General features: G+C 33.1%; 2 protein-coding genes across 5 annotated transcripts; one reads left to right on the top strand and one right to left on the bottom strand.

The window, feature by feature from the left end:
* Positions 1-8,703: 8,703 nt before the first annotated feature.
* On the top strand, positions 8,704-30,941 carry LOC137922159 (GATOR complex protein NPRL2-like). Of its 4 annotated transcripts, XM_068765070.1 has the most exons (10): positions 8,704-8,990; positions 11,141-11,232; positions 15,848-16,004; positions 17,867-17,978; positions 18,083-18,315; positions 19,420-19,530; positions 23,602-23,736; positions 24,462-24,622; positions 25,276-25,475; positions 27,637-30,941. In XM_068765070.1, exons 1-9 carry the CDS (start codon positions 8,874-8,876, stop codon positions 25,466-25,468), a joined length of 1,311 nt encoding a protein of 436 aa, XP_068621171.1. In that variant the 5' UTR covers positions 8,704-8,873; the 3' UTR covers positions 25,469-25,475; positions 27,637-30,941. The 4 variants fall into 4 exon arrangements, with proteins under 4 accessions (XP_068621171.1, XP_068621179.1, XP_068621162.1 ...); XM_068765078.1 differs by lacking the exon at positions 27,637-30,941 and having other exon boundaries at positions 15,950-16,004; positions 25,276-26,433; XM_068765061.1 differs by lacking the exon at positions 27,637-30,941 and having other exon boundaries at positions 25,276-26,433.
* LOC137922148 (proton-coupled amino acid transporter-like protein CG1139) lies at positions 30,521-58,999 on the bottom strand. The gene is made up of 9 exons (XM_068765049.1): positions 58,910-58,999; positions 43,454-43,528; positions 38,068-38,199; positions 36,973-37,123; positions 36,004-36,213; positions 34,609-34,881; positions 33,662-33,840; positions 33,231-33,400; positions 30,521-31,919 (listed from the first exon to the last, which is right to left on the bottom strand). Exons 2-9 carry the CDS (start codon positions 43,522-43,524, stop codon positions 31,675-31,677), a joined length of 1,431 nt encoding a protein of 476 aa, XP_068621150.1. The 5' UTR covers positions 43,525-43,528; positions 58,910-58,999; the 3' UTR covers positions 30,521-31,674.
* Between the last annotated feature and the right edge of the window lie 1,949 nt (positions 59,000-60,948).

The following is a 60,948-nucleotide window of genomic DNA, read 5'->3' as shown; positions in this document are numbered from 1 at the left end:
CATATCGTACATATTTTTAAGGCCAGGACTGGAGGAGCTGCAGCCGAAAGAAGCGAATCCCAATTGGAAAAAGTTTGTGAATCCAACTGGAAGGTTTCTCATCAAAGTTGGAGACAGTGGTCGTAGCGTTGCGGAAGCCAGATAAGGAAGACTACGCGTACCCGAAATCCTACAGACCCATCGGACTTTTGCCGATCCTAGGCAAGGTCCTGGAAAAAATGATGGTCCGTAGGATCCGGTACACTGCACCGTATATCAGTCGCCACCAATACGGCTTTATGGCGCAGAGGTGTACCGAGGACTCCCTGTATGTCCTGGTCCAGCATCTGCGAACTCGGTTGAAGGAGAAGGAGATCGAGAGAAGGAGATCATTGGACATAGAGGGAGCCTTCGATAACGCCTGGTGGCCTGCTATACGGTGCAGACTGGCAGAGACTCGCTGCCCCGCGAATCTGCGGCGCCTTGCTGACAGCTACTTGAGCGATCGCAAAGTGTCCGTACGGTACGCGGTGGCAAAGTGGGCCAGAGCGACCACTAAGGGGTGCGTGCAGGGATCCGTAGGCGGCCCAACCTTCTGGACCCTCCTCATTAACCCTCTCCTGGAGGAGGTAGCAAAGACCGGGACACACTGCCAGGTATTCACAGACGACGTCGTGCTGGTCTTCTCGGGGCAGAAGGCCCAGGACATCTCGAGTCGAGCCAATGCGGTTCTCGCCCATGTTCGTGAATGGGGAGTGGAAAACAAGCTGAGGTTTGCACCACACAAAACAAAGGTGATGGTGCTAATCAATAAGCTGAAGTATGACTGACTACCCATTACTGAACATGGGAGGTTAGCCGCTTGGCTGGACTGAAGTCCGGATACTAGGCCTCACAGTTGATGATATGCTCACGTTCAACACCCATGTGAAGAATGTGAGCAAAAAGACACAGGGCCTCTATCGTCAGCTGTGTAGGGCTGCAAAGGTATCTTGGGGTCTGAACTCGGAGTTGATCAGAACGATGTATCTGGCGGTACTGGAGCCGACCGTTTTGTATGCAGCGAGTGTATGGGCGCCGGCGGCTAGGAAGCTGCTGGTCCGCAGGCAGTTGGACGCGGTACAGCGGGGCTTCGCACAGGAGATCGCGAGGACTCACAGGACCGCGTCCCTGCACTCGGCCCTCATACTTGCCGGGTTGCTTCCTCTGGACCTTCGGGTCCATGAAGCAGCCCGTTTATTTGAAATAAAAAAGGATCATTCCCGGCAGGTGGTAGGGGACCGAGACCTGCAGGTACCGGTCAGCTACCTGTGACTACCACACCCGTCTGGTCAAGTTGGTGTGGAGTTCTCCTGTCTGGGGGAAAGTGTCGAGGAGGTCCGACTTGCTACCGCGGCTGCCAATCTGGTAATTTATACCGATGGCAGCCGCATAGAGGATAAGGTAGAATAAGAAAAGTGTAGTAATGTATTAAGAAAAATGTACGTAGCCATCTAAGAGTAATAAGATGATGGAAGGAAGGCAATGAAAGCAAAAAGGAATGAAAGATATTGTGATGGAAATAAGGTAAGAATAAAAGAAATTGAGAAGTATGACAGTGATTGAAGAATAAAGATGAAAAATCTGAAAAATTTATTTGTAAACAAAGACCCTGATCCCAACTAATTAGGGAAAAAAAACATCATCATCATCATTTGTCAAAATACGTCCACTGCAAATCGATACAATGGAATACTAGACATCTGTGCTCGCAAAATAGCGGTACTAGCCAACTAGCATACGCGAAATAGTACTGACCTAGAAAATAAAACTCTAAAGACCCAACGCTTCCAACCAACCGGAGGTTCTTAGACTGAGTTAATAATTTGCTGTCATAAATGACTGGGGACTCTTATCAACCAGTTTTAAGTAACTTATCATATAAATCCACTAGTCATGTCTAAGACGGTGAAATCGTGTCAGATATAAAGGCAAAAATATTTAATCCGAGATGTACAGGAAAAAAAAATCAGACTGTTTAACGTTCAAGTATCTACGATCTACGCACTGTTTTAGACCATGGTTGCACAGACTTATTAAGACTAAGAGCCACTCGGGCAAATCATGAACTGATGGCGGGCCGGCCGCCAGAAATATAGGTAATTGAAGACAATAAAGAATTGATAATAATTTATTAAAATTGAAAAAGAATTTATTAATTTGAAGCGTGGTACTGCATAGTGCTTACAATCTTTTTTATATTTGTTTCAAATTTACTTGTAGCAACACGTAAAACTGCTTCCAAACTTTCATTTGCAAGGCGGTTTCAATTTTTTATTTTATTATTATTTAGTAATGAAAAAGTTTGTTCACATATATAGGTAGAACGAAATAAGCTGGCACATTTCAGAGCGTTTATGCGCAACTCTTCGTACATATTTTTATCAATGCAGCGGTAAAAGTTCGGCAAGTCTCTTTTAGCTGTGACCCTGGTTCTTCTGCAGATCTACTCATTTCTGGTTCCATCTCACAGTTAAACTCCGAACGTAACCCTCTCCATTGCTTTTTTTTCTTATGAGGCTAATCACCACGTCTCGGTTCTATATGTCAACTGGCAACACATATCGGTCTATCTTAGTAACTATCTAACTTTAAGCTAGTGCAGTTTGTATTAATACAAGTTTTGTGCTAGAAAAGAGAGTTATTCATCCAATCTATAATGTAAAAGCTAAACAACTCTCTTAGAAAAGTATTGAGAGAAAAATATTACAATGGTACATAGTCAATATATTAAGGAGACCGGAAAGTAGTGTCGCTTATGTAGACATATTTTACAGAAAAACCGATTGATTTTTACTGCTCCGGCATTGAAAATTTGTATACTGGTGGCAAAAGGTTGTTCATCATGAAGGTCAATATATTGTTGATTATAAAATAAAAACTTGTTAAAATATGAATATAATGTGATGATATAACTAATATGAATATAATGAAATAAAAACTTGTTAAAAATATAGTCGTGTGAATTTAACTTAAGAACTTTTTTGTGTCGTAAACTCCTTGCCATGTTTTTCCGTGTTAGGTAGACCCCCTACTTACCTGATATTGATTTCCTGTAAATTTCTAACTGTAGTGAAGTTTAGTGTTAAAAACTTAAAGTGAAAACACATGTTAATTTATACTTTTATTAATTGAATTTAAATTAAAACTACTCAAAATAAAATTTTGTATCCGTTATGTAAAATATTCGTTACATTAAATAAACATAACATAAACTATAAATAAAATAACATAAGAAGGATGAACCTGATGCTTTAATAATAAATTATCAACATTTGGCGTCAATTTTGTAAGGGTTAATCTTAAATCTTCTCGGCTAATGATGTTCAGTCTGTTTCTTTTTTTCGTTAGGAGATTGGTAACAGCGCTGAACCCCCTTTCCCCTGAAGGTATGACGATGGAAAGGAAATTAAAATTCCTCGCTACATTCTATAATACGGGATAAGTAACGGGTATGTTGTTTTGCAGCCAGAATTGCTGATATCCGTTTTTAAACTGAACCTTAAGTTTTTCTTTTGTACTTAGTTCAGTCAGTTCCTCTTGTATTATGACATTCGTTTCTTCTATGTCATCATATGGATTAATTATCTACGGTGATATTACCACAGTCAAAATATCCTAAAACCTAGATTCAAAATCTGAATAGAGGGCATTTAAATGTTGACCGTAAGTTGAAACGTCGTCTTCCTGGTAGCTTGTCTGTGACAAATTGGGGAACTGAGAAAATTCACCCCGTCCAATATTTTGCTTCATTAGTTTAACTCTAGCAAGAAACGCTGATAAGATGGACTTTGTTTTAATCAAATTTAAACTGTCGCCTTGTAAATATTAAATTTTGTAAACAAATCTGTTAAATAGGCGATGTCTGTTTTCCTCTTCATTAAATTTTCTTTTAAAATTTTATATTTTTATCTTTAGTATCCAGAAATTCTAAAATAGTCTCAAAAAGTGCAAAAAATCTTGTCAAACATAAGCCTTTCCATAGCCAGCGTACTTTGTGAAGGAGTAATTGATGAAATGTTCGTCATTTTCTTTTTCACACGACTGCGCAAATAACCGCGTATTCAACGCGTTGCTTCGGATTCGGTTTACTGCATCAATGACTAAATGAAGTGATTCATGCAATCTAACACTTAAATTTTTAGCAACTAAATGTTTTCGATGGATGACGCTATGTATTGTTAACACCCCTGACACATTTTGTTTTAAATAGCTTATATATCCACGATAACGTCCAACCATGGCAGGTGCTCCATCTGTAGCTACTGATATTATATTTCTTAAAGGAATTGCTTTTTCAATGAAGTAATCCTTCAAAACATGAAATATTGATTCACCTTTAGTGTCGGTTATCAAAGTTCTTGCGTAGAGCAGTTTTTCGTAGATTTCTTGATTCATAATAAAACAAACATATGCCAATAATAATGCTGCATTATCAGGTAAAGTCGACTCGTCCAGTTGTATAGAGAAATGGGTCGTTTGCAAATAATTACATAAGAAGCTTTCAATATCAGAACTCATTTCATCAATACGTCTTTCAACAGTATTGTTTCTTAAGGCAATTCTTTTAATGATACCAGATGCAGGTTTGTGTAAAACAGTTTTTAAAACCTCTTCAACGGCTGACAAAATTAACTTCTCTCCGATAGTATGCGGTTTTCCGGATTTTGCTATAAGTAATGAGATATTGTAAGACGCCGGCAAACCATCATCATTTCTTTGTGACGTCGAAGCGAACATTCTGTCCAGGGTAGGTTTCTTCTGTAGTTTATCTTTGAGTGTTTGAAAGTATTTCAAATCTTTCTCTGTTTTATCAGGGTGGCATCTTCTCAGATGATCTTGCAGTTTAGATGGTTTCATAGCGTCATTGCCCAAAACTTTGTTGCATAAAAGGCATATAGGCAATTGTTTATCCGGCAATGATGGAATGAAGCCAAATTTCAAATAATCAACACTGTACTGTCTACATTTCTTTTTAAATTCGGACATGGCATCAGTCATCCCTGGGCAAAATTTAATTATTTAAATAAGACAGAAAATCCAGCAGTTGTATATTAAAAATATTTTTTGATTTTTCCGAAAAACATTCCCTAATTCGAACATCTTCTTGTAACAATTGCTGTTAACTGTTTTTGTTAAAAATGTTAACTGTTCGGAACTGTTGTCCGAGGTAAACTTTCGAATTCTTGCAGCAAGAACGCGTTCTAGATCTCTCTTTTTTTATCAACGGCTAGGACAAATATCGGTAAACGTGCACCCTTATACAGAACGTGTGACCTCCACAATTCATATGTTAGTGATATTCATATTTTCTCGTGCTCTCTCGTATCTTTTAAAAAACAATTTCCTTCGAAATTATTGAGTATATACAATGCAATTTAAAATATAAATTTATTAAAAACATAAAATAAATATTTTTATTCTTATTTGTTTTTTCATTATTTGACTATAAATCTTTATATGTTCTCAGTGAGATAGTTATAAGGTAACAACTGTAACTAATGTTATATTTCTAAGCTTCTAAGTTTGTACTTTCTTACTGCCTTTTGTTACTGTCTATCTCCAATAAAGTAAATAAATAAATATTGAGGAGTACTCGTGTAATTTTGCATGATTGAATATTAAACTACTAATAACTAAAGTTATGATTGGCGTAATTTATCTATCTTTGCTAACTACAAATACAAAACTAAAATTTAATTAAAAATAATGTACTTTTCTCCAGCACTCTCAAACAAACTAACACTGACTCACTATAACTTGTGTGATATACTATCTGTTTTAATTTTTTTAAATATTTTCTTAGCACTTTCCTTTTCAAGATTCAGGAAACGAATAAACGTATTTGTCCCACATTCGTATGTATAGAGTGACGAATTGAACAAGTCAGTGCAAGGTAGCGAAGCTCTGAGATTGCGACTCTCAGGTTTTTACAAGTTCAAAATGTATTGCGACCACAAAGCGAATACCAACATCCTACAACTCACAAAATTTTATAAACATATATAATATTTTTTTTACTTCATAGGTACTTTTATAAATAATGTAAATGTTTTGATATTATAAGATAGTATGATGTAAGTAAATAGGTACTATCAGTGTATGTGTTGAGATCCACTATCGTGGACCCCCATTTTCATTTCATGGACCCCAAAATTTTTTTTCGCTGACGTAGACCCCTTACAGGTTATCATAGACCCCTAGGGGTCGATATAGACCACTTTGGGAATCGCTGATTTAGCTTTTCTACATAACTGAAATTAATCGCAGTTTTGTTGAATTTTTCAGCCATTTTATTATAATTCGGAAAATGGTTGTAATTTCCAGAATTCAATTGTGATTTGAAAAGTGTCAGCTTGCATTGAAAGGTTGATACATGAGCGTAGAGCTGGGATATCAGTTGATTTTTGCTTTGAAGCCGTGTGTTCAAAACATTCAAATGATTTGTAATGGCAACTAAAAAAGCCAAATCACACAATCAATTAGGATTTTTAAGTTCCGGGACATCCCTTTGCTTTTCCGCCAGAAATATTCCAATTTCTTCTATTAAATTTAGAAATCGTTCCAATGTGAATCCACGACTTAGCCACCTTACTTTTGTACAATACAGTAAATCTCCGTATTCTATTTCGATGTCATCAAGGAATTGTTTGAATTTTCTGTGATTGAGTACTCGTGATTTTATGAAATTAACGGTCGAAACTTTCATGACATTTTGAAATTAATTTTTTTAGAACAGCGGGCTTCTTGGTGTATAATGCAGTGAAACTGCATGAGATCTTCAGCGTTTATGTTTTTTTTTTGCAGATGGTTTTTCAGCAGTAACTAGCCCGGAATTGACACCATTAATCGAAGGAGCACAGTCGCAACTCCCGATAATTTTGATAAGTTTAAATCAGTTTTTGAACACTCATTCAAAAGTACATTAAGTATATCAACTCCTTTGGTTTGACCTTTCAATAAACATATTCCTAGTAACTTTTCTAAGACTTCAAAATCTTGAGTAACACCTCGTATGAATATGAGAAGTTATCAGTGGATTCGTCTAGTGCTAATGAAAAAATTCAATAATCTTAGTTTTTTCAATTAATTGTTCCGCAATATTACCTGACAAAGACATAATTCATCTTTGGATAGTCATACATTTGAATTGAATTTTCTCAAACTTTTTTTCTGTTTCTGGACACATTTTCTTAGCGGCAATTTCTATGCATTCTTTTACAAAGTCGACATCATTGAAGGGGCGACTTCGCTTTGCTATCATTTGAGAAATTTCATAACTAACTTCTGTAGCTGTTTTGGAATCTTGAATGGGTTTTAGTAAACATAGTTTGCTGACCAATAAGCTCCCGTTTTAAAGACAACATTTTTTGCTTTCTTAATTCGCCTGTAAACTGGGTAAACTGTAAACTTTCGCTCAAATTAAAACCGAACTGTCGGTCGGGCTATATTCGAATGTTGATGCGCGCTGTTAGGCGTTTTGGCTTTTACAGCTTCATCGGGCTCAGGGCTCGCGGATCCGAAATCCGACTCGGAAGCTTCGTATATCTACCTACGCGAGAAGCAATCGGGAATTCAGGACTATTGCTATCTAGCTTGCTCACACCGCGCTAAAAAATTCTTGATTTGTCTACTATTTTGAAATTTATTTTTTATTCAAATAAATTTTCGAATATATATATATATATTTTTGGTTCTATTCTGGAATAGAATTCAATATTTTTCGAATGTACGAGAGTATTCTTTTTGCTGACGGCGGGCTACCAGTATTCGACCGGCGGGCTGCATGCGGCCCGCGGGCCGCGGTCTGGGCATTCACGTTTTAGACCAAAAGAAAAGGTCTTACAAATATAGAAAATCCGTCGAGACTTCCCTGTGGACTTAAATGATAATAATAAACAGTTTTTCAGGGATCAATCAAGCGAATCTCTACAGGGTAACTATTAGCACAACAAGATGGAGAATTTAAAGAGTAAAGTAAAAAAAAAAACTTACTAAGATTTTACAAAAAATTAAATATTCAAACTTGTTAAAAATATTAGTGTTGCCATGCTATGAATATCAAAATGATTTCGATAATATTAACCGTCGCCAAAATATTTTCTACAGATTTTGGTTGGTCCAACACAAAAATCGATAAAAACCCCATGGATTCTTATATCGTCTATTACTTATTCTTTACTTTTTCATTCACATCCTTTAATTTAAATGAAAAATTCCAATTATAAAAATATCTGAAATATATTCAATGAATTTATTAAAAGGCTTGACATGATTGTGCCCTTTGACGTTTCACTGTCAAAAACACAGAGACACAATGTTTTTGTATGAAGAAAATAATAACAAATGACATAACCATACTTTTCCGATTTATTATAAAAAATATTGATATCAAATAATAAATTGCATGCTTCTTTTATGTCGTTGTTATTGTTTTTAAGGATTGGATGTTTAATTTTAATTTATCACTTTCGGGAAGCAATGTTTTTGATTTTATTACTTCCATAAGGTATGTAATGTTATAATCTTTGTATATATATATAAAATAAAAAGCTATGAACATAACTAAAAATAACAAAATAAGCAAACAGATACTTCGTTGTCGTTTAAATAGTAGTTTTATTTATAAAATGTAGAGGGCTCTGAACTGTTTCCTTTCGTTGCTTAGCGAAGCACTTTGTTAATTGTCCATAACTTCTAATTTCTCCCGTGTTTATCGGCAATTTTTGGATAAAGTGAAGTTGTTCTTATATTTAGGAAAGCACATTTGTTTACATTTGTACGAAAAGGGTAGTTGTATTTTTATTGGATTTTTTTTTTATTAAATGTGGTGTATTTAATTTCGAGTTTGGTTCATGTCATCAAAAATTATGGAGACACGTTATTATGAGGGCTGCGGTCGCGAGGGTCCCATAAGATGCATATTTCTTGCAGAATTTCACCCTGTGGCTGGTCCTAAAATAGCATCACAGGTTGGTTCTTAAGAAATTACTTAACCTATTTCGGAATTTGAAAAACTATTTGATTTTTTAAACGAAAATGGCGGGATCAATATGCAAATGGCGTGGTTAAGATGCAAATGGCGGTCAGAATTTATGAATTATAGGTATGTTCAAACAGCTGTTTTGCAATAGCTGTCTGCAAAAATTCGAGATCATTCCAGATCTCAATATAATCTGGTTGATATACAGAATAATGCCATTATTAATAATGTTACAAATTTTATTAACCCATTCGTTACTGTCATTTTATTTTTTAATATACCTGAAGTAAAAACAGCCTATAATCCCTGAATATTAAAATAATGTGGCTGTTATATGGGTTATTGCCTTACTCTCTAAATTACACTAACTCATAAGATACAAAGTTTTTCTTATATGGTTAAGCATATTTATACAGATTACTAAAGTATAGATTATTATATTCACAAAAAAAAAAACAAAGAAAAAGTATAATATGTTTTGCAATATTTGTGTGCAGGTATTCATAGTTGTGTCTAGAATCCCTGAATGTTAAAATAATCTGGCTGTTATATGCAATATTGCATTAGATACTAACTTCCTGCATGGTTAAGCAAACTTTATAACAAATATTGAAAAAAGTTGGCCAATTGTGGCAATTCGTGGTAATTTACTAGCTTTAAATAGGCCAACTGTTGACACTAGTGACCTGAATTTCGTATTTAGCCATACAAAAGCAACTCATATGTAATGATGCCTTTTCAGGTCTACCAAATACACTGTAGAACCTTAGTAACTATTAGTCCTGGTTTGGTTACTATTTGAAATGCTTGACCTCACACTGGCCACAATAGTTTTCACTAAATTTTCCCATCCCTAGTCACAATCCTTTTCAGAAATAGGTTGTTTTTATTTCATTTACCCAATACTTTGCAGAGGGCAATCCTATCCATCATATTTTTTCGAGTTAATTGGTGTGGAACCTAAACATCAAGCTTCTTTTTGAATCCAGCTTTGTGCAAATGGTTAGAAACTATTCATTTAGCTTGTGGATGATGTGACAACTACTAATGTGCTGATCAACTTTCATTATTTGTGCTATTTTATCAACATTTCCAATGATACACCTACCTCTATGAGGTTCATGTTTTAACATATAAACTTCTTGAAAAGAATTAATTACACCAAAATTGTTTGTAATTAGCTGTTACATCTAATTTCAATAAATATATCATTTTTAACACACTGAATGGATCAAACAAAAAAAGCAAAAGAGTTGTTTTTTTTTTTTCAGAGAAAAATGTCAACTTGAAAATGTGTGGAAATTCTAAATTGTTTGATTCATACTTTACTTACAGAAAAAAAATTGAATTTCTTTATCCCCAATCAATATTAACCCATAGCTACCAATGCTTTCCTATATAGTAAAGCATTTTCTTTACAAAATACCCCAATAAACAAATAAAGAAAAAATTTACTGTGTTTTTCAACAGTTGTTTGAATAGATTCAAAATTATTTTTTGAAATCTTAAATATTTGAAATAAATAAGCAGTCAATGAATGTTACTTTTAAACTTTTAGAATATATTAACACAAAGTACCAAATGTTATATCAACATATTTCTTACAGTAAATCCTAACTAAACTTATGATATTCAGTGAAACAATCTACATACATGGCTTATTGGCAAAGGATGCAATGCTTTTTAGTGTTTTTTTTACAATCAACAAACCTGCTCTACTTATTACCTGTGATCCATTCTAAGACATGGCCATTTATAATTCCAGGCTTACAATGTATTAACTAATAACTTAAGATCAGACAGGCTCATGTCTTGCCACTTTTTGACTAAACTCAAGATTTATAATTCTATCATGAGACTTTGTAATATCTATTATAGCTTATCTTTTTATTTGATTATTTTTGTTAATGTTAATTGAATATATTATGTTTTTCAAATAAATTTAAATAAATGCAAACCATCTATTCATTCATTTACTAAATATACAACATACAATTCTGCAAAACTTGCCCAGGCTTATTTAATACACTAATGTGTTTGATTTGGTTTTGTGTCTTGACTTCATAAATAAATATCCTTAGTTATTTAGGAAGAATTGAGATGGCATATTTTTTTAACTCTAATATTGTTTGTTCACAGTTTCCTGAAGATTATATGTCCAAAGAAGTGTTTGATTCTATAAGCGCTTACATCATACCTAAGCCACAAATTCAAAAATGTACTATGACTATGTAAGTTTTATAAAAATGCTCTCTAGTATTGACAAATCTACTAAAATATATATTAAACAGTTTCTTATATAATGTTAATAATGCCAAAATTGACTAATCTGTCATTATTCCGGGATGTCATCAGAATAATTGTATCCATCGGAGATTTTTTATTAAAATTAATTTTGTGAATATGAATTAACTTTTAGCACTCAATATATGGCTTTTAATCATCACAATACAATATTTTTATGCATCTGCAAATATAAAGTATAGACCCTAGTGTCAATTTATGTTACTTGCACTATAACTGAGGTTGGGAGTTCCTTATAACATGCTACATAGATATTTTTTGCAGCTTCATAAAATTATAAACTATGCAAGCCCCATTCTCTATTATTTGGGTATATTTTAAATAGACACATTAAATATTCATATTCATATGATACTGGTTTTATTTATATATTCTAAATTAAACAAAAATATATTAAACAGAGGAAATCATGATTTTAAACTATCTATAGTTAACCTTAAAATTGAAATATTTTAGAGAAATAATTCAATTTTAAGGTTAAGTTTTCAATTTTGATGAGTGAACCATCTCCAATGTTATGTAGATAATATTTGCCTCTTGGATGACAATTTTGCTTACTATTATGCTTATTCTAATACTTAAATTAAAAAATGTTCCATTTTGTATTAATAGGTAATTTATGTTAGAAGTTATTTTAATTTTGAATGCTTGATGCAGTTTAATCTAAACAACTCTTGTACAAAGCATATTACCTTGCTATTGTCTGCAGAGTTATGAAAAATATAATTTCAGTGCATTTGTTTGCATTTGTAATTATGTTACAAAAGTAAATGGGATAAGTGCAATATGTAGCTAAGGAAAGTAAACATTACTGTTGAGAGCAGTTTCATTCGTTAAGGTGTAAAATCTGAGTGACAAGATTTAATTCATGATTGGTTCAATAATGTTTTAATTGTAATTTAAATTGTTTACTGCCGGTATTAATGACAAAATGTGCAGTCAATAAATAAAAAGAAAATAAGTAAAATTTTAATTAGGTAAGTCAACAAACAGATGTGTCAGTGCACTGAACACCCTGAGCAATCTAAATGATGCGTCTAATGGCACTTGCAAATAGAAAAATTTTACATAAATAAAATTTCACGCAATATTTATACATTATAAATATTGTTTGTTTCGGGTTATTATTCTTTATTGCTATTTATAATTACAAAGTATGCACACTTTTTATCTTAACTTGTAAAAATACAACACTTAGAAAATTTACTGATACATCCTCCTCATAACCATCATGAATATGTCAACAATTAGCTCTTTTTATGTAGTATATCATGACAATTGCCGAGAATTAACAAAATCATCGGTTTTAGTAGCAATTTGTTTACTTTTCGTTCGAAGCACATATGATATTAAAAAGATTTTTTTAACGCCATCTGGAGGGAAAGTACTGTTCATACTGGAAATGGAGAATTTTACTCAAAGGAAATATTCCTTTATTTTTAAAAATAAACAGAACTGCATTCTTAAATTTATAAATTTTATTATTTTCGATTTGCGTAAAATCCGAAAAAATAACATCCTGCAATTTTACGGCATCGATCGATAGGGTCGATCATAAGGATCTCTCCAACAAACTTGGTAGATTAAACACAAGGAAATCCATGAAATCTATTTTTTTATTAAACGAAAATAAAGGGTAAACTAACTAATTAGTTGCTCGAAATTAATGAGCTCCATTTTGTTGGATACATTCATTTAAGGGATTCATTTCCGGTAACTTTCAAATTCAAGTTGTGATGAATATTTAAAATCTTATTGTGCACCTCAGCTTTTAAGTCGTTTATAGTTGCATGGGAATTTCGGTAAATTTGATTTTTCACATATCTCCGTAGAAAAAAATCCAGAGATGCGAGATCTAGTGATCTCGCAGGCCATCTGATTGTGCCGTTTGTACCAATCCAGGTATTGAGATGGTTATTAACATGGGCAGTGGCGATTCTGCTGTTGGGGCCAGAGTACCATCTTGCTGTAGAATTACTTGGTTTCGCTCTTCCTCGGGTAAAAAATTTAACTCATTTCTTAAGAGATCTAGTACTTCAAGATACTTCACAGTGTTTAGATGACTTTCGTACACGTGGATTAACACAACAGTATTTCTCATAATTCCACACCAGACGTTAAAAGAGAATCTTATTTGACTGTTAGTTTCGTGAACACGAACAGGATTCACTCGAGACCAATAATGGTTATTGCGGCGGTTGTACATGCCGCCATTACTAAAGTGGGTTTCGTCACTCCTTACGGGCAACATTTGTCAGAATATATTGACTAAATTGTAGACGTTCCTCACGATCCCCAGGATGCAATTTTTTAACCAACCAACCTTCATGATAACACTTATACTTTTTCAGCACTTTAAGAACACAAGTGTGGGTGGTTCCGATTTCTTCGGCAGCTTCTCTACTTGAAGCCTTTGGATAAGGTTCGAGGTATTTTAAAACACATCAAAATCGGAATAGTCCTGCCGACGACGTTGCGGTTGCCTTTTGTTTTGTTTTCAAAACAAATCGAGTTGGTACTTGTCGATCTTGATATTTCTCTCTTTCCCACCGCAGAGATAAATTTACATCTTTGTGATTAAAAAAATAAGCTTCCATTAAATCAAATTGTTCTTGAGAAGCCATTATTACGGTGAGCTGACAATAATGAAATTATACAATCAAATTTAAAGTGAACAACAAAAGTCTAATGCAGGGCGTATTACTATTATAAAAGATTCCATATTTAAATGTTGTGTCCAACCTGCATTACAAACACGTGTAAAATGCAATCTTCTTATCGACATAATTCTTCATTTTAATGAATAAATGACGTCAACGATAATTAATAATTAGTAACATAAGTAATCTGATGGACCATTGGGTAAAACTGTTTTATCATATCCTATTGAATTTATAACTTTAGATTTCAAGGTTTTCCTTGTGTTTAGTACCACGTTTGTTAGAGAGATGTGATCCTTATGATTGACCCTATCGATCGATACCGTAAAAGTGCAAGATGTTATTTTTTCTGATTTTACGCAAATCGAAAATAATAAAATTTCAAAAACCTGAGAATGCAGTTCTGTTTCTTTTTTAAAAATAAAGGAATGTTTCCTTTGAGTAAAATTGTCTATCTCCAGTGTGTACAGTACTTTCCCTCTGGGTGGCGTGGAAAACCCTGTATATACGCCATACGCCGATTGCTATTATGTTGACTAATGAGTCCAAAGTTCATTGTCAGTGTTATTGATTTTAAATATGTATATATTGAAATAATATTATTTCGATTCATTGTTACCACAACAGTCACATAAAATATTTTTGTTTGTTATAGTAAGATACTCTGGTAATAAATACACTGTACACATTGATTTAGTAAAGGCAAAGAGATAACTCTCAGTACGACACTGTTCACGACAGCGCCCGAGTATTAATCCTTACCCATTAATTTTTACATTTCTTTTGTTTAAAAATTCAAAATTAGTTAAGACGGTCAGTCTGCAACTTGCAATTGTCTTTAATGTTTATCAGAAGTGAACTGATTATTTGCTGCGTACGCTTTTAATAAAAACTTCATGACTATTATATTATGAATAATGTTATTTTATACACATTCCTTCAAAGATTGCCCTAATATCTTTACACTTACAAGATATTTCAGGAAGGACAATTTTTTTTTTAATTTTTAAGGTTATTGTTCCAAATTTTATCTTAATATAAGATTGTATGGTAAGCCGATAAAACCTGGGAAAAGTCAAATTGGCCATAAGAAATAGCTTTCTTTAGTAATCCTTAAAACTGTAGAAAAATCCAAGATGTTACACTCCAAACTTATTTAGATGAAGTCGTTGACAATAATGTTTGTTGTTAATATCTTCGAGATATTTTTATGAAATATGATAGAAATCTTTTATCTTCCTTACTAAAAATAAATTTCAAATTTCTTAAATACATCTTTACTTCTAGATAAGAAGAATCATTTGCTTAAGACATATTTTATTTTGAAGTTTTTACTCTATTCGGATAAATTACAGTATTAAATCTATGTTTATTTAAAACAATCTAAGAACTTCTGCTTTTCGGAGTAATAATACTTGAAATAGTTGATACTATATATAATAAACGAAAATCTATTTTAGATATATTTCATACAATATTTCCTTAACAATATAAAATGATGTGGGCGTGAACTGAAAATATATTATAAAGAACCAGACGTAAAACGAATGCACGTCTAGAACATTCCCAGTAACCGAGAAAAATCTATATTGCGGGTTGCGGTGGGGAGCTTAACCACCCCTCTCCCCTATATTCTATTTTAGCTTGGCTTTGCGACGCTTATAGATACTGTACTTTATGTACCTATGCTTATGATTTATTTTGCGTTGCGCGTTAGTCCCCTTTTCACATCCCACGTCGATTTTCCATTTGCCTAACAGTCTTCAGATCTGCTCCCGTGCGATTAGTTTAATATTACAATTTCCGAAAGTACTCTGTTAGATTAATTTAAATGATGTTCGAAATTATGAACTATACGTGGGTTGCATTGCGTGGGTTGCAGTAACGCACTCGGACACAAGATAGTGGGATACCCGATACGCATTGACAGCGCCCGATACGAGCGCAACGTGTATCTCTTCAACCTGTGTTTCGTTTGCGACAGCTGGTCCAGAACCGTGCAGTACGAATCCGTTGTCAAGAAGGTCGGCGAGCATTTGGTACGTATATTTACTTATATACTTTAATAAAATGGTTATAAAATTTCTTTTTTTTATTTATCGTTACAATTAACTGCAGTGTTTTTTATTCGTGTAGTAATATCGGCGTGTAAATGTAATGTGGGTCAATAATAAATATAAAAATAATTATTACACTCTAACATCTTCATTTATTTGAATTTGAATATTTTAGAGTGGACCTATTGTTTGTGCATATTGATATAGATTACATGTCTTTCTATTCTGTAGTGAATAGTAATGAATTCCGATAATTCTCGTTTGCTTGTCTGAAAATCTCGCGACTTATTATTAAATACGCCTATTTCACAACTACCATTCTGCAAGTGCGAAATTTATTTTACACGTCATTCTGTCAGCCGAGGGACGTCCACTGCAACGCATTTACAACAATAATGAACCTTAAAGCCTTCAAAATCAGGAAGAGGTGATTGGTGTGTTTGCACTTGTTTCTTTGTTACAATACAATAAATAAAATTTTACTGTCCATCATGATTGCTAATAATTTTAAAGCAGTCTGAAATTAATACTGCCCAAACTGATCTTTACAAATAAACATAATGTCCTAACCGTATTTCAGTGAACTCTTATCAATAGGTTTAAATATTTCCAATAATTATATGATGGTACGTCGCTCAAATAATTTGTCAGAATTAAGTATAAATTCAAACATTTAAACTGAAATATATACTCAAGTGAAGCAAATTGGAATTAAATGAATATTTTTAAATGAAAATGCAGCTACGCAATGTATTGCTCTACTCCTGTATTAAAGATTTTGTAAGTCATAAAAAACCCGTCCAGATTTGTTGTTGGATATCTTTAGCTTTAAATTGAAGAATTCTATGAGGGACCTCAATTTGATTCTAACTTATATCAAATTGGGCTCTTCTAGCTATTTTCTCATAACTTACACAAATACTATTAGTCATGATGATGTTATATATATTTTTTAGAATCCACATGATTCTTAAAAAAAATTAAATTGTCCAGTTGTAATTGCTTATGAGAATCTTAAATCTTTGGCAAACTTCTTTGGTTAACTTGTTTTTTTAATCTCTATTATATTGGTTCTAGTTAAGTTGATCTTAATTATAAGGTATTTGCTGTGGCGTTAAAAAATCTGGCCTTTGTTTAAAACAGCGCAAACTAATATGACACAATTTAATATAAAATGAATTATGTCTCAATAATCTAAATTAATTGTAAATATCTTTGGAAGATCGCTTGCGAAATGTTACATTTTATTGCGTAATTTGTGCATGTTACAAAAACTCAATAGAATAATGATCACAGTTCACTTTTAATTTTGATAGAGGTTTAGTATTATGAACGTTTGAAATTGCTAACCAATCCTCTTTTGCAAGCTCAGCGAGTATGAAATATAATGAAAAGATCTATATTCTTACATAATCATGTATTATAATTGTATTACATTGATTTTTATTAACCACATAATTATTTGGTTTTTTGCATTCGCGAAATTTTAGTCATGGTTAAAAATGTTTACAATATAACTATACCACATTAAAATAAAAGATTTTTTCCTAAAAATATAATTTAACATATAACGTATGATTAAAATGCGATGCGATGATAAAGGAGATTTCGATATGGGTATAACAACAATTTAACACTACATCTTCAGTTATTCTAAATCGAACGCAGCACTACTTGAGGCAAAGTCATGTTGGAACATAAGTTGATGTGTTTAAGCTGCCTGGTAACTTCACCGCTATAATTGATAAGTGTTGTGAAATAGATTGAATTTAAATAAGCTTCAGATTCTTAAAAATCATTATATGAATGTTAGTATCAATATTTATTCATATTATTGTTTGCAGACTATTTTAGAGGAAGAGGCTAGATACGTATCAAGCGGCTCATCCAAGCTTCCAACGATACTCGCCCATCTCTTGCACGATTTAAACACCCACCGTCAAGCAACTTTAGTGGGTAAGTTTAATCTATATTGGTATTTTAATGTTATGTAAACCTTTATAATCCTGGCCTACTTTCAGTAATTTTTTTTTTTTTAATAAACTGTAATCGTTCTACAGAGGGTGACACAGTAATGCATCTGAAAGTTCTGGAAGTACGCGAAGACCCACTTCCAGTTCACGATTACGACGTTCCCGTGTTAGTGGCATCCGTCGGGCTGCCGAGGCCTGGGCGACCGCGGCGCATTGCACCGCCAGAGGGAGTTGATACCCAGTCGCAAGAACATTTAGACGTAGACGACGAACCTATCGAAGTAAACATGAACGCGGATTGGGACCTCACTACTAGACAGGTATTTGGTATATTTAATATTTCGCCCGAAGTGTGTGGACAAAAATATTTTAATGGGATTTTATGGCGTAGTTTTATGTTACGATGATGTTTAGTATGTGTCGTGAGCATGCATTGTCGTCTTTGTGTTTTTAATGTTGTCTGTCAATGTTTATATATGCAGATCGTTTTATTTATTGAAATTTTTCTATTATAAATGACGAATCGCAGTAATAATTTACTTTCGATTCGTTCAAAAGCATTATTTTATGAAACTGACAATATATGAATAAACTACGAGGACACGACTAACAACGTCTGAAAGTTGATTTTTTTTTTATTTAATGTAGTGAGCCCCTTTATCTTCAAATCACATCTTTTAATTTCATATCTAAAATTATTTATTTCATTTGCTAAGTGAGAAATGAAATTAAATAAAAAATTTCGTGTGTGATTTTTTTAATAATGTTATTATAACGGTTCTTAATTTTTTGAAAAATTTGTATATAAGAATTCCATTTCACAATATTTTCAAGTTTTAATGTTATAACTCATTAGAAACAACAATTACCAAACTGACTTGAAACTGATTTTTAGACAACAAAAACACAAGGCGAAGGTCAGATTTTCTTTTATAAGTAAAGTATTTCAAAATTTCAAATAATGTTACAGGATTTCTTTAACCATGTTGATCTTAGCGTTGTTACTGATAACAAGGCATTGCATTGCATTTAGATTACATCTTTAATATCTATTGAAGATTACAGGTAAGAATCATCTGACCATATTTACATCCAAAAAGAACTTAATAAAATATCAAAAGATTGATGTCAGAATGATACAAAAACGTGTTTACATGGAACATAGTTCCAGGCACTACTTCTTTCATCTTGTTATGGTGGTTATGGATGATAGTAGGTGAAAGTGTGTTGATTTGCATGCTGCTTATTAAAAAAGTTTTTTTTTTTCAAACTGCTTTTGATCGCAAACTATTACTCAACTATTTATCAATCGTCGGCGTTAGGGATGGATGCGGAATGGACAACGATGGTCACTTAATAGCGAGTGAACCGTATGCCCGAATCAACCAATAATACTACAATAAAAAAAATACATTATTTTTTAGCTTTTGCCGTACCTCAACGGATACAACCACGTCTCGAAGATTGCCGCCGACACCAACGTCGAGAAAACTCTTGTCAAGTCTTGCATTCAGAACTTAGTCTACTATGGAGTGGTAAATCCTTATAGAGTACTAGCTGTTGCCAGAGTACGCGAGTCATTAATAACGCTTCCTATGAATTAGACTAAAGGTTATCATCTACACAGCTCGCTACTTAAACTTAACAGTCGTTCATTATTGTGTGTATTTTCTATAACAAAATAGAGTTGTCTTGAGATAAAATGTAGAGCACTGACGATAACAGTGTCCATCTAACAAAACTGATTTAATGTAGTATATATAGATATTCCTTCTATGCCCTAAACTCACCTAATAAATAATAACAAATTCTTTTTGTTCTCTGCTTAGTTAGCGATCATTAATCCAGTTACTATCTGTTTATATATAGACAGGTGAAGTCTCTAAAGAAACTAGAAAACTATAAAGAAAGAAAAACTTTAAAAGACTTTTCACGGAATTGTGGAATGCTCTGGATAACTTGGACAGCATAGAATGGATATGTGATTAGCACCAACGTAATTCGCTTAAAAAGAATATGAATAGCAGTAGAAGAAAATGATGAAGAAGGAGGTGATTTATGTAACAACTTGGAGAAAATTATACCATAAATCCGATATTTTTTTTACGCGGAATCACAGTAGAAATGGAAAAAAATTAAAGAGAGAACTCAAATGCCTTAAGTCATTAATGAATTATTGTTGCAAATTTTATGAAGTCCTGGAGGTACAATTGAAGAAAATAATGGAGTAATAAAAACATACTTAACTTCCAAATGAAACCAACCTCAAATGAATAATTTAATTCTTGAAGCAAAGTTTTCGTAGCATTGAGCAAAAGACAATAGACAGTTTTAGAAATAGTATTGATATTCCAAAGATTAGTAAAGACGACATTGAACAAATATCTTTGAACTTGGCAGGCATTTTGGGTCGCAAACAAATATACGGACTAAAGCGATTCGTAAGACGTAATGAAAAGTATGTTAGTATCTATATATCATATGATTTGAAGCAATGTGACCAGTAGATATTTTACATGGATTGACCACTTGATACATGCAAAGGGAAGAAATTTACAAGTTGACGATGTTCTGGAGAAAACCCCGCCTAACGTAGTCAAAAACAAGAGCATCATACGACACACTTCGACCAAATATTACAAATCACCTTTATAGAAAGCCCAGAGATAATTGCACTCTAATTGCCCCTAATTGCATTATATAAATACGCCTGTTCCCAAGAGGGGAGTGCTTGCTCGCAAAAAAGATTACGATAAAATCATCACAATCGAAGTCGCCATACACCACTTTACACGGTAACAGATTCTTACAGTAAGTTGTGTCATAGGCTCCGCAACATTTCATCGTAATCACACAGAATATTTCAATAGTACTAACATTAACGATTGTGTAAAACTAGTTCCTAAGTATAAAGTGTTCTAAAGTCATATTATGAAAAAATAGTACAAAACGTAACTACACGGCATATATGTTTCATGTCATTTATAGACCATAGGTGAAAGCAAATATCTATTGTGTCTTAATGTCATATATGTTAAGTAAATATAAACAATACTCTAATCGTACCTAAACGAAAAATCATAGATAATCAATATTCGGTCGGAGTAGAGTAGCATGGCCTAACAAGTATTATTTCTAATTATACAAGTATCAATTAACGTGGTATCTAAAACTCGATTGTTAGAATTGCTCTCGGCCATGCTAGAAATTGGGTATGCACTTTAATAAAAAAAAAATCAGTAAACCCCTAGAATGGACGTTGTATAGACGTAAAACTGATATGCAGTGATTTCGTCGATATTATTATCGGCTTAATAAATGCAATTATAACTACCGGGAAATATCTAAAAACAGGTATTATTAGGTCCATACATAAAGAAGGTAAACGAATTTGTTACGAAAACTACAGGCCTGTTACTTCCAATCAGACAAAATTGTGGAAATATATGTGTTTAGAGAGATTATACGATTTTATACACATAATGAGGTTTTATATAAAGCGCAATATGGGTCACTAACAAAAAAGTTAACAACGCAAGCTACTATCAAAATTTAGGGACGAAATTAAAGCAATCTACTACTATTAATAAGTTATAATGCGTTTGATACATTTAGGCATGATACTCTGATAAAAAAAATTACATAACTCTTGAACACCTTCATTAAAATGGCGTGAAAAACAGGTAGTATTGAGTGAAAATGGCCGACGTTTTTAACAAATCAATTCAAGAAGCAAAAGAAAAACAGAAAAATGCATGTAAAAAAGGTTAAAATAAAAACTGCAAATAATATCTACATATCAATAAAAAATTGTTTGTATTTCACTGCATAGTTTTTATTTAACAATTTTTTTATTGTATGTAGATATTTAAATGTAAAGTTTAAAGATAATTTAGCTTACCGTGAAATTATATTAATTATGTGTAATTTATTTAGTTTAAAATGTTAGTAAATGTGGGCACCAAAACAAACAAAAAGTTTGTATGATGCACCTTTTGAAATCATTGTTTTTTGTGAGCATAAGTCGCCCCATATTTCCGTACATTTTTATTACGCTCGACCTTGTTAAATCAGCGTCAGTATTACGTTATCCAGAACAAAAAGAAACACGCAAAAATATATTAATAAATGTCTATTAACGTTTATCTTATTTAAGGAATACTTACGAATATCTTGTTATGAATATTTATGCGCCTTTAACTTTAAACTAGTTCTTAGTTGCGGCTCATACAATATTTGTTGAAAGTGTAATGTTATGTAAATAATAATAATATTCTTCTTTACCTCACATTTGACTATAGTATAATCTGATGATAGGAAACCACAAAATCAAAAAAAAACTCCTTGAATATCTTTCAACTTTGAACTATTACAGCATACAAGGTGCACACATATCGTTTTCACAGCGCAGACAAGATACGTGTCTTATGTAGATTGTCTCTGTCCACCATAAGACTTGCCGTTTTCGACAGACTGTTTACTGTGATTAAAATTTTTGGAAATTGTAAAACCAAAAATAAATTAATGTAAGAAATTCAGACACTAACATATAATGTGTTTCTGGTTTATAAAAAAATTGAATTATTCATCTATCTTTGTCATTGTTAAAACTGTTTACAATAATCTGACCTTTTTATTCACAAGTGCAGTTGAAAGAGCGTTATATCATCTACGTCCGGCGAATGTAGTATAATATAGTTAACGTTACTAATAACTTTTAACGTTCGTCTCGAACTGACGTCAAAAACAAGGGATTTGTGAAGATTTATGTATCTAAATCAATTAAAATCAATAACATTATAACGGTATTTCTTGGTCTTAGTACAGGGTGATACAATGCGTACTTCAGGATAGACCCTCAACCGCTTGAATGCCTTTAGTAGATCCCGTACCATGTGCGTGTACAACCTTCGACGTACGTAGACTCAGTCATGCACCTAACATAAGGAAAGCAATTAGTACTATACCACTTCTGTAGAAATCTCTAGCTTTTGATATATATCATTACAAATGAAAGTATAATTCTTTAAAAATATAACATACGGATGTTATATTTTTAAAGAATTACCTTGTCGTATTTATATTATAACTTTAAATTTTTAACATTTGACTATAAAATAGTTTTACCAGCTATTTAAAAACATTAAAATATTTTTTTTTTATTTTTAATTATTGTTTTGCATGAATTGTATTATTTTCGCTTGTTAAATTTATGTAGTTCAATGTGTAATTTATGTTTACCTTAGAATGGCATTTGAGGAGGAAAATTATATCAAGTGCGATGTAATCAGATTGAACACATTATAGGATCTTTTTTAATAATGTGTCATGTATAAGAAAATTCTACACATATAGGGATCGTAAGTTGAGATGCATTTTTGTTACTAGACTACTATACGTGTAGTACGGGGTATAATTTTGAAATTGTGACAACTTTCGTTAAGAAGAAAATAAAAATTACCAGCAGGTGAAAGACTCACATGATGAAACGATTTAGCATGTCATTTTGTTTTTCAGAGTTTTTGCACAACTTTATAAATTGCATTTATAAAAGAGTATATTTATAATGTCTAATAATCATTAAAATTTACTGTAATTTTTTTTAGGTGTCACTTATTCCTCTGTTGAAATTCAGCAACATGTACCGCGCTACACCGAACCTAAATAGGATATTTAGTGATGTTGAACTGCAGAAGGCTTGCATCGCCTTTGTCAGCAAGGGCATTGAGGAAAAGGACAAGGTAGAGTCGAATATTTACTATTTGTGTAATATGCACATGTTTTTTATGTTCATAAATATATTTGCTTCGAAATATTTATACAATACATGACATTATGCATCATAGAATATTTCGTGAAGCAATGGCACTTAATCATAATAGGATAGCAGAAAGCTGAAGAACTAAGGTTAACTGTCGTAGGGTGTAGATTCGATCTTCGACAGATGTACGCATAATATATTGATGCAATAAAACGAAAACGTGGTAACAAGGCACCACTGGCCAGATTGTTTTTAACACCTCGATGCATTGTCTAATGGTAGTAAAGGTTTGCACAAGTACCTTTTACTTTCATTTTTAATGACTACAATGGGATTTAATTTATAAAGGAAACAGTGATTTTTGTTGTTTCTTGACACGTCAAATCTATGTTAGTAAAAATCATTACATCTGGGTTATTTTGTTCTTGTGTGTAGGCTTCGATTTTCCTCCCACTCTTAAAATCTTAATCTAAAATCTTTTGAATCTTTCTACGTTTTTGTTTTCTTGATATCACCATTATTACTAACAAACGGTGCAAGAGAAAATCGTGAGGCCTGTAAAGAAACCTACACACGTTTGGACCGAAAAAAATCGGTGAAACCGTTGTACTCAGTAATGGTTATATCAAAAACTTCAACAACTTGACATAAATGTAAGTAGATATTTTGAACAGCCTCGTAACGTGTAGTTCTTGTGTATTGCAGCCAACGCTTTCGGAGGTGTTAGAGATCCTGTGCGAGCTTGATCAAGGCACGACACTGCGCGGTGTATGCGAGCGCTTCGCCAGCACGCACGGCTACTCCTTCGACGTGCGCAAGCTGGTCGTGTTCGCACAGATGCACGGACTCATCCGCTGTCTGAAACGGTACACTGTTTTTCGCCAACTCAACTGCTAACCTCTATTTCCTTATCGTCATTACAGCCGTACCGCGTCCATAAAGTTCCAGAAAATAACTTGATGTAAACGGCACATTCCATTGGCTGTTACAAGGTCGGCTGTCCCCCATTGTGTGTAGGCTTCCTATGCTGCACTTGCTGGGACATGCTCTCCAGTCTCTCCACAACTATTAGATTAACCCAGGCATTGGTAATCTTTTGAGTCGCTTGAGCAAAAAATTACAATTTACAAAACTTGCAGTTGTAAAAGCTTTTTGATGACAATTAATGTAGATTGCAACCTATCACAAAATAAATAATGGATTTATAATAAAGTAAAAGAAGTTTTTTACCAAATTTCAGATTACTACTTGTTAAAATTAGTTATTGATTACTAGATAGTAATCAATAACTAATTTTAACAAGCATCCCTACATACTGCCATTTGAAAGCAATAAATTAACGTAATATTTTTCAGATTGTAAATAGATGAAGATGTTCTAAAACTGTAAAATAAATATTATTTTTTTGGATCAATAATTCTATAGTATTGTTATTTGTTTTATTGAAACAAGTTTCGATGTACGCATTCTAAAGTATACTGTTTCCTTGTTTTTATAAAACTATATTATTGTTTGTCAGGTATCCCGTTTTCATGCGCAACACCACGCGCTACAATGGCTTCCCCAGTAGGCCAGATTCTTCAACTGGTGTACGTAAACTATTCACAGGAGCTCACTGTGCTGATGAGATTTGCTGCATAGCCAGGATTGACTTGCCCACCTTAGATCACATCATAGAAGAAGATCCCAATGTGGCCGTAATATGGCGTTAAATTGCTAGTTAGTATACCTCTAGTTATGTCCGTGACACTCATACAAATATGCTGCGTTCTTCCTGAGCATTTAAAGAGTTGGACGTTTTTGAAATATATACGATTTATTGGAATGCCTGGAAGTGTCAGATTTAGTCTTAGTGTAGGACATTTAAACATATTTAAAGATTTCTGTAAATGTTTCAACTGGAAGCTATCTGTCACATGTTTGCAACAGTTGATCCACATTGAATAATGTTATTCATCTTGTTCAATGCACTCTTTACGTTCAGTTATAGAGAAGAGAGAAAAGAACTCTGCATATTCAAATCTCTACAATGATTTGTGATTTGAGCTGGACATTTCAACAAATGTACCATTAATTTATCTTCAAGTAAAGTCGTCCGATAAGCAAATGTCGCTGGAACCAACATGGCTCCACGTTACAATGAAATATATAAATTGTATCATATATTTAAATAGAATCACGTATTTAAATTGAATGTGAGCAGTTAAAATATTATAAACATGTCTTAATAGTGGTTTTATTATTAAATTTAAAGACTGGTATTTAATGTTTGAAAAGGCTTATTCGGAACAGATGTGGAAGTATGCATATTTGCATATATAACATTAAAATATACATTTATGATTAAACTATTAGCGACAACCTAATGTTACTGTTACATAAATTGGTATACGTGTAGACTTGTAAGACGTTTGTGGCTCGACGTTGCGTAGTTTGCATTTGCTTTGTACCTATTTTCCTGCAATTAATTAATAAGATACTCCTCATTCGTCGAAAGTAACACGACAGATTCAAATGTTGAAAGGTGTAGAACGTAAAGTTTACTTACTAGAGAATGGCTGAGGAATTTTTTTTTGTTTGCCTTTTCGAAGGCTGTTACTAACATTCACACAATAAACACTTTCAGTGCTTTGTATTCTCATCCTGATACAAAAACAAAGCAAACAGCAAAAATAAATCACATCTGAAATTAGCAGTCATAATTATAATTTATTTAATAATTCAATCATGTTTGTGATGTTTTAGTACTTCATTTATTAAATAAGCAATTATAATATTTAAAAAATCAATTTATTTCTGAAATAACTTATGTAAATTATACTATTATAAGTAGGTAAAGGATATGTATAATTAGTGATACTTAGTTTTTAAAAATATTATATGTAATTCAGTTTTAGACTTTTATGAATTACGACATTCCTTAATATAGACAAAACATTTAATAAAGTCTGTAAATGGAAAGTCTAAATCTACTCGTTCCTAATTTGTAATTAGTATTAAAAAATCATTTTAAACTTTTTGACTATTCATCATGAATGTATGTGCTATTAGTGTATTGTATTTTCGTTGTGTTTTAAAAATCTTACAAAATCCTTTTATATATTTGTGTCTATTACACTAATGTACAAATAAATAATCATCTTCTATCATGACAATAGTTCCATCGCTTTAAAGTTTTAACGCCAGTATTGTTTAGTAATTACTTTTGAACTAAATAGCTTCACATCCAAAGTTACCGTTACTAAGTTTTCTCCAATGAAATAGTTTAAAAAAAATACCAGAATATTTATTTGCGTAATTTTTTTTATTGCATCTAAATGAATAGGTAAGAAAATAAAAATAGAATAATGTTAAATGTAAGCAGTTCTGTTGTCCGTATTTATAATTTATGAAATAAATTTTTGGCATTCACGTGCTTTATAGTCGTGTTAACGCGCATCTACAACTCTACAACAAAAATTATTTAAGTGATTGTTGTGTGCGTTTGAAGTATTTCTATGAACTGACATTGTATATATTTAATAATCTTAGTGTCAAATATATATCTGTCTATGTATACATATCTTTACTGTCTTTAAGCATTAAGTTTATGATACATGGGATCGTTTAACGGACTCATATCTAAACATATTTATTGCTCAATTTTATATATTTAATTTCTGATAGTAATCTTATTAGTCACTAATTTCTTACTAATCAATATGTAATGTAATCTTATTAGGTGTGAAAAAAAGTCCTTCATATTGTCATACTCTGAGACAAAACTCAAACACTGTTGAACTCGTCATTTCCTATTTCTTAGTTTTAAAACTTTTCCGTCGCCAACATTCAAATGGTTTTTCTCATACTTAAATTAACTCCCTTTTTTGTAAAATAATAGATTAATGCAACAATGTACATAAGCGCGGAGAAAGGAAAAGCGTGCTTTTCTTGCTTAAGGTTACGATACGTAATAGAGTTTAAAAATGTAATCTATGTAACAAATAGGATGGATGTGCTTTGTCAAAAAGTTGGCCTAGAATGTATTCCCCTTTACTACCTTTTAGGTTGAGCAAAAGTTCACTGTGACATTTTTACAATATGTTACAGCTAATAATATTTTCCATTGAACACACATTTACAGTTTTTACGTTACTTTAACTTATATCTGTTTTATTAATGGTACCTGTATGAACTAAAATTCAAGTAATACATAATATTCGTTGTGAATTTATTGTTAATTAAAAGTTATTATAATGATATTGTAATATCTAATATTAAACTAGTATTAGCCTCTAAAAGAGATATATTTCCTGACGTGGGATGATTTCATTTACCTTCGTGTTTTGCAACTTTATTGCGTATTCACACGGAACATATTAAAAGATATTTAATGGTTTGTTTATGCGTCTAAGCTTTTTTTTTTGTTTATTCTGATTTGCACTATGTTACAGTTAGTACGCGTCTATGTTCATTTATATTTTAATCGAAAGAAATATATTTGTTTGCTGTTATACAACATGTTATAAAAAGCTGATTTTTGCTATTACTTGTACTATGATAAGGCTGGAAACATAGTGTGATATGTCTAAATTATTTGTTATCGCTATGTCAATCAATCCGTCGGTTCGCTTGTAATTACTATTCCTTTTCCTTCAGAGTGGATTTAATCCTTGTAAAAAATCTAGGTTTATTATTGTATCTGCATAGATGAGTGAATTCTTAAAGGCTGATTGTATGTAACGTTAGAGGCTACTGAATATTTATACATTTGCTAATTGTTAAGAATCTTTCATAGGGTATTCTATACTATTGCAAGTGGACTATGCTGCTCATAGATGCCAGGAGCCCAAACGTCTTAGTGCACTGTCGCTATAAATAAATTGTATTATTAATTCTACATGATATATCTATGAAACATGTCTATCATCATTACTTATATTCATAGTGTAAGATAACGCAGAAATAAGCACTATGAGAAAGACTATCTACTTAATGATTACTAGAAATAAGACAAGACTCAGTATTAAATATTTATTGCATCATTGAATGTTAGTTTTTTGTCCGGTAGCTTTATGCAGTGTAATAATTTGAGGATTTTATTAAATTTTGGACATAAATAATTCTCCAGCTCTTACCAGATTCATTTATTTTAAAAGAATATTATAAAATGATATATTTAGTTTGTAATTATAAATTTAATTTAGTACCGTGATAAAAAGTAACGTGAATTTGTTTATACGATGTAAATTATTTATTTATTCTTTGAGCAATTCCATCCCTTTCAAAGTAATCCCCGTTTGATAAAACGTACTTTTACCAACGCTTTTTTTAGACCTCAACAATCGGAATGGTTTTTTTTCCTACAATACTTCTGATTCGGATTTTATCTCTTCAATCGTGCCAAAACAGCGTCCCTGCATTGGCCTTTTAATTATGCTCAATACCCAGAAGTCGCACGGAGCCAAACGAATGATAAGTGTAGTTTTACCATTTTTATGCAAAAATAATGTGCTTTTTGGCATCAATTAACTTGACGCGTTTTAGACACAAAACATCTTTCAAAATAATTTGGCCTCAGCCAAAAATTTCCAGCTTTTGACAAATGCTATAGTCAGTCCTACTAACCCAGAAATAACCTGCCTGCCTTCCCAATGGGAGTTTGAAATGACAATTTCACCTTACTTTTTCATCACAAGAATATATTTGATTTATTGTATGTCCTTAATTCATGATCATTATAGAGCTGTGTGGAGCTTAAGACTTGAATTTAATTTACTTAAGAAATAATTTAAAGATATAAATTGTTTTGTCGCTTTTTATAACCAGTGATATACGTAGAAGCATTTTGATAGTCATTTGAAATAAAATAAGGCATTAATATGTATCCATTTAAAACTTTAATGTTAGGTTAAGACGCTTCTTTGATAATGGGATTTTACTGGTAATATTTCGATAATAGTATTTTTGTTTCTGTGAAGTTACTTTAAAATTTAAAAAGATCAATATTTTTTTACTTAATATGCATGCCCTCATCTTTCGTAGCGCATGTGAATGTTTTACTCATTTTGAGCAATACTATATTTTAATCCGTATATCTACTGACTTTTAATGTGTGGACTTTGATCGTATAAAGCTCAAAGTACATATATTTATTTGTTTTTAAAATATTTTATAACAAAATTTTTTTAAAACAGTATTCTTCTTTTTATTATTTTTTTATTAGTTTTAAAATTTTGGACGAATGTAATATAAGCTAATGAAGTATATACCTAATCATTTTTTTTTACATTGTACTTAAAACACAAATTTATGTTTATCAATGTAAATCATTATGATAAATTGATAGTACAAATTATATTTAATTTACTGAATATTATGTTGTACATTTTAAAATATTTATTTGGCCACTAAGAAAAATCAGGGTTCAAAATATTCCAAAAAAAATTTTTTTTATATATTCTCAAGTAATAATATTGAAATGAATGTTGTGTTATTGAAATTAAATGTATTGAACATTTTTATCATGTCTAACATATTTCATGTAATGATTTTCTTACGGCTGAAAAACTTAATTATGTGAAACGGTAAACTAATATTTATCATACTACTAAATTTATTCGATTTCATGAAAGTTTTTTTAATTTATTTTTGTAAATGAAAACTTTATCATAAATATAACGGGAAATAGGGTAAAGGATATTTTTGGTATAAAAGATGTGATCAATGTGGCATATGGCAAAAGTATGAATGAAGATAAATTAAAATTCACCATTTTATATTAATTTTCCATTTTTTCACTTTGTGTGCTACTAAAATTTCAAACCCAAACTGTAATGTGTTATATTCATAACAAGAGTTTTTAATTACTTTGTGCAGACCACGATAGTATTTAATAACGTTTATAGTAATAAGACTAATGAATGAGATGTCACCGAACAAAGAGTAATTGTAAAAATTCAAACGAGTACGTTGTATTTGGCGTAGTTGTTAATAATGAAATAAGCAGTTGTAATATTGTTGTAATGTCTACTACTGTGTAAACTACAGTCTCTAATGCCACGTGTGTCTGTACTCCCACTCCAAACCCACCTAGAACCACCTAAAACCCAATTAGAAGTTATTAATGTATAACATGTAGTTTAAGTATCAATCAATGCTTAATTATCAAACTTTATGTCAATGTCACGCAAAAATAAAATTTCAATGGAATGTACATGTGTAATTATTACTTCCATGATCACCTTACGAACTAATACAAATGTTGCTGTTACTAAAAATTAATGACTAACGGAATAAAGAATCTTAATCACATTTAATTTAAATTGCTATTACGTAACATTGTTTTATAGATAAATTATTAAATTTATTATTTAATTTATACGTAGAGAAACAAAAGCAAAATATTAATATACATAATATCACAGAATCTGTTCGAAAATAAAATCAATTTGTACAACAATCATAAATAAATATATATGACAAATGTGAGGATGTATCGTATAATATTACATTCTAATAAATTAGTAATAATCATAATACCTATAACATATTTAATAATTTACCAAAACTAATGGTTAAAGTTATTTTCATCTCTATTAGTGAATAAGTTGGTAATTTCAAGCCTATAGCGCTATAAGATTTTGATGAGCTTTTCAGAAGTCGCTTTACTTTTAGTGCCTACGTATTTTCTCTACGAATTACCAGTAAAGACAAAATGATTTTGTTTTTATTTCCAAGTAAAGGTAGAATAAATTCTCCTAGGTTGGGATTATTACGTTACATATGTTTTATTTCTTCAGTTTATCACGTATCAGCCTCCCTTACGCGTTGGCTGGGCGATTTAACAATACCTACATTACACAGAATGATCTGTTTAGTTTCGCCTCAACGAGCTTATTTCTAGACAACCGCATTAATATGCATAACTTACAATCTGTTAAGCTTTGAATGCACGTATAATAGACGCGAAACTTTCGTATGTCCCTGTAACAAAGATGAAGAGGCCTATGGATATTATGAGCATGTCCTTGATAAATATCGGAATTGTGATTCCCTTGGGTGTTTGTGAGATGTAAACCAGTTCTATGAGTGGCGGGAATACGAGAGCAAGAGCAGTGCTGCTGATCGCGCCCACAAGAGAAATGAATAATCCAAGCTTCGGTATCGATTCTGCAAGGACAACTGAAAACAAAAATAATTTATTCCCGCAATCTACCTTTAGGAAATTATAAAAAGTATAAAACATTGTACTAAACACTTTCAATATAGTCATCTGTAAAATGTGAACTTTTAAATTATACAACAGACGTTACCCCGAAATATAGATGTAAGGCCGGTTTAAAACGAATTAAACCAATCGGTTTAAAACGAAAAAAACCGTTTAAAACCGAAAAAACCCATTTTTTTCGATTTTAAACGTTTAGTGTTGACGACTATGTTTTTCTTAAATATAAACACATTCATTATCTATTCCAAGCGTAGACATTACTTATATTGTTATTTTGAAAAGATTTATCAATCAGTTTCATTCGGTTTAAAACCAAACTCACACACTTGCACTTCTCACGCGGAGAGACGTCAAGATGCAACGTTGCCAACTCGCCTACTTCACACCACACACACAAATACATAGCGTGTTGCGTGCGGACATGTCAGTGTTGCCAGTATTGTAAAAAAATGTACAAATTTGGATTCAATATAAAGGTACTCGTACCAAATATGCCAAACATTACTAAATAACTAAAATGTAATGAGCTGTTATAAAATTAGATTATTAAGTACCCAACTTTTTCTTGAAAGTAATAAAAAAAACTGGCTAATCTTACACAGTCCACTCGACAACATGATGATCATACAGTCAAGAAAGTCATGAAAATTTATGAGGCGCCACTATCTTTGTAAAACTGACGGACATTTCTGTCCTTAAATTAAATATGGCAACACTTTATTTCTTTTCATGACTTTCTTGACAGACTGTGTGTGTGCATAGCAGTCGGCGGTGGCTCTCTGTCGGTAAACTCTTTAAACAGAAATTGAGGAGTGGACCTTTGAGTAGACCTTAATTACTTGGAAATAAAGGTCAAAACTCCTATCCACAATTTCTTTATGATTTAGGTACATATTTTAATCTATTGTATCTAATATTTATAATTATGGTACTTTATATGTAATATACTAACCTACATAAGTATAAACTGCATAGGTAACTAACACAAGACCAAGTATTGTCGATAATGATGTGTAAAAACACTGTTCTTATATTTTAGTAGGCGAGTTTTAAACCGTTTAAAAAGATTTATTTGGGGTTTTAAACCGCCACTTTTGGTTTTAAACGTTTTAAATCGGCTTTTTTACATCTATACCCCGAAAAACTTGTATAGTCGTCTTAATTCCTGTATTTCATCTAGGAACATCCTGTGTTTTATCTAGGAACACTCCATTCATAAATCCATTAATTACTGAAATATTTAAATATGGATATAGGTGACTTACATGTAACCAAAATTAAAACAGCACGGTAGCCGAGCTCCTTACTGACGGGCGAGGTTTTAGCGAACTTATTTTTCAATCCGGGCCACGTGATGCATACCGGCACGTAGAATTGAAGTGGATACGTAAACAGTATGGCGAGCGCTATGAGTCCTTGCACCACGTTGCTTAATCTACAAACAAATTTTGAATTTTATATATATTTTCAATATATGCGTCGTCAGTCAAGACGTCTGGAGTTAACCAAATAGACTTTATGAATCGGACACCGATGGCCAGTACCAACCGCTCACGCAGTAGGCGGCCTACTGGTCCCCGTAGTACTGTAGCCTAATAATCGGACCCGGAGTTCCTGTTGCGAACCTATTGAAGCCGAATGTGTCTTCGGCTGGAGCCATAAAGTAAAAAACAAATAAATTAACACTTTTACTTACATTTGTCCTGGTTTCAGATTGAGTGTTAGACTGCCCGCAACGTCGTCGCCCCACTTCAAATAGCCGAGAAAGCCGACTGTTATAAATATGCTCCCAACAACGACCATGCCCACATTAAGAACACCCAAAGGTTTTTGGAATAGCTCGGGTTTTTTCATCTCGTTCTTCAAAGGTAGCACCTGAAAAATTTCATGAATGATTATTTTTTATTGTACTACATAATGCCGAAGTGACCCGAATTGATTTCTCTGAAGGAGTCGATGATTATTTTGCAATGTATGTGGCGCTTTTTCCATACGCTCCGGTGAACCCTAGATGGCTGCGCTGCGGATGTCGTCTTTTTCGAAACTTTTTTTTTGAAACTGGCTAATTAGCGGTCATGTACATAATTTTAGGATTACCTAACTATTAAGTTAATTGGTAAAAGTTATACATGAAAGAACCGAAATCGAGGCCGACGATGATGCCAACAGCGTCGCATACGCAGAGCCGCATGGCGACTCCGACAGCAGACAAACGTTGCTGACGTCGACGCTAAATTGGATGTTGACGCATACGCCCACGCGGATTCGGACACCGCAGCCTAAACCAGCACCTGCCTTGAAGCGGACGCAGACGCCACACACGTCACGACAACGGCAATGACTCCGTGGTACCGATGTCTTAGTCATGGTTCGGTCCTCTCGGGTGCCCCTGAGACGGAATGCTAAACGGATATTATCATTTTTAACAACACAAGGTGAGATCTAGGCAGTTACCCAATCCAATGAAACTGTATCTAGGGCTCCCCAGGTAGCCCTCGAGGTTTGCTACCTTAAGGGAGGTTTAAGGATAAACAGCCTCTTGGCCCTGACCATTTGAAGACCATTGGAGAATCAGAAAATGCCACTTGGGCAGCAGTGTAATCCTGGTTAAAAAATAATAAAATAGCTTATTTTCATACTTACTAAACCAATTCCCTCAAACGCATAAACAGCAGTGCCAAAAAATAACGGAAGCGATTGCCAAGACGCTATGTAAGTCCTGGAGTTAACGGGTGGCAGGTCCTGTGTCGCCTCATACACCACCACACTCACGCCCGTAGCCATCAGAACGTTTGCGATGGTTGAAAATGGAGTAAGATATTTCAGCTTGCGCACCATGCAGGACAACAGAATGGGTATGATGACTATTATCATATGCACAGATAAATCCATGCGAATGTTATATTGGTCGCAAATCTGAAAAAAAAAATAAGTTTTTAGAATACTACTACCGAAAAAAGTTCCCGGACTTTCCTTTACAAAAATTTATGGGTTTCCGATGGACCCCTTGCGAGAGATTGGCTTGGACATTTTTACTATATTCTTGGAAATTGCTAAAGAAAAAGTGTAACGTTTATCCTTAACATTGATATATTTTGGTGAAGAATTAAATGATTGCGAGCAGACACCACTAGTCCTCTCCATGCACATTTCAACAAGCATTGCGGCGGCGACATTATGTAAGACTTGGCACGTTGTACTGAATTTGCAAGTTTTTACAAGATCAGCGACTTTGACCTTCATAAAATATTTTCGTTCTAAATTATCGAAAATAGTTAAACTTTCGTTTACATATTGTGAACCCCACCCCTTTTTTATCGCGCTAACGTAAACCTCCGTCGAATCTCCTGTTTATCCTTGGGAGTCTAACTGGACTACTTAGGCAATCTTTGACATAAAACTTAATTCATATTTCGATCGTCTATCGCTCTCTCGAACAAAAATGAAAGATACCGTAAGGTATACACAAAAAGAGTATAGCAGAGGCGCATTCATTGATCAAAACGCCCCAATTATAAATGACTCGCACCGATTTGCAACGGTGCATATTCTCTCTGTTAAGAGGCTTGTGTCAATAAGAACCTTACAAGTCTATTTACGGATAATTTATTTAAAACTTTGAAATAATAAAAATAGAAATTTTGGACATTTTGACTAAAACGAACTGACTCGATTTTTATGGCAAAAAATTGTCATCATTATATTCACCGGTCTTGCTTGCCGCTGCCCGCACCAGCGACTTATCGCGACGTTGACTATGTTAACAAGGAAGCCTGCCCACACCGGGTCAAGCGCATGGTCATCACTCGCTCACCTTTAGGTCCCAACAATAGCAATAGCGACGTGTCCCGCACGCTGCCACTTCAGACAGGCCAATCTTCGAGCTACGTCAGTAACTTTAGTTCTTCTGCGAATCTCCTTTTTTCTTATTCAATCTCGCTCCTTAGCTCTGGCTAATGCCTTTTGCGTCACTATTTTAATCTAGGGCTGTCTTATAAAGTCCCTTTTAAATAGATAAAATACTTTAAAAGAACGTACCATTTTAACGTTATCCGCTATGAAGACTATATAGACGCAACAAAAGCCGAGTTGCGTGATGCAGAGGAAGGTGTTAATAAGTACGCGCATGGTGCCGGCGAGCGGGCGCAAACGTACAGGCCCGTGCGCGAACACCAGCGCCACAGTCTCTGCAAACCCTGGCGGCTTGTCCCTCTTCGTCTGATGATACATCTCCTCCGAACAGTTAAGCTAACACCAACAAAATGTTTCGCATTACCCAAAGAAGATCGTTAATTGACCGTTTTTTTACTATAAGAGTCTATACAAGGATAACAGCAAATCTTTTCAAAATTGATTGTTTGTACTTGTAAAATTTTAAAGGCCTTGTTTTTGACAAAGCTTTACCAACTATTTCCAATCACCTTGTATAATGCAATATGTAAATATTAAAAATTAACACTTCATTGATAATATAAATATTTTAACAATAATTATTTCTTCTAAACAAAGCGACAGATCGTTATTATATTATTTCTGAAACCATTGATTTTTGGATTGGGTGTACTATATTTTAAGTGTATTGATATGAGCGACATGAGTCAATGAGTTACACTTCCACCACGAGTAGGCCGATTATTGACCAAAAGCTTTCAATGATATACGTCATTATCATCATCATCATCATAACTTCAGGCGTAGGGTGTCTACTTGACATATGCCACCACATTTATCATATAATATTAAAACTTTATCCTACGTGTCATGTGTATATATTAGATATGGCCAATTTCCGTATTTCTATGTTCTGTGCAGTGTTTGCTGTTAAACCACTTTATCAACATTTTACACAGTCCCTCTTATAATAAATAATTTCTGAGATGACATCTGATGCTGTGGCATTTTAGACGTCTTTGTCTTTACATATATATAATCACATTTTTATTGAGTTTGTTATATAATATATCGGTAGGAAACACCTGAATGATTGGAAAAACAATAATAAAATACCAGTAAATGTTGTGCGTGTACACAAATGACTCCTAGAATGGCGGTAGAAATAGTCGCAAACACAAGTCCTCCATTTCTGAAAGCGTCGCCCATTGCTAGTAGACCGGAGCCAATGTTTCCGCGGAACAAATGTAGCATCGTATCCATGTAGCTGGAAATAACGTATTAAAAAATTAAGTATATAACATTACAGAAGGTACTGATTCCGGTAAATAATATTAAAATAACAAAGCTAAATCAACTAAATCCAATAACTAAACCTAAGAGGTAATTAGCAAGAGAACAAAAACAAGTGATAACAGTAAATTAATAATAGTTAAGTAAAATATATTTGATATTCAAAACATACCAACAGATGTTATAGGTCTATGTAAACATAGAAGATGACTACAAGGAACTTCGCCAATAAATATTACTATTTAATCATCGAACTATAACTATTATGCTTGCAGTTATTTATGTAAATGAAATTCTATATTGATCTCTCAGAAATTAAATTCTTAGAAATACGTGACTAATTTTATTTCTTTTCCAATACGACATGCGAGCGTCCTCTAAAAACGGTAGTTGTATCATTTGTTTACAATTATTCATAGGAATTGTATTCGCAAAATACCTTCTTACTTGTATTAATAAATTTAATTCATAGTAATTTTAGTATAAGTAACACGGTCAAACAACACAACATGCACCCTCGGTAAGAAATGTTAAATGCGTATCGAGTGACGAACTTAATATATTTCTTATCTCGAGACCTCACTCTCAATCACTGCATTGAATAAATCCCTAACGGAAAGAGTTTAACGTGGCTTAATAATCTGGTGAAGTGAGCTGAATTAGTAATCAATGTCAAGCGCAGGGATCAGCAAACTTTTCAGTCGGAAGAGATAAAAATTCCAATTTACAAAGCTTCAAAAAGAACCACAAATATTTTTCTTTTAGCTGCATGTGCATCAAGAGCCGCAAATCGGTTACACCTGCTCACCAGGCGTTGCAGATCCCGACTTTGAATTCGACAAATATTCATTAATCAAATAAATATTCGCATTATTACATTATATAATTAATTTGCATAAATTAACGGATTTTACTCACGAAGTCGGATGCGATACCATGTGATGACCATCAGTTTCTTCATCAGACTTTTCATTTTCGAATTCTTGTCTCTTGCTGTCTAGATTGATAATCTGTTCTCGTGATTGATATGATCCGCCCTCAGAAATGTTACTGCAATAATTGAAAAATAGAACCTTAGAAAAGAAACGAAGGTTGGAACCAAAAATAATGAGCTCTTATTTAATCAAACATGAGAATTAACTTATCTTATTTTTTTTAACAAAATGAGCACAGGTATTAACGATAAAACTTTAAAATGAAAGATTTGTTTTTGAATCTCATGCACTCACTTATAAATTTGTGATACTTTTGTATTAAATATCATATCATCACTGTCATCATTTCAGCCCTAGGATGTCTACTACTGGACATAGGTTTCGCCCCCGGATTTCTAGTAAGACCTGTTGAGAGCGTTTTGCTTGAATATTCCTTAATCTTTGTTTTTCATTCGCCATTGATTTTATGTGAAATGTCCTAAACCGACGGCTTCATGAAATCGTGATTTACCAAAAAAAAAACATACCAAAATGTCATGCGTCTAATCCAGAAAAAGAATATGTAGAAATATTTTTGTGTAAGATAAAAAATTGCAAGTCCCAAGTTTCTGAGTAAGTTAAGAAAATAGAAACTTTTTTGATATAAGAAGCATAAAGTTTCTATTTTTTAAATATAAACTTTAACATGAGCCGTTTATTTTGAATGTGACATAAGTCACTTTTTCAAAAAAAAGTCGAGTTAATGGCAACACTAAATATAATTAAATGGTATCTTTTAATTTTGAAAAAATATCTCGACTTAAAAGCAAAGTGACTTATGCTACACTCACAATAAACGGCTATATAAATTAAAAATGACTTTGACTCGTTAATTATGACACGTATTAATTTTATTTATAAACATTTAAATTTAGGCGATGTATATAGTGGAATAATAATACAATAATAGCGCTTGCAGCTATAATTAAAATTCATTAATATAATATTCAACTAATAGGTCATTATTACGTGTAAAGTTGTTTACATAAGTTACCTTGTATCATAATATCTCCCATGCAATACTATTTCGAAAGAGTTACCTCAGAGCGTTACTCACAAATCTTGCCAAATATCATCGACAAGTACCACAGACTGACTGAGAAACATTATACAAAAATAAAATACGAAAAATAATGAAGCGTTTTCATTCATGTTTATTTTATTACATAATAAGTTTTACTTTAAAAAATGCTGTATAATTTAAAGTTCTACGCTATATAGGTTAAATACTTAAATTATGGCAGTAATAACTACAGACATCAAAATAATTGTGTCATAATTAATACATATTCCCGACTCAATTACTTTGATACACCATTCTTGCGAACACACATCGTTAAAATTAAATTACGATCGCACCCACTAATCACTTAGATTTAAAATAATTGGTGGAGCGGCCTCAAAAATTGGTTGATCTCTTTGTTGATATACTTCTGCGTTTTCTTGGGTCGATTGAAATAACCGGCGAGAGCTGCACCAAAACCAGAAGCTGCGTCAGACACAACGTTTTGAAATGGTCTTTGATATTGTCCTCCACCGTACTGTTGAAATGGTATTTGATTATAACCTAATCCGAATACTTGGCCGTGGCCACCGTGACCACCGTGACCTCCATGACCACCATGACCACCGTGACTACCGTGACCACCATGACCACCGTGACTACCGTGACCACCATGACCGCCGTGGCCGCCATGACCGCCATAACCACCTCCGTACTGCGGGTGTACGGGGTACGGTGCAATTGGAGCGGCGCTGTTACATCCGAAGTAATAATTGTTCACCGGAGCAGATATATACGTGTAATCTGGCGAGCCAAACAGTTTTTCACCAAAACTTCTTCCGTAACCACCATAGCCACACGGCCCATTGTTCTGATGCTTCTTTCTTTTCTTATGTTTCCTACCCAAGTCATCGCTATCATCATAGTCCAAATCTTTTCCTTGTTCTTCCTCCGAAATCACCAGAAATACGAAGATCTGTAGTATAAAAATTATGTAGAGATATTTCTGAAACAAATTAATATATTATAAATGCGTAATATCAAAAACATATTAATTAATAATTCAAGCTCACACAAATACTATTAATTGCAGCACAAGTGGTGAACTATAAATTATTGTACTTGAAACGTGAAGTCAAACATACCATTTTGGTGGAGTATACTGTCGCGAGGTCTGGAATCGACTGCGTCTTCTATTCTTCGGAGGGCATCTGATGGAAGTGAAAGTAAAGTTCCCCAGCTTGACGCTAAAGAAACGCAATAAGCTACGAAATCGTATTCATACTGCTTGCGGGGTTTTTTTATTAGGCAATTGTTGCGGGCCCAGTTCTTTAGTTACGAGACAACTTAACTCAAACTATAGACGACTATAACACTTACGCGTTATTGAGTTGCAAAAGATTGATTTTGATTACATTGTTCTATTACTGCTGAGTTGCGACCATGACTAACAAATATAAAATTAAAAGTTAGTAATGCCGGATGTTTTAAAAAGGGGAAATTATAAATAACTTCCAACTATGCACAACACTGGGTTTGAACTTGACTTATCATGGCTTATACACAACATTTTAGTACGAAATTAACTCTTCTTAAAACACTATTACATTGCTCATTAATATATATTTTTATATACATAGATATTGAAAAACTAGGGAGAAACCTAAAAAAATACACTCAATCAGTACATACATTTTATTTTCTATGTATAAATTGATTACGATGAACAATAAAATGGTGCTTGTGTTATGTGTAATAAAAAAAAATTAATAAATTAATGTATTATGTATAATACTAGTGCACTTTACATGGTACTTGTAAATCGTATAATACTATTTATATATATACTAGCTAACCCCACCCGTAAAATATATTGAGAAATATTAAAAACTAATACAACATAAATATTCTGGCGAAGTTTTATATCTGTAAGAGGTATAATTTTAATAATATGCATTTTTAATGAACGCCAGCTTCAACCCTCTTGCGGGTGAGGTCTCAAAAATCTCTTATATGTCTCTTATACCAATTCTATTCACACTAGTTGTTTCAATAACAGTTTAAGTATTTTATTTATGAATCAATTTACTAATTTTAAAATAGGTCCCAATATGATAAGAATGTTAGTTATAAACAGAATCATGTTCTACAAGATCAACTACTAATAGCGAAGTAAAACATTTCCTACCACAGCCTTTATCTCCATAATTATAGGAAACCAGTTTAGTGAAATCATTTTATTTGTACAGAGTTATATTTCTTTCAATGTATTTATAACAATCTACTCTAGTTATCAATGTGGCAATAACGACGAAACCTGAGCGTTTGAACGCATCATAATTACGCGATGTTGCACATTGTCATAGTTTTTATATTCTTAATATTATAATATAATATGTACATAGCATAATATGTACATTTGTTGCAATGATCTTTATCGCACAATCTCTATTTTATTAAAAAGTTGTAGTCTATTTGCATTTTGGAGATGCTCTATCTGAAAAGCATCTTCCTTAGCATTCATTAACGTGCACTACAAAAAATATCGTCATCGTCTTAATTTCACCTGTGGGACGTCCACTGCATGGACGTAGGCCTCCCACAAAATGCAATAAAGTCTGCATCCTCAGTCTTTCGTCGGCTTCAATGAGGTCATTAACAAGACCATTTGGCCCAATTACCCTTGTCTCAGCTGCTATCTGGCGCTTTGTAGTTTACCCACTACCACATCGACTTGCGAATCCACTGGGCAGTGCCCATTACTTTCGTTCGCCTACAGATGTTCTCAATCCAGATTCGATCCCGTAGAGAAAGGCTAGTTGACTACCGACAGTGTCAGCTTGCCATTGAGACCCGTAGTGTGAATCCTTGTTTCGATGCCGTATATCATCACAATATTATTCGTTGACTTTCGTCTTAATGCACTAAAAGATATTGGACTAGAAGTTGTTATAATTAACGTTGCATTATTTGACTATTATTATGGGGCACAAGTGTCACCATTGAATAATTTTTTTGTTTTTTTGTAATAATTTCAAAAATCGTTTGTCGCGACAAGACATTGAAGTTCTAGTAAAATCTCAGTTGAGTGTGGCTGCATTAGAATAATAACCCCGTTTTAATTTAAATATCAAATAAACCTGATGGAATCAATCCTACAAGAAGCCAAAATACTAATGATAGTAAAAATAAATTAATATCTGATCACGTTTTCTGCAAGCTTGGAATCTTCAACACACGGGAAAAGAATGTAGTCATCGACCACGTTTAAAAAAATATAACTTTTTCTAGTATTCATTTGTCTGTATCTCTCACAAATATTACTATTAAATATCTCAGTGTTCGATAAGAATTTCTAGTAAAAGAAAAATTTATTTACATCACATGGTCCTGAGTTATTTCAATAAAACTCTAAGCAAGTTATTGAATTCCATAGTTTACGATAGTTATTACGAGAAAAATTTTAATTCACTTTATTGCATTGTGCCCATCGTGAAATTAAAATTCTTAACAACGATTTTTATAACATACCTTATACAAACGACATCGTTTTCATTGCCGTCAATTTAATTTGTATGTGTTGGAGCCTATCATATATCATTTAACATGACCTAAGTTTCCTAAGTTCACGTTCCTAATTCCACACTACAATTATCACAAATTCTAGTAGATATCTTAGCGCGCCAAATATGAGACATGTGTTTGGAGGACTCCGCTTTGATTCCAATAACGAGACGTGGAAGAAGGCAGCATAATTCCCGTCATGAGCGACGACAAACGTCATCCTATATGATTGATCAAAAATCTCCAAAATATTATTATGCCATAGAAAAGAATAATACTAAGAATTACTTCTTAAAGCAAATGGTTGAGCAAGATCTAAACCTAGTCATGAATAAAGCAATATAGGCTTAGTAAATAAGAAAAGATAATAAACTACCTATAATTGTATAATAAAAAATTATCGAGTCAAAATAATTAAATAAAAAAAAATATTTTATCCTAGTTCTAACCCACTCCCTGACCCACACATGGCAGGGAAACGAGAGGTCTGAAAACCACCCTTTATATCTATCACTCTATTTAAAAAATGTATTTAATCCTACGATAAAAAGGAGGCAAAAACTTTAACTTCTCACAATTTATTAAATCCTGTTTGTGATAAAATGTAAAAATATATTTTTTATATAAATGTATAATTCGAAATCATAAAACCAGTTCTGACGCGATCCGCAAGAAGTTGAGCCGGTTCATTACGTCACTTGGTTGAACGACAATTTATGCTTAATCTTATTAAAATGACGACATTTGCTATACGAAATTTTACCTTCCGTCATGGCCAAAAGAAACCAAGCTTCCGCTGATGGTGCTAATGTTTATTTTGTCTTTGCTCTTCATATTTCTGTAACAAAGAAATACATTTTATAAATTATATGTAAAAGTGAAACGTTCACGTGATCAGCAATGATCAATAAAATACATTTTATAACCAACGCCATGAATTGCAACTATAGATTAAAATAAATACACTGTTAATATTGACGCGTAGGTGAGTTCGGTACACATGTACCACAAGCCCGTGAAATGCAAGGAACTAAACGGTTCTTTCCAGTTGATAAAAGCGACTGAATTGCGCTTGTAGTAATATTAATACAGTTAGAGCTACCATTTTACATTTTAGAAAAAAAAATCACCTATTAAAATAAATATTTTGCCTGTAAAATTCAATAAATTGATAAATGAACGTATTCAGATACCTTAAAATTAAGAATATAAGATATATCAATCGTAAATGTAATGTGTCGTTAATGAATCGTATGGAAAAAATGTGATAGCGGTTATGAACTTTAAAACATTGGTCAGAATTCAGCCACGTGCCGCACGTGAGTTTGCAAGAAAACTGACCGGTTTGTCTTTTCGTCACTACGAAATAGTTTTATATTAACGTGCGCCAAAAAACGTTTTTAAACAGTGTGAGCTGTGAGAATTTATTTTTGGATTCGCAAGTTAAAAATACAAATAGCTTTGAATAATCTTTGCCGCTGAATTTGTAAAGTCAATTAAGTATAACCAAATGTATAAATTTGAAAGTTTACAGAAAAAAAATATTTACAGTAAATATTTCCAGTAAAATGGCGGTTTAGCCATTTTAATCTAGAAAAGTACATAGGATAAAATAAAGATTGGTAATACGGTCATGCAAATTATCAATTCAATTTTTTTATAAACTATGCTTGTACCTGATCATATTTAATATAATGTAATACTGTAATGTTGAATTGGACAGTTGACTGAGACTAAACAAAAATATAAGAAAATAGTATACGTTTATTAAATCATAATAATTTTTCTTTTAGTCCACCTCATTATTAAAAAATTACTTAAATAAAATAATGTTTAAATTGAAAATAAATTTTGTACATATCATACTACAAACTAACATAGAGAATAAAAACCTTATTAACCTTATATATAATATAAAATGTTTGTAGTCACTTCACTTTGATTTCCTCCTACTGTTCATCAATAAATAAATAAAAAAGTTTAGTCGGAACTGGTGTATTACAATGAAATTTTTTAGTTTGCAAAGTATGCTTGTCATTGGACCTTAGTCCATTATACTAAATCTTTGTCACGTGCATTACCGGCACTTCCTTCTTTGAAGGAAATAAAGCGTAAAGTTTAATTATATTGTTTAATGACAGTCAATACATAATATTATAAATTGGATAGTTAAATATTACACGAACATTAGACACGTTGCCAAGGAAGAATATTGTTTACAAAAGTATTCTTGAGTGATTTTAAGTGTACATCTAACAAAGTCGTTAAAAATATATTACGTATGCGTGAATTCCATTTATACTCCTAAGTAATGATGTGATGTGAACGATCATGTCACTGCGTCATTTTTATATGTAGAATAAACAAAGAGTTACTACTCAATTTTAGTAAACAGCTGCTTAATATGAATGCGAAGTCGACACAGTCAACTTGGATCCCGACAAAATATTTTCTACTCGCATGTACTGATGACCATAGTACTTATTTGTTCCAAAAATAATCATTAATCTTTTTAACCATTATACTTTGTATTTAAAATGATTTTTATTTGATGTTTATAAGATAGTGAAGATTTTAGGTTGAAATAAAAGAAATACTATTGGGCTAGCCTTGAGATTGTTTTTAAAAATCATTTTTAAAACAGGAAGCCATGCATATTTCTGTACAGGGTTATATAACATGGGACCAATACTTTTGACCTCGATTTAAAGTTCGCAAACGATCTGAGATTCAACTTAATAAAACGGTCATTTACCCACAAGCAAATCAAACGACGGTACTTGAGTTCGAACATCATTTTAAGTACTTTAACGACAAATAGGGTTGACTAAATTGTTTAGTTTTTTGTTGTTTATTTAAATTATAAGATTAAAAATAAAGAATAACCTTTTTATACACACTAAAACAAAATTATTAATTATGTATATGTATGTATGTATGTACTGGACTGATTTTGATACCGTTCACGCAGATTAAAATCTTGTGGAGTAATCGCAAAAACATGGAAATGTACTGTGATTGAACAAATAATAAGCCAATACAAATAATGTCGAGTGGAAACCGTAAACAATAACGAGAGACATTCATATGGTATGTCCTCATTCGCAAATAATGTGTATACGACGCAAAAAACTTTTTTTTTTAATACGTAAAAGTAATTTAATAAGTAAACATTGCTTTCAACTGACGTAATACCTTATTTACATTGTTTAAGTGCTTTTTAAAGTAAATGAAAAATAATGACATGAATAATTATGTTCAATGTATTACTTTTGAAGTTTTAAATAAATACAATGCCTTTCGTTCATCATCCGTTAGTAAAGGCTGATAATTGACGTCAGTAAAATTATAAAGGCGTAATACTGAAATAACGTTTTTTATATTCATCTACGGAAGTCTCTCATTCACATACATTACCTCTGCCAGTAAATGAGGTGAATTGAAAAAATGTGATATTAAATGTAATTAAAATCAAATTCTAAACTTGCACAGTAATGTTGTTGTAATGCCTATGCCTCATTACGTGCTACACTTAAAAGTTATTTCAGGTAAAAAAAAATTGTTTGCGAGTAAATGGCAATTATCTTTAAATCTGTAATTTTATATCTCTCCCTAATTGTCTAAACATTTGAAAGTGAATCGAACCATGAAGATAAACAAGTTTTGAATATGTCTGTATCATATTTATGCACATCTTTATCTCGATTCACATGCAATATCTGGAAAGTTTGTAATATATCAATTGTCTCATCACAGATACAGAGCAATAAACAATAATTCAATACCATTGTTAAGAATAGTCATCAGTATTTTTTATATGACAACAGTGCTATTCAATGATATGTACATTCCTATCACGTATTCATTTGATATTTAAAGAACCTTGCGGTGGTCACCCTTGACGTGACCGGCCCGGAAATGTCTCCGCATTTTCCTTCTGTAATATCTACATGACGATACTAGTTCTGATTCGTCTCTGCAATTATCCAAGTCAACCAAGGGTGGTACAGTCGCAAAATGAACCTATAAACAAAAGAGAATCAGGATGGCTTATTTTTTGTGGAGATTTTAATCATTTTTTCTGATTTGGTGACATACATGTAAATTAGTTATCAAACGACTTTTTTTAAATGTTAAATGAAATATAATTGTTTATGATTTTGTGGTTTGTATTACATTTAGAGCAAGCGTACCTACTTTATTATGGGTAGTAGCCTACTTTATTTCGGGCAGATCTGACCCGTACGCACCCGGGGAGTTCGCACAGAAATGTCCATAGGCAGTTGACAGGTAAAGGGGTGAGTACATAACTCATTTGCTCTCAATGTACAATGCGCTCTGGTCATAAATTTATCAAGCGTTTTCAAAATTCGGATTCTTTTTTACTGTCTCTATAAACTTTGTACTGCTAGAAGATATTGGCCTGTCACATTCCAATAAAAAAACAATAAATAAATGTTACAAATTTTAGAGGATATAAAAGTTGATTATAATGACATACAACCATTCTTTTACATAACCAAACACCCTGTATATTTGGAACAGGTTACGATTTTGACTGCGGAAAAAAACGAACGATTCGATAAGCCAATATGCATGTAGTATTATTCTTAAACACCAATATCTAAACATTGTTTCTCTAAGATGGCTCCGCGAGTGTGACGGAGTAACACAAACATTTTACTGGAACAATGGTCCTTTTATCTTTACAGTACGTAAGATTTTTTTTTAATACACACGTATTATTTGAATACTACACTTTGGTACGCTAAGAATCGTATCAAAATGGAAATTAGTTCTCAGACTTCAATACACAGCACCGTCTATTAGATCTATAAATTATGATTTTATTTAAAATTAATGATATACTACTCTTCTCAATAGAACATTATAATTATTAGTTGATCTGTACTTGACCACCATGTGATGTTTTAGTGTTGTAAATATTTCGTTTAAAATTTCAGGTAGACAGACAGTTCCGCCGCGTAGACAAACCCCCCATTAAGTGGATCGAAGACACCGGATGCGTGCACTGCAAAATCGCTTATCGTGATTATTTGGGAGAGGCCTATTAGGAAGGACATTTTAAGAAGGCCCGGAGACTCCAGTGTTATTAGAGTAAGGAGTAAGCAAGTCGAATTTCGAAAAGGTCACATCGGTATTATTAACAGTAATTGTAAAAGTGCTGACTTCGACACCACTCACACTATACTTCACACCATATACGCATAGATGTACACACTGGTCTGAGTTTCTTAACAGGAACCCATTAAAGCTACGTGGTCTGTAAAGAACTGGCCATTATTATTATAATATTGAAAAAAACCGTTTTTACGAGTAAAACTACTATATTTTTAAAACGTCCTCAGTCATTCTCATCGAATCTCTATTATCTTGTCTTAAATCAACCTTGACAGTTCTTGCATTACACGCTTCGCTGGCTTGCGTGTTGAGTAAGACCATCAAAGATTTTTTTCCGAAAAATTGTTTATACCTCATACTTTAAATTGTTAAGCTTTATGTAAAAATATTACTCATTTCTACATCTTTAAAATGATAAATACCTAGAGTTTATGGACAGTTAGATTCGAACGGCGATTTCAAGGTTTGATTCCTGACTGGTGAATATTTTGTTTTAATTACGTGACAGCAAAAAAAACACCGCGAGAAAAAGACATAGGTCACCCCCATAGATTAATAGTAGGTCAGGTTGGAAGCGAAGATTGTCTGTCCTTTTTGTGGGTATGCGTCCTGGACTCCACTCGACAACAATCCCCAGCGGCCATCTATTCTGCGCACTGTGATGACAACACGTATCACATACTCATAGGGATTTCTGGTCAATTCGCTGGACCATGTCGGTTATTTTCATTCGTCTATGGATCTCCTCATTCCTGATTTAATCTCTCCGAGAAATCTCAAGTGACCTCTTTAAGAGTTTTTTTTTATTTAATTTAAAAATTTAGTAAATTATCCTCTTCCTACTGTTTTTGCAGAGCAGTCTTGATCATGTTCTTGTTGCGTAACTCACAATTCGTAAACAAATATCAATTACAGTCCTCTCCATGGCTCGTTAAGTGACTATTAGCTTGCCAATGAAGCCGGAAGAATACGGGAATTCGCTGCCTTTATAAATCTGACCATACAAATACTTTAATCATAAGAAAGTAATGCACAAAGCAAGGCGTAATTGAGTAAAAATGCTTGCAATTATCGCAAATCACACAAGTTATCTACTACAATGAAAAAGGTAATATGGGCACTTTTTCAGGCAATTCGCTAGCACTCGCTTTGCATAAGGTTTATCAAAAGATCAGGGCAAGTAATGAACACCTGTTGCACAGCTTTGGACATAAGTAGATATAAAAAAAGACGAGTAAATGAACATTGTAGGTTATACGAATCTTTTACAACAAGTGATAACATTACAATAATTGTAAATATATATGCATGTGCTACACATTCACTACAGCCTACCCACTTAAAGTAAAATAAATTATAGCTTGAAGCTTGAACTTTCATACTCATCTTCATACTAATGCATATTTAACAGATGACAGCATTGTTTGCCTTGAAAGCCGGTAAATTTAATTCAACAAAGTAATAAATATCGACATCATCAAGGAAATTTCATTGATATTTTCATTCCATTAATATCTTTTTCTGTTATCAAAATAATATATATATTATGACTTTCAGAAAATATAGATGAACGTTTAGGAAGAAAAGCGACATCTAACCCATTAATAATGTACAAATACCTTGTGTATAACCTTGGTATTTATAATGGTTTCTCAAACTTTATAACTTTTGAACTGTGTATTTTTAAGTAAAAGCCATTATTTCAAACAAACTAGTGAACTAAACAAGAGCTGCAGAACCACAAATAAAATGCAATTATGAAATCAAAACACTTTTTTAATTTCAAAAAACAGATGCACAAATAGAATGGAAAAATTCGCCTCAGAATTCATACTGTAAAATGCATCCCAAGAATCCAGATTCAGTCCCACGCGTCAATGATTGCTCGTATTATCTGATAAATTAGTATGAACGTTAACAAAGTATCTGCGTCCGTTCGTCTGTTGTTTTGTTGTACATCGTCAACGAATATGAGACAGTCTGAGTCATATCACGCGACCTCCTTTGGTAATAAATCAGTGCCTGGAATAATTTTACAACAAACTACCACAGTTATATAACAATTGTGATGTAAATTGAAATCGGCGCGAAGATTTATATTCAAAAAATAAATATCTTTTCCCATAAAAGATTTTCTAATTAAAATGAATCTATTTACATGAAACTGTCTTTGGCAATTTCTCTACTATTTATTGTACAAAGATCAAAAATATTGGTTGTGTATATGACTTACTTGAATAACTTTGGCTTTACAATAAATTCCGTTGTAGAAATTTTTCTGATATTGTAAACTTAAATTTATTACTCAACTTACAGAGCTCTCAGATAAGTGAACAGCTTATTTAGCAGTCATTGCGGACAGAAGTTAGAGCTCGTTACGTTTAAATGATCGCCACTAAGTTTTAAGAAAGCTTTCTCAAAAGTAAAATTATAATAAAATTAGGATAATTTGACACTATCGGACAAGCTTTATAAGATTATAACACTGAAGGTCACAATTTTTTATAGAAGCTTCAACTTATATGCTTGTACACGGTGATTGGATATAGGTGTAAAAGCTTTAAAGGAGTGATGATACAGCTCAATATAAACAAAACACTTTATAGCGTTTGCACCTATTTTCAATCAACCTGTATAAACTGATCTCTCTAAATATTAAATTATTTCTTATATTGTAATGTGACAGGCCAAACTAAACACAAATTGTTTTTTTAACTTAGACAATTGCCGTGTTAACTTTGACAAAAGTTCCTCAGTAAAATGGCATATAATATAAAATGATACTACCGTGTCTGTCTCGGTCGTTATATTTTGAAAAATGCAATTCACTCAATAAAATTAGATTGCCGCCAGAAAATATTTGATTACCGCCATAAGACTCAAACTTATTAATATTTCATTTAATAGCTTTGTATTTATGATGAAAAAAGTAACATCTCCGTGATTTGCAATAAAAAATTAGCTATACATTCGCCTCATTACAGCCATTTCTAATCAACATGTTTATTAAAGGTATTATAACAGTTTTCAGAAGAAACGCCACCAATAATTGATTCCTCATAAGCGATAGAACAATAGAAACTTATGAAAGCAAACAATTTTTGTGAAACCTACAAACTTCGCGTCTTTGTTAAAATAATAAAAACGTCAAGGTTTTTCCTTCTTTAATCTTAAAATACTGGTTCCTTATACCGCCTCCGTGTTATTTGATTAACATTAAAAATCCAAAACAAGTCCGTTGTTTTGTTCTTCATATATAAATAAGGCATAACGTAAATTAATTTAATAAAAAATAAACAACATTTTAAACATCTTATACAGATGTACACAGAGATAAAAAAAGCTCTAAATGATCGTGATCCTTCGCAGTTCCCATTTAAATTCAGACAAAGCACTTGATTCAAGGATTGAGATCAATTGAATAATGACATATTTGTCTGGTTTTCTTTAAAATAAACCAGTATTGGAATGTCGTGTTATGATAACTACCTACAAGATTTGTTACTTTTTTTAGGTTCTATATTTCACAGACATTAGGGTCTGTGCCTATTTCTTGACAATTACATTCAATATTTCCAAATTTTTTGCTCACGTTTCTACATGTCACAGTGTTTACTAAGTCTCAAACTATTTCCTATATTAACCTTTAAACTATTTTATACTTAAGTAAAGGCAACTAATTATTATTATTTTTAAACTCATTGGTGTCTTGTTTGTTTTCCACAATGCCTTAACAATGTCCTGTTTTTAACTTTTGGTTCGTTCGACCACTTCCTTATATATTTACTCCATATTGCCATCATCAGGTTATACGTCAGTATGTGTGCGGTGGTTGTCGTTTTCGGCGCATTGTTGAATTTTGCGATCATATCTTGAGTCTTATCCATGTAAAACACGCACAAGTTCGTGTAACATGATATTGTGATCGCCGCATGATGGGCATTATACAGCCCTAAGGGTGCCCATTGTTCGTCAAACAACGACGACCGCCTCAGTATTTATCCCCCGAGCCTCGTGAATGGTGAGAATCCCTGAACCTGCATTTGGATCGTAGCCTAGGCTATGATGTCGTTTTTCAAACTTGGGTGTGAGTCAGGTACAAGGTGTCTCTATATTTCGGGATATTCTCTCCAGAGTAAGGACGCCGATTTTTTTACTTAAGTAGAAAATAATAGGAAAATAGTACAATAAAATGGTCAACTCCATCAAACAGGATGCGATTACACTAAACGAAAAAACGAAATGAATCGTTATCGTTAATTTAAAATTCTGGGTTTTAATTTATTAAAACTTGCTTTACAGTACCTCTGACAGTGTTACCTCATTTTCTGATCTTTTCTGAAATCAAATTTATATATAGTATATTTTATTAATTTACGTATAGCTTAAAGCTTTTCTAAATAGAGGTTAAGTATACTTATAGTAATGACCTAAGATTCGAAGACGATAATTTAAGTTATAGATATAATTGGAATAATTAAAAAAAATAATTATAGAAGGTATACATAAAAATAATTAAAAAGATTTTTAGCGTAACAGTGCGGGATCCACGTGTACTGAACTGGTTGGCCTTGTCAATAGAACGCTCGTATACCTGTTGCATTCATTTAACCTAACTATAGAGTAACCTTACGGCACGAACATGCATCAAAAATGTAAACATTCACTAGAAAAACCGGAGATTTATAAAACGATAAACATTTTTAAGCACTGGTACTTTGCGATAAATAGGCAAAAAAACTACTTACATTTTTTATAACTAATTAAGATCATGTTTTCTGGTATTAGTCCAGTTTCCTGGTTTGTATCAAAGTATTTTGAATTCATGAAATACTCTATAAGAGAAGCAAAATGACTAAAGTTCGTAATATGAGCAGAGATGCCATGACTGATAGAGTTTGAAAAGGCAGCAAATTTTTATTACTTATATCACACTTATAGTTATCAAACCATAAGGTCATTAAAAACAATAGCAAAATTTTATTAATGTTACAGTAAACGTGGCACCGACAAAGTGAAGAAAAGAGTCATGATGACGCCTGGGAAGAAAACTGTCCTTTTGTTAACGATATTCCTGATTAATAATATATCTAACAGTACGTGCCCAACAATTTCAATAATATTTTAATTTTTTAAAATAAACTTAAAAATGTCATATAACAATTATAATAATAAACTCTTATTTCCTAAAACATAAAACAATATTTGTGTAAATAATTATCACAATATATTAAAATTAAGTAACTCTCATTGTAAATGTGATCGAAACATGCAATTTGGTAAGGCCTAAGGTGTTTTTACGTATAGTTTTCTTTTGAACAAATAGTGTTTGTAAACATTCTTTTTATATTATAGCAAATACACCATTATGTTTTGAAATATATATTTTGTTCGATTTAAATAGGGAAAAATATTTTTTATGCATTGTGGGCAATATATTTAGCTTTTAAAACTATTATTAATACTAACATAAGTAAAATAATGTTTTCACCACATACACGACGGAATGCAACATTGCTTATTAAAAAATCTGAAAATCAAAATGGTGTTATATAAAATATGGTTACCATATTTCCAAGAATTTAATCTTTTTCTCGAACGCAAAGCATAGCAAGCCACGGATTGATTATCAATAAAACATTAAACCGGAATACCATAATGCCCATGTCTATTACACTTATCGCTTACATAGCTTACCGCAACCACAGTTGAGCTACTGAATTATATCTATTTTTCTTTGCATTTCGTTCTCTATTTTATTTATTTTTGTATAACCTTTATTATTGTACTACAATGCATGTTGATACCTTAATTAAGCAGTTTTGTATCAATACGTGACAAAATTGTGAAATTATCCGGACATAAACTATAAACCGTTCAGTTAGCACGAAGTCGTTATACTTTTATGTTACAATTTAATGCAAGCTTTTATAACAATCTTGAAATTATTATTAACAGAAATATATCATCAGCACAACACTGCTGTCAATTTACAATGACCTTTAATTTTTCACTTTGCTATCTCAGCAATGTCTCCATAACAAAATAATCACCACGACAACGTTAAATTAGTGCTAGATTTTCTATAAAATATCTAAAATTCTGTTAACTTAGAAACTAAAACGTTTCTTTTTTTTTAGGATGTCTTAAGTCATTTCAACATGAAGTGATTTAGTGGTTACATCAAAAACTGCATTTACTATTGTAATAATCAAAATATGAACCTTCTGTACAAAAGCGTCATGTCATTTCGTGCACATGATCAAAACAAGGAAGCTAATTCAATTGAAGCCAAAACTACGACTGGAAGATAAGGACAATATCCGCAAAGGTTTTGAAATGCGACCGTATGCAGGTGGCGGGTGAAACGACTGTAGTTGTCGCCGAAAATGGTGTTCATAATAATACCTTTAATGGTATTCTTCGCTTTAAAATTGCCCACATCGTTGGCGAGAAGCCACGAGGAGACCGATTTCCACTATTTTTTATCGTGGAGGAAGATGGGCGGGGGAGCTTTGGTCCCGTTGTCGGGAGGGCTTTGGGAGGCCACTTATTGGGGTTGGGCGGTCGGTTGCTTGGGAGCTTCCGTTGTGGAGGGCCTGCGTACGGCTGTTTTGGCCGGAGTAGCCGATGGGGAGGCAGTCTTGAAGATACTGTCGCGGTGAGAGGTGGAAGGTGCAGCACAAAGCGGCCTCTTCCTCTTCCCGGTGACGAGAGTGAATTCGTCGTCGATACCGGGAGCTGGCTTCAGCCCGTCGATTTCATCTCCGTGTCCGAGCCTAAGTACTCGAATCCGAAGGTGTAATCCGACGAGCCGTCGCTCAGGTGCGGGACCTCGATGGGGAGGGGCTTTCGCTTTTCGTAGCGGACGGGGATGTCTGGTGACTGCGGTGAGTCACTCAGGAAGCGGTTGGGACGGTCCTTGGCATCTGCCTTAAACTCCTCCGGGTATTTCATCTTACGGCCGAAGGTGATGACCGGGTCTTCGCCGATAGGAGGATCCGTGTAGTGACGCCAGGATTGCGCCTTTGTTGTACGAGATGATGAGGGTGTAAGTCGAACTACTCTGCATCTCCCTGCTGAACGGCAGGGGGAAGAAGACAATACGGGCACGGAGTGATGTGGAGATCGCGGGTGCGCGGGAGTCTAAATGAAGTGACCTCGGAGGTCACTCTGGGCACCCCTGTGCCGGACAGCGGTGTCCGACAAGAGGTAAACCCGCGTTACTGAGCGTCACAACGCATCAGCAAATATGTCTAAGCTCGGCAAAGACTGAACCCTTAACGGTCGTACGGACGTGGAGTCAAAGACACTTCCGACACTCCAAACGCTGAGCGTAGCGAATCCGTGCGCGCAGAGGCACAGGATTTATCGGGCAGCAACAGCTGGAAAGGAGGCGGGAAAGTCCGAGGGCACTTCCGCACTTCCAAACGCTGTGCGCAGGAATTCTTTGCACCGGGGTGCAAGGTAGCGAATCTAATGGCAAGTCAGCAATACGGGAGGCGGGAAAGTCGGGAGACACGTCCGAATGCTCCAAGCGCTGAGCTCGCAATGAGTGGATCGAGACACCCGATGCAAAGCATAAGACTCCCTCAAAGATGTTCATGATGACGGATCTTGCGCTACCCGCGTTCAGTAACTTCCCGCGACCTTAAGTATGTCTTCAGTCTTCCTAGTGGAGGCCCATTCATGTATTTACCAAATCGTGATTGCCTCACGAGAATCTTTTGGCTTCAACGACCGACGGCTGCATGAGCGACATACCCCGCCCGCTCCCACTACAAACGAGGAACTCTTCGAGCTACGTTCATGAGTTTGGTTCTTTTTGGAAATTTGGATAAAACCATTGCTATCAATTAAATATAGATTTTTAATTTGTACTTTTTTGAAATACCTGCAATGATATTACAGATTACTCTGGAACCAGTTTCGTTAGTTCTGAGAAGGAAGACTGATACAAATTGTAAAGTAAACCTTTTATTTTAGGTTCCAAATTTTCAATTTCCCGGCATGCGTTTCTTATTTAGGCATTCAAACGAGTAAATTGTATCTGCAATGCAATATTAACAATTACATATGGCGAACTAATCGTGCAAAACTTGAATAGATAGAAGATTTAAGTTTCCTCTCATTAAAACTTATATAATTTTGTACTGATTTACAATTTCTCTTGCGTAATACATGTCATAAAATTACATGTTTTTTGTATAAAATTATTTTTTCCCTTAAAATATTCAGGGAGAAAAATATTAAATATTAAAAATGTATTTCAAGGTAAGTATAATTTTACCGTATGAGATAAAAAATAAAACTACTTCTTATGTTTGCTGATAAATAAACTTCAGCAAGGAGTATTTTGTTGGATATTAAAACATATTCTTTGTAAACGAAAAAAGTAACTAGAAGTGTAAGGTGTTTATGTGATGGTATGTGTATCGTCCTCCTCTCTGCACATAAGCTTAAAAAAATTAAGTGCAGCAATGTTCCACCAGTACTTTCAATACTTAAGACGTCCATGCCTTAAAAATATAGTTTGTAGCGTAGTAATACATTGATGGCACTGGTTAGCTTTTGGTGATAAAACATCTCGTGCTATTAATTTCATTAGTTTTGACGAATACCGTCTCGCACTGATGACGTGAGTCACATGTTGAAGTCAGAGTATTATATTTTGAACGATCGTTGAGGCGTTAGGAAGCTTTCTGCTATGTCTGTTTGTGTTAAGTTCAATGCTGCCCATAATATTATTTCGGATGAAGAAACTTGGATCTATTATTATAATCCTGTAATTAAGAGACAATCTATTCTAGTGGGGTTTTTCCTTATAAGAAATGTCTACCAAAATTATAGAGGAAAAGGCTTAGGGAAAAAGATCGTTGATCGGACCGGCCATTTTGCAACAAATGTTCTCAAAAACAAAAAAAACAGTAACAGAGTAACAAAAAGCATTTATCTGTTGTTCTGGAAAAGGTTCGTGAAGAACAAAAGGCAGCCGCGTATATGACGATAGCGAGTGACGAATTATTAAGTCATACTTCTTAACAACCTGACATTACAATTTAATTCATTCTCAAATATAAAAACTTCGTGGAATACGGTTTCAAAACACTGAAGAAACATTGGTGGCGTTCAAAAACTGAAAAAAGTGAAACCTGTGTAAAAGAGGCCTAAAGTGAAGTGGTTCCACTGATTCTCACATTGAATTTACAGCATCCAACGATGCAGAATTTTTCGAAGCGACTATTTAATTGAATAAACATTACATTATTTATTAATAGATAATCAGTTACTTTAATGTTTTTTTTTAATTTACATATCCAGTTAGCTTTATTGTTGCAAAAAATTCGTTCTATAATTATATGTCCTTCCTTTTCCCAACCCTAATAATTTAAATCCCATACATATAAGATGTACTAACCTGTTAACCTAAGTAAATTTGTTTTCTAAAAATAAAGATTAATTGTTTTTATATATGTATCTACACTTTATAGGCATCTATAGATTCCTCGAACCTGAGAGAGCAAAGAGCGGAAGGCGCAGCTAGGTCCCAAGAGCTCGCTGCTTTTAGATCTTCTGACCGGTGCTAGCTGAAGTAACCTGGCATACAGCTCTCCGAGAACGGACCTTGACTTATTCTATCTCTCAATATACGTTTAGCGTTTCGATTTAAGAATGCCCGATACAGTTGAACCTCAACTTGATCTGTACTATTGCATGGCTAACCAAAAGTCAAAAAGCATTAATGCTGAGAGAATAAGCAGTGAAAGAAACTCTTGCAACACTTCTTTCTAGAATCATCGGAGATTGATTCTTCTCTTACTTTCTTAACCTGAGTCCTCGCAAACTCTAATGTTTTTTATTTATATATGAATTTAAACAAAAAATTTCGACAAACAAATATTAATGAAATTTAAATATTAGGTTAGACGATTCCGGATCACAGTTTGAGGTATCTATGAGCACACAAACGACAAGTAATTAAAAATGTTGTTTTAATAATGATGTAAACTATTCAATAACTAATTTTACCCAATAGTGTACTTTCCCGAATGTATAAAATCGATTTTGCTGTCAAAAACAAATTTTACGAACAAATTTAAAGATTCAGAATTTTTTTTATCTATCCCGATATTATTATAAATAGCTTAATGTGTGCTCATCAAGAATTAATCGGTTATAACGGAAGCATTATATTCAAACTAAATTCGCGAATAATAAAAATAATCAGGTTTTGAGACCAACTTTTTTTAAATTTTTAACTTTACAATTATTTTAACATTTGAAAGTAAGTAAGCAAGATCAGTTCATTCACCTGTCGCTACAAAGCTGTGGCAACACGCCGAATCAACATTTTCAATATGATTTATTGTTAATTATTTTAACACAAACAAGCTTAAACGGGGCATAATAGGGCATCCTGTTATGCCTCGTTTAAGCTATAAGCATATGGTAGTATTAATTTTTTATTTTTTTTCTTATAATTCCTGCATTTAAAAATTATATACTATTTGCTTAATGTTGCCTAAAATTTATTTATTACATTACACTTTTTTACAAATACCTACTAGCACACATTTATGCAATACATATTTTTTAGTGATAAATACAGAGAGATGCCAAAGTTTTCGATTGAATATAAGCTTGATTTGAACCCCCGGACAACTAGGATATTTGCGTGAGAACGCAATGAAAAAATTTTACTTTATTTTAAATTAAAAATAAATTAATTTTAAACTCCCGTCCGAATGCAAAGAAAAAGTAGTGATGTCAATTTAGGAAATGTAAAAGCGTTTATAAGTTTTTGCTTCTATTTATTTTCACAGTAAAAAACAAACAATTATAGTAATTAAACAGTACTAAATCTTTACCAATTGGAGAATGTAGAAACAACTTATTTTTAATTAAACACATCGTCATGGTTTTGCTGTATTTAAAAAAAAATAATGAGAAAAAATAACACTAAAAATGTCTACATAGTAAAGTATTTACTTAAGTGAAATATTATTGAAAAAAATTTATAAAAATCGCTTAGCGTATTCTTTGTAATAATTAAAATAAAAGTAATCAAAGAGCTTACCCCACTTGCTTGGACACTGATATACACAATGGAAATATTTTACGATTTGGTCCAACAATTCACGAGCGACTCGGCCGCGTCCACTCGACGCTGTTCGCAAGCGAACTGTTTACTAATTTCAGTTTCTTTACTTAACGCCTTCTGAAGTACTTACGCGTCTGTACATACATATCAACGGTTACGTTCAATTTTTCTTAATTGTAAAACCGGTAAAACATTAATAAGAAAAGTATAATTAACAGATGTCATTAACACAAAGAACAACGTATTTGATTTATTACCTAGGAATTAGGTGTTTTTTTTTTTGTTTATCCCGATATTATGTTAGCTGGAGTTTATAAAAATAAATGAAAATATAAAAAAGGAGCACTAGTTTTTGTCGAAGCTAACGTGTGATTTAGTAATTTATCATTATTAAATAAATCACACAAGTGGCAAATTACACACTTCGGTGCGGTGCTGGTCGGTCACAAAACCTATAGCCAAGCAAAAATCCATAGCCGAGCGACGACTTTAGTTGACAGCCGTAATATGAACGCACGTGGGAAAGCATCGTCTTTAGGCGTTTTTATTATTCAATTACCAAAATATGTAAAATTTAGTTATGAATACACTTAGGTGTGCCAGACAGGAACTAGTACAAATTTCCGGAAAGCACAACCGGGCAATAGCATGAAAGAAATTATTGCCACCGTCCCTGCCAGAAACGTGAAAAGATACTGCCGTCATCCAATCAATTTTTCATTTCTAATCATAAAACTCAACATTATGAAAATACCTAAAAAAAACGCTGCATTAATTACATCACATGTACTATCCGCTTGTAATAAAAACACTCTCATCACAAATGTGTTAAAGAGCAAGACGGGCTCAGTGACGCTGCGCGAAGCAGATCGCATCAGGTATGAGCCGGCTGTGTGCATTCACCCGTGGCCGTCGACTTTTGTCGACGCTCGTACCGAAGAAGTTAAAGGTGACATACTAATCGTACTCTAAGTAGCAAGTTCTGATGAGCGTATGCTATGCGTTTAATGTTCACACTACTCACAACAGCGCGAAGTAAATAACGACAGGACAGTCAATGGAGATAAGAGATCAGTTTAAAGGATCACGAATTTTGGATTCCTATGCGTATTAATTTTAAAACGTTACGTTGGCAGTCATGTCGCGCATTAATGCCAAAACGTTCGATAATTTAAAAAAAATTGTGACAACTGTTTTCCTGAGACATATTTTAAATCGTCGTAAATTTTTGCTTATGCTAAAAAATGGATCAAAAAGTCTGCACCAAATATTAAGTAACAAAATTACCAAACGTTTATTATTAAAACACGTCCGCATATTTATACATCTTTTGAATGTTGACTTTAAGATATGGCTAAGGTACCTCGGGCAAACGAAAGGTTTATCGGTGATACAATATGCTCTTAGTGAGCTGAGGACATATGAATAACGAAGAGCGTGTTGGGCGGTCGAGCACGTCAACAAACAAACAAAAACATTTATGAAAAAAATATATAGTATTGTCCAATTGTCAACCTACCGTTAAATAAAGTGGTGGGGACACATGAATTGTCTATGCGAATATGTAATTCAATTTTTTCGATGATTTGGGCATGAAACGGCTTGCCGCAAATTTTTACTAAAATTGCTCAACTTCGACTAACTTTGTCTGCAACAACCCAGATTTGTTTCAAAGGATCATCGCTCGTGACGAACGACTGATTTATGTTTATGACATTGAAACCAACATGCCCCACGAACCACGACCGCATCAATTAAGGTAAAATGTAAAGGTTTTGCTTACAGTTTTAATCAATTGTCACTCGGTAGAACGGTCAATAAGAAGCATTACTTACGAGTTGTATATAAAATTTGCGACGCAATCTACCGAAACGCCCAGATTTGTGGAAGAACTAATATTGGTTATTGTATCATGAAAACCGTTTGCTTACACATAATTGCACTGTGTGCGAGTTTTTGGCCAAAATAACACCCGGATAATGTTGCACCCATCACCTAGTCCTGTTACGTTTTTT

The sequence above is a fragment of the Battus philenor genome, unplaced genomic scaffold (assembly GCF_028537555.1).
Source record: "Battus philenor isolate CCGP_79_NKW_IND1 unplaced genomic scaffold, ilBatPhil1.0.hap1 SCAF_1, whole genome shotgun sequence".
Classification (NCBI taxonomy): domain Eukaryota; kingdom Metazoa; phylum Arthropoda; class Insecta; order Lepidoptera; family Papilionidae; genus Battus; species Battus philenor.
The sequence above is the reverse complement of the archived record's forward strand: the minus strand, read 5'-3'. Positions and strand labels throughout refer to the sequence as shown.

Excerpts from the sequence above, each read along its gene's own strand:
- LOC137922159 (XM_068765070.1), top strand. The coding sequence starts at position 8,874 with ATGTCATCAAAAATTATGGAGACACGTTATTATGAGGGCTGCGGTCGC. Across the intron at positions 18,316-19,419 it reads GGGACCTCACTACTAGACAG|CTTTTGCCGTACCTCAACGG; the intron begins GTATTTGGTATA and ends ATTATTTTTTAG. Across the intron at positions 24,623-25,275 it reads CTCATCCGCTGTCTGAAACG|GTATCCCGTTTTCATGCGCA; the intron begins GTACACTGTTTT and ends ATTGTTTGTCAG.
- LOC137922148 (XM_068765049.1), bottom strand. The coding sequence starts at position 43,524 with ATGAAGAGCAAAGACAAAATAAACATTAGCACCATCAGCGGAAGCTTG. Across the intron at positions 36,214-36,972 it reads TACACGCACAACATTTACTG|CTTAACTGTTCGGAGGAGAT; the intron begins GTATTTTATTAT and ends TGTTGGTGTTAG. Across the intron at positions 34,882-36,003 it reads TAGCGGATAACGTTAAAATG|ATTTGCGACCAATATAACAT; the intron begins GTACGTTCTTTT and ends TTTTTTTTTCAG.